Source organism: Nothoprocta perdicaria, unplaced genomic scaffold (genome assembly GCF_003342845.1).
Source record: "Nothoprocta perdicaria isolate Ctin4 unplaced genomic scaffold, notPer1 scaffold_26, whole genome shotgun sequence".
NCBI classification, from domain to species: Eukaryota; Metazoa; Chordata; class Aves; order Tinamiformes; family Tinamidae; genus Nothoprocta; species Nothoprocta perdicaria.
This window is the reverse complement of record NW_020455488.1, coordinates 4,665,044-4,735,793: the sequence shown is the minus strand read 5'-3', so window position 1 is coordinate 4,735,793 and position 70,750 is coordinate 4,665,044. Positions and strand designations below refer to the sequence as shown.

Below are 70,750 nucleotides of genomic sequence, written 5' to 3'. Positions count from 1 at the left end.
GTTATCCTACGGTATTTTGGTCACAGTTTGKTTTTTTTTAACATCTGAATAAGCCTGCAAGTTCTGCATCTCCTGTAACGAAGACTAGACATTCTGTCTGTACATTGTGCTTGCAGGTATGGAGTTTGAAGCTCTGAAGGCATTTCCAAGAAAAGTCTTGCCTTTTGAAAACCTTTTGGGAGGCATTTTATTTTGAAATATAAAAAAATCGTAGATTTCTGTAACTGATTTGTTACTTGCTAAAATTTACTATTCTCTAGAATTAAGTAACAAATTGACTTTGAGCTTTTAAAGATCTTAAATACTTAGGTTATTATACTAAAAGATGGCTCTGCACTGGCAATATACCACACTTTAATGAATTATTTTCTTGCTGCTGGTTTAGTCACATATCTTTTCTTTTATATAGGTATCACTGGAAAAGATGACCTTACTGTGGATGCATCTGCAACTGGCAGAGTGAATTTCTATCCCTGGACAATAGATAATAAATACTATTCTGCAGATATTCATCTCTGTGTGGTACCAAGCACATCTCTTGTTACAGGAGAGATTGCTGAATCTGTTCAAGCATTTGTGGTTTACTTCGACAGCACAATAGTAAGACTCTTCTGCTTCCTTATATTGCCTTATTTGTATAAGTTGTCTTATAGTTGTCTCATAACAATGATAACCACAACTTATATTCTCTTTTCCCTGTGGCCCTCATTCCTCTCAGGCTGATCTATTAATGGCTGTTAGATGAAAGTTAAGTTATGCCCTCTGGTAGCAGCAGCAGCAGCGATTTTTTTTCCTTCTTGCTATCTTACTGGAGTTGAAAGAGAGGCTTTTCAGGGTGCTCACATGCCATCAAGYTGGGCACATCCTTCTCCAGCCTGACTTCTAGTAGGTGCTAGCACAGAAGAGCTGGTTTAGAATAGCCAAGAGTCAAAGAGAAATTCAAGTTTCAGTGCTGTCCTCACTTACCTGAGACTTTTCACTGCTGCCAGCTTAGAATTAAAGGCTTTAGCAAAAGTTGGACAGACTTTGAAACAAGAAATTGAAAGACTATTCTGAATAAGGAACTGTGTATACTGCATATTCTGTAACGGTTCCTTCAGCTCCACCTCAGGACTATCTCAGAATAAACCAGAGCAACCATAGTGGTTCACCAATCCCCATAACATTGACTTCAAGGCAGAAGAAGAAATAGCTGAAYACTAAACCCGAGATCAGCTTAGAATGAAATACAAGTGCTTACTRTTAAACCTTTCCTAATAGGAATTAGGATTGCCTAATTAATATCCAATATGAAAGGGGGTCCAAGGGAGTCGAATAAACTCATCTGAAATGTAAATAAGTTATATGCAAATCAACTTCTCTGGTTGGAACAGAGATCTTAAACATGCTTAATATGCAGCCTAGCCAACTTAAAGTAGCAACTAGATCTGTAACCTTTTTACTTTCTTCATTGCTTTTATTTTAACACTATGAATGATTTTAAAATTTGCACAGTATTTCAGAGAAACCTTTTTGTCTCCTTTAGAAATCTGGACTTGATAGCGTCTCTGAATGGCTTCCCCTAACAGAGGAGTGGTTACCTGAAGTCATGATCCTGGTCTGTGACAGAGTCTCTGAAAATGGTATGACACCCAAGCGAGTCCCAGCCTGGCCTAAAGTTATTCATCTTTTATTAAACTAGCACAGTCATCTCCTTAATAGTCCAACTGAAAAAGAGCTCAGGATTTAATAGAGAAAAGCCAGGTTACTCAGATGACTGGAAACAGGAATCTTAAGCTAGTTGTGGTTAAAACTGAACCAGGGTTTTCCATGCTTGCTTAAAATGAGCACTATCCTATTCCTGGCACAGGAATGTGCACTGCAAGGTAACTGTCAGTGTGGTCATATTACTGAATGTGCATGAACTTCTACAGCAAATAGAGAGGATGACTATTGTTTGAATAGTGGAAGGTAGATGTCTTTGATCATCTGACAAATCTACACACCTGCTTTGATTCTAGATCAGCATTAAATAATACTGTAGCATATTTCATGTTTAAGGCCAGAGTAATAGAAAACTTCCCTGTGGCACTTCACTTATTTCCCTCAGAGCATTCACTGCAAAGTCAGTCTATTTAAAAACACTGATGCAAAGGATGAGATTAATTCAGGGACTTTCAGAATCAATTTCCAATCAAATGGAGCACCCAAGACAACCAGTAYATGCTTCTCACCTGCTCAATTCCAAAAGAAACCCGCAACTTCATGAGAATAAAATGTAGSTAAAGATTTGACTGCTAGTACTAGTTTCAAATGTGTATGGTTAGAAGGGATTTTTTGTTTCCCAACTGTAGGTGTTAATAGACAGCAAGCTCAAGAATGGTGCATCAAACATGGCTTTGAACTGGTAGAACTTAGCCCTGAGGAGCTGCCTGATGAAGATGGTAAGATCAGCACTTCTGCTTTAATTTGTAGAATGAAAACAACACCCCAAAATATCTTCTCAACAATTGCAAGGGGCACAACTTTATTTCTGTGCTGCAAGATGACTGCATGGAATGCTCCCAGTTGGTGAGGCTTAGTGTGAGCTGTAAAAGGTCAGGAGGAGGAGGTTATTTCCTCCAAGACATTCCATGTGTCTCCTCCCAAATACAGCTGCTATTTATGTAGTACCTACATAAAAATAATATCTGTTCTCTCTTCTGGTGGTAATCCTAGAACAGTATTGATATATATAAAGATATATAGAAATTTTTAGATTGATTTCAAAACTGAATTTAAACAAGAACCAAATAAGCACTCAAGGATGGGAAAGTTCTCTCTGACTTTTTAAAATAAAGTTTTGAAAGCTGATGTACGTACACCCGAAAAAGTTAACATTAACTCAGATGGTGACATGATCAGCAGCAAAGCAAAGTTAATTAAAAACATTTTAGAAGAGTCTGCACTGTTACACAGGAAATAAACCAGTTTCAAAATCACTTGCCTGACCATATGTTTATAACTTGAAAAAAAAACATAAAGCAAAGTGTGCTGTGTGATGTTCCAGTCGTAAAAAGTGACTCTGCATTTCCAGAAAGCCTTATCAGCATCAGTCTTATCTCCTTATTTCAAGGGATACAAAATCTTTACATCTTACCCCCACAGGGCCAAAAGTAGATAGGCAACTTCTGAAACTTCATGTCCAGACTTGAGTGGAATTATTCATTAACATTTGCCATATTATAAATTCACTACACAGCTGTCAGCAAAAATAATTTAGTCTAAAGGACTTCTAAGCCTCCCCCAGCCCCATTAAAGAACCTTGATTAAAATTGCATCTTGAGTAGGTAAGTACCCTTCCATGTCTTTCGGATGCGTTTCGTTTTGGCCCATTGTTAGGTGCACAGGGAACATTTCATGTACTTACAGAAACCAGACAAGTAGGAAATTGATACCACTTAGACTCAAGCTTTAATTTTGAAGTGGTTTTAAAGGAAACATAAGTAACATTAAAGTCGACTTATCTTTCTATTGAATAACTAAGAAGGAAAAGCCGTTTACTGTGCAAATAATGTAAGCAGTGGGAATATTAATAATCACTCAGGATGTTGGTCTTTGGAGCAGTAATATAGATGTTTTCCCCTGCACTTTTAACATAATTGATTCACTATGACTCACACAGAGGATACACATTTCAGTGAGTAACATGTTTACCCTGTAAATGCGTTCTATGATTTGCTTACAAAAGCTGATAAAACAGATGCAGTGAAGACATTGGGCCAAAGTGTGTTTAAAAATGACGCTATTCCTGGCAGCTCGTCACAAATCAACTAGAGCTCTTCCTGTGACTACATTATCAGTCAGTTGTTTTGTATCCTACAGACTGACTTCTTAATTGAACACTSTTCACAATGACTCTGATGCTTCATCCTTCATGCTGCTGCTGCTTGGTTTTGTATTTGATTTAAGGAGTCATAGGTAATTTTAAACTCATTTTTAAGGTCAATTTCAAACATTACACCTGTCTGAGTCATCCGACAAGTGTGTGATTCTTTTAAGCAATCACATTTTCCCTTCCAAAGGGTTTTTCTTCCCTATTGCTTTGAGACCTGCACAAACATGGGAAGCTGACTAAGCTGAGGAAATGGGAAAACTGACTTTGTATCCACAAAGGGTTGTCAGCTCTATTCAGTAAATAAGTTCAGCTGGGAATAATGCTTCYACTAGTCTTTCAGATTAGTTTATGGAATCACTGGAACAGCTGAAGTTAGATTTTTATGGAGATAGCTTCAGACAGTTCATTTTCATTTAAGTGTTACTGCTTTTTAACACACCTGAGAGCTTCTGGTAGTGCAGTAGAGTAGGAAAGGGTCAATAGACCATACATCTAAGCACTACCCTTTACTTGCCAAAGGAAGGAAATATTACCGTCTATTTATATAACGTACAGAGTTCTGGAAGATTAAGATTGGAAGCTAGTTTGCTTTTAAGTGACTTAACTTGTCTGTTACTCTAAAGTTCTTGCATGTTATTTACCAATATAGCAATTCTGAACACTTTTAATGATGAATATTGAACAAAACCTTACTCAGAATTTAGATCTCTGTGCAGTCAAGACCGAGCACTTACAGTTCATACTACCTGGAAGCCTGTTCCCAAGTGATGTGCTGATATATATTTACTTAGCAAACTAAGTCTTCCCTTGTAGGAAAAGTCTCTTTAAAGCCATTGCTATAAAATAGGACAGCCACGTGGCTTACTTTCAAAATGCATAATGGTTTTGTTTCCGAGGAGTGAAATGGTTTTCATCTTTTTGTTCAGATGATTTTCCAGAATCCACAGGAGTCAAACGAATTGTGCAAGCCTTGAATGCCAATGTGTGGTCCAATGTAGTCATGAAGAGTGGTATGTAATTCAAATTTCTTACAACAGAAGCCTGCATTCTGGAGAACGCTTGATAGTTTTAGCAAAAGTTTAAATTGAGCAAGTACAGCACTGCTGCCAGTGCTGCAACACACAGGGAATTAGAGCACCCTTCACATGGGAGCATCCTCTTACATGGGTTGGGAGGGTTTCCAGGCACCGCTTTTATTGTCCCTCGATGCACAGAGAAACATAGAGGTAACATGTGAAGTTTAATTCCATTTCAATGTCTGTTCATGTACTTTGACTTGCTTTCTACAAATAACCTGAGTTAAGCATTCCTCTAAGTCTCTTCAGATTTCCCCRAGAAACAAAAGCTCATTCAACAAAGACTCAAGCAGAAAATAGTGTGTCATTATCAGCCTGGTGTAAAAGCTGTAACAAACCTCTATTTACAATGCACTTTAAATTATGCATATTTTAAATTTTTAAAGGATTGTTTTTAAAAGTTGTGAAACCGTAATGAGAATTGCAAATGCAGGGACAGGACTCAATCTCAATTTTCTCTTGAAGGATTTAATACTAACTGCATTGCAAGGACCTTCTTCTCTAAAGAAAGTCCCACTTGAATAAATGGAAATTACTTTTTTTTTAATAGTAAAGAATTAAGCAGCTCAGTTTCCTGCAGGTGCTTTATTATCGGGTAGAATTAGAGTTTGGGAAAAAATCAGTTGAGGATTAGACTCATTAGAAAAGGCAGTGCTATGACTAGCCCAGAGTTCTGGTAAGTGTAGGTCACTTATGTCCTTTCAGACCTTTAATTGCTTTTCTAATTAGACAAGCTTTTGCAGGAAATGTAGGAAAACAAAACTCTTGTGGAACATTTGGCCTCCCATTGCTTATTGCAAAGCTTTACCCCACTGCTAACCTCCCCATGTCCACCTGCTCCCTGATGCACTTCGTTAACGTGGTGACTTTTCCTTCAGGAATCCCTTAACAGTGCCATGTTCTCAGGTGCTGCAAGGTTTTACCCATTTCTTTAACTGCAAGACAATTCTTGGGATCCAGCAGAACTAAGATGGGAACTACTACACTGATAACCTATTGGTTTAATTAGCCTTTTGACTATGTCTGCATCAGAATGAGATTAAGGCAGGCTCTAATTTAGTGTAGCCATGTAGGGAAGCAGGTAGCCATTCGAGCTGGTGCCGAGTTATCTCGCCAGTGCAAGAGCAGTTTTCTCGACAGCCCGTTTCCTGCGTTTGACAGATGCCACGTTACAGAAGAGCAGAAGTTAGTCACACGCTCRGTTCTTCACGGGGGGAAATTCCTATGCATCATTAGTGTGTTCTGCAAAGGTCAGACTCCTTGGGAATCCASATTTTGCATCTCTGCAGCGCAGAAACCACATAGCATCGGTCTGTGTTGCTGCAGCCCCTCCGGAAGGGAGCTATATTTGGATGCCAGTGCAATTTGAGGCTGCTTTCAAAGGGAAATAGTTAAGCTCATTTTAACTAAAGTGAAACCAACTGCAACCAGAAACACATCTTTTTGTGTTTAGCTTCCTCTTGGTCCCGAAAGTCAGCTGCCATATCAGTAAAACTGTAGCTTTTTTTATTGAGTTGTCTTCATAAAAAACTCTCTCTCAACTAGAGACCACACAGTCATGCTTTATGTGAGGCTTTTTCACACTAAGTGCTAGATATTTGCCTATCACTAGAGGCTTGTAGCACTCAAGGGTAGCCATCCAGAAAGCCAGTCCTACAGCATTGCCTTAGTTCAGCTCTCCACGTTGAGGGCTTAAGTTAATGAACAGGGTAGGAAGGGGGTTTTTATCTACGAGCATTAAATCCATATCATTTTACAGGGTGTCATCTTAAAAAAAAGAAGTCTGAAGTTGTGACACAGCTTTTCCACACACCTATCAAGAAAGTTCCTGACCTTTTAGTTCTTTTAACAGATATGTTTATTCTAATGCTAAGGCATGAAAAATAGAAGTTAAAGAGCTGAATCGTAACCYTTTTTACATCATATAATACCACATGATTTGTGAATGGGTAAATACAGCAGTTTTGTCTGCTTGATGCATTTATTAAAGGAGGAAAAAAAGCTTATGACAAAAAAAAAACAAGCAGTCTTACCTGAGAGTCCCCAAAGAGCAATTCCTTTTAGTAGCTGGGATAAATCTGGTGCTTCTGCAGGTCTCAGAGCTCTCTCCAGGGTGAGAATYGGGTGCTTTTTGAGTCTTCCTGGAGCAGAGGAGCACACGTAGGTGTTCAGTTAACCACCCCACTGTGCATACACGCATAGAGCTGGCACAACGCTGGTATCCTGAGCCACCCTGCTGAGATCCCAGCTARCTGACCTGGGCAGCAAGAGGAGAACCAGGTTGTTGTTCTCTAGAGGAGGCTGCCTGGCCTCTTCCCTGCTTAAATACCTGCTCAGGGCTCACAGCTGAGGCCGGTTGTGGTGGGCAGGGGCCTTTAGCCCAACTCCCCTCCCAAGGAATTAGCCTGATTTGGAGAAACACTTCAAACCTCCATGTCAGAACAAACTGGGAGCTGCAGCCTTGGAATTCCCGGTTTGTTGGAAAGCCAAGGTCAGCACATGGCAGCTGCAGATGGAATAGTGAAGGATAATACCTAAAGACATTTGAAAACATTTTGCTCTGAAGTGAACGTATATAAACATCCATCTCCACGCCACGAGCTGAGCCCAGTTTAGCAAAGCTCCCCAGCTGCTGTTAAGAGGCTCTTGTGAAAATCCAGCGGCTCCATCATAACGGAGCCGTCAACTCTTACAATAATTGGAGTGAGCTAATTCTTGGCTTTGCTCCTGCAGGAACACTGTGTAAGGCATCACCCACTTCCTGCGGTGCACCCAGAAGCTGAAATATTTTTTACATCTAATAAAAGAGGTTTATTAAAAAGCAGCAGAATTCTGCAGAAAAGAGCTAATTGCAGCGAAAACCTGGGAAGAAAGGGAGGTCACTGGAGTGGGGGGACACGGAGTGGGTAGAGGCCTGGGCAGGACATGCACAGAAAGGGAGGATGAGGAGGATGAGGACGTACCCGGGGAAGGTTCTGAGGCAGGAAATGAGGTCTTTGCAGTTCTCTGCTTGGGCTCTGTTTACATGTTTTCGAGCTCGCTGATGGTTTTAGTTACACATCCAACTCTCCAAAATGAAATTTCGTATAAACTGCAAGTAGATTTGGACACTGTGTTAAATTACATCATCTCTACATTTAAGTCTAGAGCTTAGTCATTACTGTAATATTAATTCAGAACAGATTAAGAAAAAAAAAGTAAAATTAATCTTCCCTCTGTCCCAAGTCGTTGTTTTCTGGCTATTTGTTGTTTAGCAACATTACTTCTTTTTAGTTGACTCCAGTAGTAGTATTTTGGGAAAAATCTCCTGAGTCCCCTGTGTAACYGTGAAGCCAGCAGAAAATACAACAYAGTAGAAAAGCCCATAACATAGCTTTTTACACATATTCTTATTTTAAAGTTTTAAAAATACAGTTAATAATTTTAAAATACTGTACTACATCTGTCATCATAAAGGAATTGTTTTTTTAATTTTTAGTTCTGTATTTGTTTAGGTCGGATTTTGAAATACTATTAAAATGTCCAGTAGGTTAAGGCATGTGGAAAGCCCAAAGAACCTTGCAGTTTGGAGAAACTTGGAATTTGATGGCTAGCTACAGTATTAGATGTTTAAGTTTTGCTTTTGGCTTGAGTATATTGCTAACCTATTTAGAAGACATGGGTAGAGCAAAGGCACTTGTTGCATTTCCTGTGTTTAACCACAAGCAAATACACAGATCTCTTGTGACTCACTTATCTATTCCCTGTTGGTTGAGGAATTTAGCAGTAAATATTGTTCACATACCTTTAAAAAGATTAGAGAATAGGAAAARTTTCTGCTGACGATGTATTTCCAAGGGCACGGATATGGTTTTATAGGGTGGTATTTGTGATCCCTAAAATCSTCTCCATCCCAGCCGGACAGTTGCAGTGGTTTCGGATGAGACATTGCCTCTTGTGTGGCGCTAACAGCTGCTTTGTCCCCAGACAGGAGCCAGGGCTTCGGCCTCCTCACCACTCTAGCAGGTGCAAACTGCGGCGTCGGCTCGGAAGAGAGCCCAGATACAGAAGTAAACAGTAATTCCTATTCCTTGTTCTCTGTYGTCGCGGCTTCCCGTGCTGCCCTTCCCTGCTGCCCCCCGGCGTGGGGGCTCTGGGGGCCGCGGCTCCTCCAGCTTTGTGCTCCTTTCTCAGGGGACTCTTTGCAGCCTGGCRGAATTTTTGGGGAAGGAAACTCAGAAATTATTGCCTGCGTTTTCCTTGAAAACGCCTGGGTGCCACAGGCTGTCAGCCTGTGCCTGGGAGCTCCCTCCCTCTCATTGCTCCATCATTTCACCTGCGGACGCTGGCTGTTGTTGGGAAAGCTCTTGGGTGTTGTTGCACATATSCCAGCTGTGTGAAACCCCACTGGAGCGTGAGATGCCCCATGAAGATCCTGTTTTCCAGTACTATCCAAGAGCTAAACAGAAACTATCATTTAAACAGTTTGTTTAAAAATAGCTACGAACACCCTCTCAGAGAAACCCCCTTCACATAGCGGCTACGTGGTGTTGCAAAAGCATGTGGGTTTTCAGGGATACATTTGGCAGAGGCTTTGCAGTACGTAGCTTTCAATTTAAGTTAGAGAACAGGACTTTCATGTTAAAACACCTGCTGATAAGGCTTTCTTGATACAGGAATATCTGTTTGCTTCCTGACAGTCCAGTCCACCGTCGGCAGGCAGAGAAGAGCCCCACTTAGACAGCAGGGAAGATGCAGCCAGCACAAACAACCTGCAGATTGACAGCATTGTAGGTAAGCTCGGTCCCTGCTCGACAGGCACGTTGGGAATATTGTGCAGGAGGTAACGATTCCYGGGATGGGAATTAGGGAAAAGAGCCTTAGGACTCTCTTCATCTCTTTCAGTCCTTGGGCCACAAGGTGAAAAATAGCAGGCAGCCTCTATAGCAGCACTTCTCTACGCCCTGGAGYCAAGGCAGGGGTTTGGTCTTACAGAACTGCCAGTGGGAGCATGTGGTCTGATTTTGTGGCATCTGATCCATGGTTCTTTATACCAAGAAACATCAAGATAAGAATAAAACTCTTATGGTTGCGGCTAAGAATCATGGCAACGTGTTGCCTCCAAGCTCCTCAGCAGGAGGCAAATGAAGGACATTCTTCATAGGTCACTCCTACAAGATCCAGGGCTTTTAAGCTAGCAGAGATCCTTAAATAATTGCACTGTTCCAGGACATACAATTTATATGTGGAAATCTTAAAGGTTAGGGGCTGTTAGTTGTGATCTAAGCAGAATCTCATTACTCTTTAATTTTTATAGTCTATGGCTGTTCCTAGGCAGATTGTTTGATGACGAACAAGAAACCTCTTAAATATTGGATGAATCCAAACCAGTCTGGCAGTGTAACATATCAAAATTAGGTAGCACTGCACCGCTGCTCTGAGTTGTCTGTCTGAACAAGTGGTAAATTAAAAGTTTCTTTCCCTCATCTTATATATGGGATCTTATTAAAGTCCTGGCTGTTTTTACCAGAAGATCTGTTTCCAAACCTGGCAAGCCAGAATAATACCTCAAATCAATCTAAATGCCTTCATTTCAGATCCCATGCTAGATCTGGACATTCAAGAACTAGCCAGCCTGACCACAGGAGAAGGTGACGTGGAGAACTTCGAAAGGCTGTTTTCAAAGCTCAAAGAAATGAAAGGTACTGTACCTGGGAGAGAGATGCTAAGTGTCTCCGCCGTTTTAATCATTTAAAGTCATGAAAGCCAGTGTGTCAGTCGGGAGACTCTACATATTCCTATTCTGCCGCCTGAGCTTTTGCAGAACAGCTGGTCTTTTCATTAATTTCTTCTTCATCTTGGAAAAGCTCTTGAGAGAAGCAGGKATTGCTCTGCTGACTGCTGTCCCACTGAGTTAGTCCACCCTGCTCTATAAACTAACCTGTAACGAGACTTACTTGAGCTCTGCAACTGCTCTTGCAGCTTAATGGGCAGTTACAGATGTGTGACATGAAATCCAGAGTGCTCAGGAGCATTGAGTCTTYTTTTCTGGGAATCACAACAGTCCTAACTAAATAAATTCCCCTTTTTTACAGTCTTACACTAGTTTCTCGGTGGTCCCTAGCACACAGCATTTCTCTCGCCGCTCACTCTTGAGTGACAGCCTAAAGCCATGTTCTTTTCCACAGATAAAGCAGCAACGTTGCCCCATGAGCAGAGAAAACTACACGCAGAAAAGGTGAGGTTGGCAATCGGCATTGAAATTATTARAAATGGGCACCAGTTTTGTGGCGTTTTCCTTTCTGAGTAGCAGTTACCTCTCTCTGTAATAGAGCTCATATACTGAGTAGTATATGAGGCTCTGAGATGACTTAGGGCATCAGCCAGCKCCCACTTAAGGCAATGAAAAACCTTGATTTGGGGTAAAACTCAGCCAGGCCTTAGCACRGAATTTGTATCACGTATTCCCCCGTGGTTTATGAAGCCTTCTAAATTATCGCCTCTCTGGTGTTTAAATTTCTTAGCTTGGAGGGAGCACTTCAGCTAGAGCCGGGGTTGCTAGAAACCGCTGCTCAGTTTCTGTTTTTATGATGATAAATGCAAAATCWTGTGTCATTTGAGGGGATAATTTTTTCTTTTATGGTCTTTAGGTGGCCAAAGCCTTCTGGATGGCCATCGGAGGAGACAGGGATGAAATTGAAGGCCTCTCTTCCGATGAAGAAAACTAAGTTCTCCTGTAAGCAACAGAGCAACCCTGGAAGAGTGATCCTTGCCCGCAGCGAGCGCTTGTTGCTAGAAGCCTCATTTAGCTTTAGTTGCTTCTTTGGTTAAAGGATTCTCTATGTTAYTAAGTAGCACATTCCACAACACCCAATGGTTGGCGAGGTTTTGTTTGCCTGTTCACTCATTCAGTCCCGAGGATTTGGGAGGGCAGTGGACGCCTTCCAGGTGTGTGCAGTTAGAGGAGACAATAGGTTAGTTTACATTTTTCAAATTATCACTTTTCCTGTTTCCTGATTTGCGTTAAAAAAATCAAAACCCACCAGTTATCTTTCTACATAGGGCTGGCGCTTGTTAAGTGACTACTTAATTCTGCGCTCAGGATACTAGATACAGGCCTGGTCGATGTTTTTAGGTAGCTTTAAAGCTGACCCACTAGTCAAAACAAAACCCAGATTCACATGCAGAGAAGGCTGCAGAACTGTGCTGCACTGTGAGACGCTCCACCAAGGCTGCCAGGTTCGTCCTGCCGAGTGCCAAAGCCATTSCAAGTGGCCCCTAGGCCTTGAATTCTCTCTGCCTGTGTGAGTACGTGGCCCTTCCCTGGGGAAGGGAGTGTGCCACGCTCATGGGTTTTCCATTTTGTCTGCTTTTTCAGGGGTGAAGTTCCTTGCACAAACCCTCTGCAGCACTCGGTCTTCAGGCCTAGGAGAACATGCCGAGCTCAGGCCTAAATACCTGAGGAGCTGTGACCCGCTGTCACCTGGCTTATGTGACAGGTTTATGCTCCTGTTTCCTGATCGGAAGGTACCAGAGCTCAAGCCTCAGATTGCTGCTTCCTGGCTAGAAAAAAAGCCCTTCATCCTCAGAGAATGAGGATCATGATGAGGAATGAGGAAGGGTTCAGCCCTTCATCTTCTCACGTTAATAAATATAGTGGGTCCTGAGATTATCAGCTCCAAATTTTGAAGATAYTTCTCACTGTGGTTTTCACACACGYTTAAGGAACCATCTACCAGGGCCACCCCTTCCAAGTGAGTGGTGTAAGACACMTTGTCCCAGCTCTCTCCTTGTCCGCTTTCTCTTCTCACTGGCCACCTTGTTTTCCCCTAGCCCAGGACTGAAGGTGATTTCTTCCAAGCAGGGAACAGTTTTTCATGTCTGCTTCTTTCTTCCTCTCTAAATATTTGTTGTGCAATAGAGACAAATGGCAAAAGCGCAGAGCAAATTAACTGAACACACTGAAAAACATAATGCATTTGAATACTTTATAAAAACAGTTCTTTATACATGTGGTTTCTTTWCATAGGTGATATTTTATTTAAATTTAATAAAATTATACAAGTTAAATTTAACCTCTTTGCTGCTTTTTTGCAAGATACCAGCAGCTAGAGCAGGTGAAGGCATCCGAGCTGCCTTCAYCTCACACTGGCCAAGCATCTGTGCAAATTTTTGGTGCAGATCTCACTTAGGTACTAACAGCTCCTGGAAACCGGTTGTTTTAAGTTTGTATCTTGTGAGTAGATGTGTTTTAGGCTTTAAAAAAGCATTATTCATCAAAATAAGAGCTGTGGCTACAATACAGTGGGAAGAAGTTTCAGTGATCCTTACAGATTGTCATACTGTGTTTCTAAATCAGTTTGCTTTGCTAGTGGTTGATTATTTTGGGAGGAGAGGCTTTGGTTTTGCCTATAGAATTTGTTAACAAAAATGGATGTTACAGGAATGAATAAAGGGGCCTGGAAAAGCTTCTCTTTGACTTACACCCCAGCTATGCTTAATGACAGCAACAAGCCCTGTGTTGGCATAAAGTCTGCGTCGCCGTTTGGGCCCGTTGGCTCTGCCTAGTCTGAGCGCGCAGCGCTGAGCCGGGCTCTGCGCCGAGAGCTGGGCACCGGGCTGCAGGAAGCGGCTGCTCCAAGGCAGGATGGCTACAGCAAAGCCCGGCCTGCCTGGAAGCCCTAACTCATTTTAAGACACGCTTTGAAGGACAACGCTACAGGGCTTCATGCAAACAGCAAGAATTCCTCTCTGGCTGCTGTTTCTGCAAGAAAGCGCAAGGAGAAGGGATGGCAGCTGTGTTGTTAACGGAGAGCAGCCCCTCGGCAGAGCGTTCTGACTTCAACACAACTGCTCAGAGAGCAGAAGGGCACCGGAGCTCCCTGCCCCGGCGCGCGCGGCYCGTCCTCATTCCCTGGTTTCAGAATGGCCCATCCGTGAGCGGGTCGTTCCCAGGGCCAGGCCGGTATCTCGCTGTCACCGCCAGGCCCCGTCCTGGCCAGGGCCTCCTCACACCAGGACCTTCCTGCCAGGACAGACCCACCTTCCTGGCCCGGCCTTTGCCCCCCGAGGGRGGTTCCTCGGACAAGGCTTCTGTGTTCTTCTCATTACCAACCCTGTATTTTGCATCAGCTTCTCATTTCTGGTTTCCAAAGCTCCAAGTGCTTGGAGTTTGCATGAGGTTTTGGGTCTTGGAGTTTTGAGTTTGCAGCAGTTCTGGGGGTCTACTTTTACAATATCCCAACTTGCTCATGAGTTTTTGAATCAAAGTTTATTAAAATGGCAAAAATAGAACTTACAGTTTCACATATATAAGAGGGCATACATAGTACAGGCCTTTAGTAACAAGAGAGGTGACTAATGCGTAAGAAGCCAGAGCCGCTGAACACAGAGGAGGCCGAGGCGCGAGGGAAGGCGCTCGCCGGCGGCCGTCCGGAGGGCGAGGGCTGGCGGCTCCGGCGGCCGCGCTGCAGGAGACAGGCAACAAACCACAACCCGCGCTGCACAAACAGCGTCTGTTCTTCCTAAAACCTCCTTGGGTTGTTCCGGAATCCCAACGGACCGCTGGGAACATCCCCGGGCCCATGGGGAACCGGGYTGGTGACGAGGACACGCGGCAGCGACTTGGGCACGGGGCCACCGCGGGGCTCGTCCTGCCCCACGGCTGCCACGAGGCTCCTGTTCTCAGCCCAGCGCCCTCCTGGTTCCAGCAGTCACCAGAAAGGAACGTGTGAAAGATTTAAGACTCTGAATCCTTCCCCGGGAAAAATTAAATATTTGATTCATCTGAGTATTCAGAAAGACAACATAAATATAAAAGCATGTACATAATAATAAAAAAAAGAAGTATATGGAATTTCTTAACCATACCGCTCAACCGACTACTATATAGAGCCTAATTATTTCTCATTCTAGCTTTACCAGCTTATTTGGGATCCTCCGTTCCTCCTACCCATCCAGTACCTTGGAGAACTGGGAGAGCTCACGGGGTTTGGTGGCGTGGCCAAGTCCTTCAGCGAGTGGCGCTCCCGCTGCTCCCGCCGCTCTTCCCATTCCACAGGGAGCACAAGGCTCAGGCGCCAACACCCGCTGCTCGAGGCCCCGGATGCTCCTCATGTTCCTCGTGCTCCAGCTGAGGGATTCGGTCGCATTTTGCTCCGTGCTTGGTCAAGGCGCAGGGTCCAGCAGCCGGAGCTCTGCAGACATCCGATGTGATCCCGTTTCTCCACCTGGGGACAYGGGCACGTGGAGCCCTGGCATCACCCCGGCACCACTGGATGACTTCTGAGCCTCACCACAAAATACACGCTGCAATTCAGTTCAATACGTTAATAATAATAATACAAAAAAGAAGTAATCACCACAGTCATTCAAAACCACAAGGCCATCAGTATCATCTGCCAGCAGCCAGGCCCTCGCGTGCGGCTGCGCCGGGTAAACAGAGCCCGAGTTCCTGCTAGTGACAGTAACAAAAACGTACGAAATCCCAGTCGGTCCCGCCGAGAACGAGAGGATGTTCCCACGTGGAGACGCAGGCCGAGCCGGGCAGGCCGTGATGTACATTGGTGCTACATTCAAAGCTACTTGGAAAACGGTTTGGAAAAGGAAGCGGCAGCCACGGTGTCCCCTCGGCCTGACTGTGACGTGTGCGGGATCGGCTCCGAGCTCCGGGATCAGCCCTRGGCTCCAGGTTTGGCTCCGAGCTCTGGGATCAGCTCCAGGCTCCATGTCCAGGGTTGGCTCCGGGATCAGCTCTGGGCTCCAGGTTTGGCTCCGAGCTCCGGGATCAGCCCTRGGCTCCGTGTCCGGGATCGGCTCGGCCCAGGACTTTCCATCGGACTTGACGCAACCCAGGAAACCCTGAAACTTCCGTGAGTTGGTGAAAAGGCAACGGGCGAGGGGGAGGAGCGGGAATTACCATGCCAGTGGGGACAAGCTCCTCTGCGGCTGATCTAGACGGGCCGCGTTTTCCATCTGGTGCCCTTTTCCTTAGGGCATGCTGAGGGGAGAGTCTGCCCGTCTATGGGGAATCACAGTCGGCTGCTGGAGGGGCTCAATGAGCCCCGATCCCGCCGGGGCTCCGYGTTGAAGCCCATTCCAGCTCGGAGCGCGGGGTCGGCACCGCTCGGAGATAACAAAAACAGCCCCTTAAACAAGCGGGGAGGAACCCGGGCCGCTTTCACACGGTGCCTTTTCCTTCTGAGCAGAGCCGCGAGGCAGAGCTTTCCACAAAAGCCAGGCCTGGGCTTTGTTGGGACCCCCTGTGTGGGGCATTTCCCAAATCCATCAGGGCGGCAGTCAGAGCTACTTCCGAAGCGGCCACAAAGGAGCATTTACRGAGAGGCTCCTGCTGCACAAGTCCGCACCTCAGAGCCTCAACTGRGCCCTGACACTGTGCAGAAACGAAGACGATCCTGGAGAACCTCCCGTGCTCCAACAGCAGCCTCGACGCGCTGTGCAAGCTCCAGGGAAAATCCCACGGGAAGATATCCAGCTCAGGGAGCTCAGGAGCGCGACGGCCAAAGTCCTCCTCAGCATGTAGGTGTCTCAGACAAAGCATCATCCATGGACTGTCCCTCATCCATGGACCTTCCATCATCTATGGACGTTGGTGACATCTCGGATCCAGGTGCACAGGTCCTGCCGAAGGGAGCGGAGCACTGGGACGGTGGGAATTCCAGCGCCTGGGAGCACGAAACATGGGACTAAAGCCCGAGCAGGAGGCCCTGCCACGAGCAGCACAGCCGGAGCCGGACCCAGCTCGCGTGTCTGTCCTTTACATTAACAAAAAGGAAGATTTCCATAGGAAATTCTGATTAGCATTTTCTCCCCGTCCCCTCCTATTTTGGCACAAATGCACATGACGTTTAACACAGATATAAAGAGCAGATAACTGGATAGCACTGACAAAGGTAGCAGACTTATTTGGCAAATTTGAACCATAAAAACAAGTGCTAGTTGGGGGTGGGGTTTTTTTTCCAGTTGTGGAAGCTGTTTGTCATGACAGTTGCTGCAGGGAAAAACCTATTAAACAGTCTGGAGCATGTATATTTAAAAGGAACATTTTATAATACATGTAAATACACTCTCCCAATTTCTCCAGGCAAAAACACCTCTCAGGGTATTTTAATCAGCTGAAACCAGTTTTCCAACAGAGGTTTCGTCTCCGAGATGTCCTGGTTCACGACGGTCGTGGGTGTCCGCGCGGGACCGTGGAGGCAGCGGCGCTTTGCGAGGGCGCCGCGCGGGCCSGGCCGCTGCCCTGAGCTCTGGGAAGCGGCAAAAACCATCCGATGTGTTGGGAAAAACAGCCTGGGAAGCTGGTGTTGTTACCGCCACGGGGCCGCACGGGAAGGAAGGCGCCGTGTCCGGCGGGAGCTGTCCGGCCGCATCCCCGGCGCGACGGGGATCTCGGCCACRGGTCCCTGTCCCAGGAGGCTCCATCCTCCTGGGAACATCCCTGGGGAAGGGGCTCTGGCAGGTGCTTTGGGYGCTTCCTTTCTGCCCTGGAGCACGGAGAGGACGGTGGCGGATGGCGCTGCTGAACGCACAGGACTCATCTCCATGTATCCGCCCTCTGGGAATGCTGCAGGAGCGGCGCCCGGAGCAGCCTGGGCTCGCGCTGCCCTCCATCCACGGGCTCTACTCCTTGTTTTACCGTTATCCACCTTGGCATCCAAGTCTAACGGCATCGCAACCAAAGTGCTAAGAGTTCCTGTGAAGTGGCTTCAATGGGCGTGGAGTCCAAAAACAAACGAAAAACCAAAACAAAACAGAGAAACCCCAGTTTTTTTTCAGCAGAATCTTTTTTTTTTTCCCCTCCTCATCACTCCAGTAACGGGGAATTTATTACGTGTCTGGCCAAGGGCGAAGCCGATTCCCTTCTCCCGGAGTCCTTGTGCCCTGGCAGCTGCCCCGGGAGCCGCTGCCTTAGGAGACGCTGGAGCAGCGGATGCTGGGGGAGCCCATCTGCGTGAGGACCTTGTCCAGCCACTGCAAGGGCCCGTTGAGGTGCAGCTCGATCCAGCAGGGAGTGCTGGTCACTGTCTGCCTCCTGCCGGGGGGAAAACACGGAATTCAGGTGTCGCTGACAGCATTTCCCAAGTGGRAAGAGGTTTTACAGCCACCCGAGCGTCCTCCTGCCTTAGACAAGAGTGGTGYTCGCTGCACCAGGGGATGTGGTCTCGCCCCTCTGGGCTTTTGGCCAATGCTGCGACTTTGTTAAAAACACACAAACCCCACCAAAACGACGGCCTTTCCCCTTTGTGCTCCCCCTGGTACAACTCCCCCCGGAGCCGGGAGGAAGAGGAGGGAGGCGGCGCTGGGGAAGAGGCCGGGGAGCCTCCTACTCCTGCTCCTTGGAGCCCGGTGCAGGCAGGAGGCAGCTCTGCTCTTGTGGAGCAGCAGGAGGGTTGGGGAGGCAGAGAGGGAGCCTGGAAACAGCCTCCTTTGGAGGCCGCCTTTCCCACGGGAGCAGCTCGGAGCGGGAGGCTCCGGCCTCCTGGGAGCCACAAGGGAGCATCCAAAGGTATCCCACGGGGGCTGCCACCTCCCCCAGCTCCATCCAGACCATCCCACCCTCCCGCCGCGGCCCTTCGGAAAAGCCGCCCCCAGAGCTTCCCGGGGCTCCGGGCGCCGGCTCCGTGCGGAGCAGTATCCCTGCAGTATTAAAAAGCGCTCTGCTAATTGCCCCTCTGCTGAAAGGGGAGCAAAGCAGCCGTGCAGAGCCCGGACGGGGCYGCGAGACGCGCGGCCGGCGCCAGGCCTGACCTGTACTCCGCTCCCCAGCCCTTGACGAAGCTCATGCGGATCGTGCACATCCTGGTGAGCTGGTACACGGCCTCGAAGCCCTGGTTCACTGACTGCGCCAAGAGGGCGGCGAACTCCTGGTTGTTAAAAATCTTCAGGTTGCAGCCTGCGAGAAAAGGAGACGAGAAAAGGCGAGGCTGCAGCTTCACCAGATGAGGAAATCAGGCTGCTTTCTGCGAATGGAAAGAACCTCAGCGCTGCTTTCCCATGTCCCTAAACCATGTGATAATATAGACAGATTGCTTAAACGCAGCGTTGCAGAAAAGGAATTAAAATTGCCACATTTCCATATGCTGAAAGGGACAAAAACACATTACAGGACACAGAGTGATGAATGCCAGGGCTCCTGCACTCCTGCTGTTTACAAGACCAGACTCAGGATCCGCTCGTGGAACCTCCTTCTACCTCCATCACAAACATTTCCTTCACATTGTCTTGCTACAGTCTTGCTGTAACCACAGCGCTCGGCAACGGCAGCTGCAGCAGAGCCTCGAATAAAGGAGGGCACAAACCTAGAAGMGGAACTGGCCGGTGCCAGGGCTACRTGGTCCCCACCAGMAGAAATGGAGAAGTTTTGAGGTGACGCTGCCCCTGGCCAGGCAGCAGCCAGGTAGGAATGAGGGCTCCAAGGCTGCCGGCAGAGCTGCTGCTGCTGCTGCATTCCTCATTCCACCACCATGGGACAAAGAGTTTTCCATTAAAAATGAGATTTTCCCCCAGTGTTTAGTCCAAGCTCAAAGACCGAGAAAAACCCTCTGCTGTTTTTAGGCTGTAAAGGTGAAATCTAATCACTTTCCTAAGGGGTAAAATAAATAAAATCATATAGAAATCCCTCTCTCAAAAGAAGTTGYTGCTACGCTTGCCTTCTCCCAGATAACCAGAAACCAGTTAAATCCCAAGACTTGGCACAGAACTCGCGCTCATTTGGGATTACATATGGGCCGAGTCTGAAAAACAACCGCTTGGACTGCGACGAGCTGTACTTTTTTATTTAGAAATGATTTCTGGGCACATTCTGCTGGGCTGGCCCCCTGTTCCGGCTCGGACCGCGTGCAGCAAAGCTGCATCCGAGAGCTCTGCAGCTGCAGGATCGGCTGCCCGTCCCTGTGACCTGCAGGAGCTCAGCCCAGGAGCCCTGTATCCTGCAGAGGGWTCCAAGACGTGTCACCCACGCTGCAGTGTCGGGGGGCAAACGGGAAGGACAAGAGCAAGGAAGGCAGCTCAGATTTGCAGGACTGCGCAGGGAGAGGTCTCTTGTGCATGAGAGGAGAGGGAAAACTAGCTCCTGTCAACATGGGCATGAAGAGACTACTTCAAACCCAGCAAAGATCATCTGAAGAAGAATCTGAGCAGACTGTGGCGAAGAGGGGAGAGCTGCAGTCCAAGAAAAGTGCCTCCCTCCCATGAATCTGCAGCGGGACTGTGGGTTGTTTATGTCTTCAGATGTTGACTCTAGCCAGGGTGGACTCCTGTGATGTGGCTGCAGAATTAAGTCATGTTTGCAGCACTGGCAACTGCCTCTGAGGAAGGAAACCCATTCAGATGGGCCGGAGCTGGAAGTGCACAGATCTCTCCTCTCAAGAGGGACAATCGTTATTCCAATATTTCTACATAAAAATGCTTGTTTTTTAAATATATACCTACTTTTAGCTGTAAGGCATTAGCTTTCGTAAGCCCAGCTAAATTCCCTAGTGAAAGGCCTCCTCTCATACTAATTCCTGCATGTATCCAACATAGAAGTATTTTTTTCCTAGACAGATGCAATAAATTTCCTTGTAAACTTTGAGCATACTTCAGACATGTGTGTGCTGTAACCAGGACAACACCGAAAATGTGCTGAAGATGTGATTTCTCTAGAAAAAAACTCATTCATAAAAGGGGAAAAAGCATTACCATGGGGCAGAAAAAAAAATATTTAAAACGATTATTGGTGAATTTAAATTAACAAAGGTTTCTTACATATCTTCTTTCACTTAAAGGTACAAACATAATTATGAAGATATTTACCAAGTAATTAATACTCGGTCTGCAATAACGGGRCTGATAAAACGCTGCACCTAGGGGGCAAACGCTTGCTGGAGAGCACGTAACATCCTCCTTTTCCATTCTGTTATCCTTCATGCCAAAGCCAGGTCCTGCTCAAGCTGACAAATCCTTTTATTTGCATTAAACAGAGTTTCTGGCAGCTGCCCGGAACAGAGGAGAGCAAATCCAAGCCTGCCTTGAGGAGCAGCTCCCGGTCCATAGCAGGGCTGTGTTTTCCACGGGCAGGGGCCGTGCGGGCCCGGGGGTGCCCCTTACCTGGCGGGATCTTGCAGACGGTTGCGGGGTGCCAGCCGTAGCGCTGGTTGCAGTTGGGGGACTGCACGAAGATGGCACTGTCACTAAGGCACTCGGCAAACACCTCCCCGCCGATGTAGTAGAGTCTCACTCCTCTTCCTAAGGAAACACACGGCACCGTTTGGGGTTAGTTTAAAACTTGTGCCTGCCAAATTTATAAAGAGGTTAAGATATAAAGGACCTTTGCTCCGGCGAGATCTCCCAAAGCAGAGACTGCAACTGCTTCTTCCAAGCAGAGGCGCCCCTGCTATTTTCCATATGAACCTTCTATCASTTAACGCACCATTTCCAGCCTGCTCCGAAAGTCATCCCAGCTGGATGCAACTGTTTATTTATTTACTTACTGAATGGGAATGAAGTTATGCAACATTTTCAAACAGTTGTCTCTTGCTTGAGATTACACGTGTACACAAGGACAAACATACATTTCCCATATAAGTTCCTACAAATCGTTAAAATCTCTGTTAATAAAGAAACAAATTTCAGGAATTTGTCTTTGTTACTCAAATAAACCTCTGTTGTGGTCKTACTTTGCTATTTACAAATCCTGCATTCTTTCTTCCATGCAGCATAAGAAATCTGCTGAATTTAAGGTCTGATTTCAGATTCTCTCTCTCTCTTTTTTTTTTTTCCCCATTATAAATCATTTTAGTAACAAACAAGAAAAGATCCTCCTGTAAAAAAGTTCAGCTGTCTAAGAAGAGCACAAGGGAGAACAAAATCAAGACAAAAGACAGGATGGTTTTTGGATGGGAGTTAGCAGAAAATAAAGCAAAGCTTATGCACTTTTGCCTCTCATTAAAATTACATATGTCTGGGAGTTCAATCGAGAACAAAATTGAGTCCTAGCTTGCAGAATAAGGAGGAGGAGGAACTGAGGTGAAAAATCAATCAGCTAAGTTTCTGTGATGARTCAGTTAAAAAATAAAATAGTGCAGAAGGGAAAACAGAAAAACCACACTTCCATTCGCAGCCACCCAAATAAAGCTCCGAAAAGTGCATGTAAAAGCTTAAATTCCGTCCATCTCCATTATATGCAACAATTTCAGTATTCCTTAAGCGTCTTCCTTACTCCACTTTTATGAAAATGAATTCTCTATGGAAGATGAGCCTGCAACGACAGCAGACACTCAAGTGTCGCAGCTGTAAAACGAACCAAGCTCGATGGCTGTTGGTAACTAAGAGGCTCCACGTGCAGAACTTCCCTTGCCCCTCGRCAGCCCCAACCAACAGCGGGAGGCAGGAATTACCGATGTGCCGCCGGGTGAGCTCCACCGCCGCGTTCCTGTTCACGTTGGAGAGCAGCCCGAGGCAGAAGCGCTCGGAATTCGAGGGGTCGGTGAAGCCATCCACGGTCATGGAGGGCTGGGAGGCGTGGAACGTCTCTCCCACGCGCTGGTTGAGCTCGTAGTACGATATGGAGCACCAGAAGGCCGGCTCGCAGTAGGTGACGGGCTGCAGATCTGCACAGAGAGAGGAGCAAAATGAACCACGTGGAAAGGGAWGGAGGAGAGATGGGCACGGGAAAGGAGCCTGCTTTGGAATAGGGCTTTGCTCCATTTCTTGGGCTTTCTTTAAGCACCAGGCTTTAATTACTCGACAGATTTTAATGGACTGCAGATAGAAAGTCTGATCACTCCCAGAGCTCCCAGATCACAGAGTCAGGTATCAGTCACCTAGTAAGAGGGGTGTCCACTCTAGTAAGAGGGGTGTCCACTCAACCATACTCGGAGAAAACCCCAAAAATAAACTCTGCTTTTCAATGACATTTTTAGGCAGCCAGTACCTTAAAAAGAGCAAAGAAGAGAGGAGGAGGGAAAGAGCAGGCCACAACACCGGTCTGGGGAACGCTGATTTGGGGCACTTATAGCAAAGCAGCCAGCAATTCAACTTTGGCTCTCCCTGGCTCTGTCACGTCCCTCTAGCATTGCAGAAACCAGTAGTTATTTGCAATACGCACCATGTTGCACAACAGTGGCATCAAACTCATTTAAATGGAGGCAGTCTCASGAAGAGGACACTTTGCATGCATGAAAATGGGACAGTCAAGAGGCTTTAAGTGATTTAACTGAAACCAATGAGGGTTTTACTGCTGATTTCAGAGCAGGGAGGCTCACGTGTCAGATATTCTTGGAAAGGCTGCGTTAGATGGTGCCCTGTGACCTGCTGAGCAGAGGAAGGGACAGGCAGACCAAGCTAAGTGCTAAGTGCTCCATGAGCCAGGCTCAGCACCCGCAAGAGAAGCAAAGGAGCAGCCTCCCCTCCAAAACCATCACCACCCGGAGCTCGGTGGGACAGGAATCAACACCGTGTCAAGGTGTAGCTGTCATTTCTTCATATTTTAAGCAATTTTTAGAGCCAAAAACCAGTCCCTCTCCAATACACAGAGATGTTGGTGAACATGTCCAGGAGTCACACGTTTGCTTTGTGTTTTTCCCTTTTCGTCTTTGCATTYCTCTCCCATAGAGCAGGACCGATGCTGGGCGCAGAGCAGCCCCGCGTGCTCCGCACAGGGGCTCAGCAAGAGCTGCACGGATCAGATGTCGCTGCTCGTGAGAGGCTGTTCAGCTCCCGCAAACACAAAGCAACCCTGATCCTTTTCAGTAACGGCCTCACGTCGGTGCTGTCCAAGTTATAAAAGCCCCGAGGCCTCTGTTGATCTCTACACTCTCAAAGTCCTTCCCTTGCGCAACCCCCTCYGCTGGGTTGGGCTCAAGGAAGCTGGGGATACCTCACTGAAAGGTCCACGGAAATTTCCCTTCCAGCTTAATTTGCARCTTGAGGAAAGACACAAGCCAACAAATCTCACTGTTCGCCTCTAAAAAACGCAGCTAAGCTTTTCATGCAGCTGCTTCTCCTGTGAATTGTAGTCTCAGGCTCAGGCTGGAACGGGTGAGTTAGCTCTCATGTTGTATTAGTTGCCTCCTGAACATTCATTTGGAATTTTATGAATTTACTGCTTGGGAAAAAGTAGGCCAACGTAGCTGTGTACCCAGCGGGCCGACATAATCGACTCAAACGTAATACATCAAGCTCAAGTAAACCCTGCCCGAGTCTTCCCCGCAGTTCTGCCAGGGCGTTCCAGCCCTGACTCACTGCAGCTCTGCTTCCACAAGCCCCGATTTTCCTCGTGCCAACGGGTCCTTATCACGCCACACGCATGGGAGTTGTGCAACGTGAGTAAGTGCCCCTTGAATACCAGCACGCTGGCCAGGCTGCCGCTTCCCCACGAGACACCAGCACGATCTGCTCGGATCTGCACAAAYGCCGCGCGTTTTGCACGTGCTACAGCGCGCGCCGAGGGATAAGAGCAGTTGCTACCCCAGTTTTAACTCAAATTTTTGATACACAATGTGTATTAGCAGTTTACTACTTGTTCTACAGCTGTGTCAGAGCCTCCTGCATTATTTTTTTGGTTTGTGAGGCAGGAGTTGGAGCTGAGAGGCGTCCACGCTCCCTGCTTTGAGAAGGGCCCTCTCCTCCGGCTTCGCAAAYAGCCTTTCCCCACGGGAGCTGACCAAGGGCTGCACCACGGGGTCCCCACGCGCTTTTCCCGTTCTCCTCAAGAGCTTCTGCGTCAAGCAAAGGGGGCCAGCGGGTTTCCAAGGGCCGCCCCGCTCCGCAAGGAGCATCCCGGAGCGCTGCGCCTGGCCCCCGGCCACGGCGGCTCCCGCCAAGGCCGCCCTCATTCTCGCTTGTTTGCTGTGTTTTTTCCAGCCCGAATGGAAGTAATGCAAAGAGCTCACTGGGTATTTATAGCTTCCATTTCAAGCCTGCGCCTGACAACTGAAAGTTTGGACCCAAACTAGAYTGCTTCCAAATCAAACACAGCCGCTGAAAGGAGGAAAGAGAAAAGGCCGTTTCCAATACGTTACCTTGCAGCACGCTTTGTGTCTGTGAATAAGACGAATTGAAATTCCCTGCGTTTCTTCCCTCCCCTTTCACAGTCTTACACTGAAATCCAGCAGCTCGAGCAAACCTTGTGCCTGTTGTCCTAAACAGTCTTATCACCTYTGCAATTTGGGGGAACATGGGACATTTTGGCCATGGGACATAAGGCCAAAGTTCAGCCTACACTAAGTAAACTGTCTTAAAAGCATTAGGTAGTTATATTTAAATAATCTGAGGGATGCAGCCCTGCAACATGATTTTCTTAATGCAGACTGCAAAACAGAAAAAAAAAAACAAAACAAACGAAGAAAAACACCACATTCCACTACTGAGAGCTTGCGAAAGCTTTCCAGTGTTGTACAGTGCTGTGCTCCTCACATTTCTGCTCAAGTTTCTTAACAAACACACAAAGAAAGCCTGATAAGCCCTCTGCAAACGCAAGCACAGCCCTGGCCGCTGAAGTGCTCTGTGTATCTGCAGCGTTGAGTGCACAGCAAAGGCAGGAGCCCTGCAGGGCAGCGGCCACTAGCAGGTTCTCCTCCAAACCTGCAGAGAACAAGTTCTCCTCTCACAGCCTGGTCTTCAGACACTGTCGCACTGSAAGGCTCCTGGGCTGCTTGTGTTTTCACCTGTGTTCCTCTAAGCAATACGCAGCTCCTTGCTTTAGTTGTGCAGCGCAAGCAGCACGGATGATGACAAGGTTTTCATGAGCCACTTGTTACAGCTGTCCGTATCTGTGCCACTTAACTGAGTTTACAGCATCCTTAGGTGCAAAGATTTACAGTAATGCTTTTATGGAGAGGCTCTTACTTTGCAGAAGTTCTTACCTAAAGGCAATAAATACGTGGTTTGTAAAACTTAAGAGTTACACTTTAACGTTGAGGAGTAAATATATTTTTCCGATGTCTGCTCCCTAGATTACAAAGGGACTCCTTGTGGTTACCAAGTTTTGCCTGATCCCACTGAGTTTTGTCACCACACAGCACATCAGGCACCACTGGACCCATCAGCTGAGCAGCATGTGTTAATAACCAGAGTCCTGGCTGCAGTGATTTGCAATGGGGCCTCTTTCCTAGAAACTCCTTTTCTCCTTGCATAAGGCAGATGCCACAGGCGACTCGCCAGGTTGGTTTTGTTGCCTGTAATTGGCTTTTTATTTTCAAGCTGACATGAACTGCTAGAAATTCCCAAGTCCCAAGCTGCACACTTGAGTGTAATGGATTAAAAAGGAGAAAAGAAATCTCCTTCAACAGCTCCAAGATATCTACAAGGCAGCCAGTGACTGACAAATTTTGGAGCAATGTCAAAGTACCCTCTGACAGGGCTAAAAGCATATGCAGCCTTTATGGCTCTTCAAGAGTAATCTCAAGTGGCCCATGTCTGCTGGCTTAATGAGCATTTAGAGAACTGATCCTGCAGTTAGACGGGTATGAGGGTTTTTTTGTTTTATTTTTTTTTTTTTAGGATTGGCTGTTGAGAGCAAATTCATATCGGGTGAAAGCAAAGAACCGGTGAAGTTCAGGTCTTCCTTGTCTACAGGCACAAAAATAAAGGGCAGAACTATTGAACTACTTGAAAGGGTAACAGAGGTTCAGAGAGAGCCACAAAACCTCTAAYAGTATCTCAAAGGCAAGGGCCTTTTTCAAAAGCTACTATTACTTTGGCTCCTATATGTATTTTACTRTGCGCCCTTCAAAACCAAACAAAAACTCGTCACATCAATTGCAATTCTTCCTCATTCTCTCTGGTATCCCTCTGCCACCATTTCTTGTTTTTTACTTAACTCTGTGATGTAAGCTCAGACTTGGTTCATACAGAACTACTACAAGCCACAAGGATTAGCAGAAAGGAGTATCAATAGGGGTCACAACTTTATCAAAAGTGCACAACCTTCAGAAATAGCCTCATCAATAAAATATTACTATCTTAATTATAGTCAGTTTTCAGGATCACATGCTTACCAAGATTATTGTGTGCTGGAGACATAGGATTTGGTGATAAGTTTGGAGAACCTGAAAACCAAGACATAATTGTTAATATAGTAACTGCACAACGGAAAATATACAGCAAATTCAGCCTGTTGCAAGGGTATCCCATTTGCTCAGCTAAACTTCATTTAGTGACACCAGCAGCTTCTCTGATGTTGATTACATTGATGTGGACTCCACGAACTTACAACCCATGTCATTTACTGCATCGGCTTCCTAGGTCTGCAATACATCTGAACATCTTCCTGCTGCAACCACGTAGTCTTAACCCACCAAATTTCAAAACCAGGCATGCAGATGTCCATTTTATTTTCACATGCAGCTACAAAACTACAAGTACCATGACGACAGTTAGCTGGACATGTAAGGGCTCATCCAGGTATTAAATATATTCACACAAACAGTGTACAGTAAGTTTAACGTGCTACTACTTGGCATCAGGACAAATGAATACGGGCTCAAGCTATGTAGGTCTGAGTAAACAAGTGTCAGAATTTTATCCCCAGTCATTTCAATTTGGGCCACATGTTTCGGGCATATTTTACAGCAACTGCATCCAGAAGTCCAGAGCAGCTTCCACAGTCTCTGGGTAACACATGTGAGCAGAAAAGTGCTACAGATCCTCTTTCTTTCTTTCTTTCTTTCTTTCTTTCTTTCTTCCTGCACCGAGCCCAGCTGGGCTTCTTTAAAATTTGTTTTTCTATAAAGTGAGAAGCCCATGACATCTGAAGGAATGTAAGAAAGGCAGACGGAATACATGCAGCATTTGAGAACACAAATTGGGTATTTATAGCATCGTCCAGGCCAATCCCATTCCAGCACTCTTTCCCCAAAGGTCCTCTATACATTCCAGATGCTAACCACATCACCAATAATTGCCTGTGCCAAAATGGATTGTGTCAATAGGCTYATGTTTGATGTAGACAAACCAACCCACACTGCCTTCCTCCATCTGTACCGCTGCGGTGAAAGACTGTAAATCAGTCACCCCTCTTTTAGAATCCCACATATACTCGACAGCTAAAGACGTGCACAGAAACCAAGACATTCGTGTGCAGCATTTGCCTTAACTAGGTTCTGCCTGCCTCTCTTTCTTTAAGTGCAACGTATTTGCATATCCCTCTTGCATCAACCCTTCTAACAAGAAACGTGTTTTTGCTTTTCAAGCAGAAGTTTTAGAAATTAAGAGCTGGATTCAGCAATTCCTACTCACAAGCAGTGACACCATTCAGAGCAACAGGATGGCTTAATAAACAGCTGCTCCCAGGAAGATCAGACTCGCACGTTTAATTTTGAAGTGTCAATACAGCTTAGCTTGAACGCCGAGACAGGTGCCTCTAAATCTAATATAAAGCAACTTCTTTCCTTGGCAATGAGAAAGCACCTCTGCTTTTAATGTTCACTGGGATATAGGCCCAGTGATGGGATAAAACCCCTTAAAACCAATCTGCTAGCAGTCATTTCCAAAGTAAACAACTAAATGATCAGAAAAATGCCTCTGTACAACGTGCCAACCACATGCACGGTCACTCTGCAGGGCAAACCCGCATCCTCAGATGAATCTCTGCTCTTCCAGGCTGCTTAGTAACATCTAAGGATGGATGTTGGAGAGAACAGGAACAGGAACATGCACCAAAAAAGCACAGAGTATATAGGGTTATATTTTACATGAGATGGTTGACTGCACCTGTATTCCTACGGGGATAAAATACCTCGAAACACCTTCTGAACTTTAGTGCTGCAACGAAAAAAAGTTAAAGGTCTCTCTGATATGACCTAGAAAACTGCCCTTTATGGCAGAAGATGACTTACCTGCATCCATGCTGGGGTTCATCTGGTGGTCACTGGTTTCTCCATCCTCACTCAAATAGCCTGGAGGGGGTGTCTCTGGAATCACAGAGAGTCAAACTRTCACTGCAACTATGTGCAAAGTCCGGAACATAATTCTCAGAGACCTTCAGTTTGCTATTCACAATTACCCCCTCCCCAAAAAAGAAAAGCATTATTTTTCTTCCTCTAGCTGCTGCCAGTAGGAACAAGGGGCACAGCATATCTCTGAATAACAGGAGGGGAAAAAAGATCTTGGGATTTGCAGTCTGATATATTTTTTTGCCAAGTAGGCAGTTTTCTATCCAGATTTTCTCCTTCTCCTGTGTGCAGCTGCACAGCTCGTCCATGCAAATAAGGTGTAAACTGCTTGTAAAAGAGAAATGTAACTGCAAGAGCTCAATTTCAATGGAAATTTACACGATTTTACCCAAATTCCAATGACTGAATTTCGTTCAACGCTAAACTTGTTACAGGAACATTCTGCTTTAGAATCCCCAGTAAATCCTGGGTATGCAGTACTGAGGGGAAGAGGCAAATCTAAAGCAAGAAAACAAACCTATGAACAGCACTGCTGTGTGGCTACGTTCACAGCTTTTATCTGTTTTGGTTCTGGTTCCCACTCCTTAGCTTCACAGCAGCAATGGAGCCACAGACTTTGCAGCTCTACAAATTCACCCAATTCAGGGGGCAGACCGTCCCTTTTCCCTCCGCTTGCTGGATGGAAGGTACCCGGTACCTGGAATGTAGTTGCTCTGTGGCTCGATCCCTGCTGGGAAGTTAGTGTTCTCGGGAATAGAATGACTGTAATCGTCCAAGGGCGGGAACTCGGCGGGAATCTCCGTGTGCCGAGGCACCAGCACCGGGGGTAGCACTGCACAAAGGGAAAAAAATACATTAACATCTTCAAAATAAAACGACTGAAACGCTAGGAAATGAAGAGAAACCAGTTTAGAGCAACACCCTTACTACGTGCAACTGCAAAGTCCTTAATCAAGAGACATAATTTGATATTTTCTCCTGAGATAAGAGCAGTAGTTGGAGATGCTATTCTTAACATATCTCAGCTGGGAATGAGAGTATTTGCTTATCTGAACACACCTAGTCTGGGTGTTTGCATCTTCATGGCCAAATTAACAACTCTGCTTTGAAAAGCAGGAGATTCAAAAGAAACTTCGCATTAAATGTAACTGCAAGTTAGGTCTAGCAAGCATTTCCCAGACTGGTTCTGCAGATCTGGGCTGGCATACACAGATTTCCTGTGTAACCTACAGCTACACATGAAAGTCTCTTCCAGAGGCAGCGGGACAACTTCAGAACAGGAAGCCCAAGTGTGCTGGGAGCTCCTCACAGAAACGCTGCAACTTAACAGTACGTTCAGCACTAATTGAGTATCAGTAGTTGGAAGACTCAGAGCACTGCCAGGGCTGGCGCTTTTATCTGCTACTCATGTGGGTCTGCGTGCACACGGTGCCACGTTGGGAACGTGCCAACACCACAGCCTTGGATCTCATTGATTTTTCAGTGATATTTAACCCCCACCCCAGTGCAGACCTACACATTATCCTAGCACCTATAGCAGGAGACTGTCATCAGTAACACTTTGGTTCTAACCCTGCAGCCCTGCTGCCTTTTTCCACTCGGAATCCCGATTTTGGCTGCGGTACCTGGCGTCTCCACTCTTTGGTAGTGGTAGGGGTTCACGCAGACTTCGTCCTTCTTCATGTTGAAGGCGAACTCGCACATCTCCATGGCGCGCAGCTCATGGTGGCTGTGGAGGTCCGGCCAGCGCCACAGGCGGCAGTAGATGACGTGCGGGAGGCCCTTGCGGTGGGACACCTGCAGCCGACCATCCAGGGACCTGCAGCGGGGATATAAGAATAACACAGACTGGCCTTAATGCATGTGCTTAGATATAAGGAGGAGAACAACGTGGGTTGGCCTTAACGCACGTGCTCTGCTGGCCACGTTCATCCGTGTATATAACATGAACAACATGGTGTGTAGACGGCACGTTCTAGTGGTGCCCGAAGCAGCAGCAACGAGGTTCAGGTCTCTGAAAACAGAGAAGTGTCTATTTCATAGGCAGCTTTAGTGTGGGTACGTTCGTTTTCTGAGAAGAAGCTAATGTGGAGGTGGTAGGAGCTACAGCAAGCCACAAGGCATCGATCCAGCTGCCCGCTGGAGGCTGGTGAGCACCAAGGAGCACCCTGCAGCCGCAGCGCTTGCTGCAGCGCGTGGTTTCATTCTGAAACAGAACCTAGAAAATACAAAAAGACTCATTTGTGTTCTGGTATTCGAAGCCCCATTTCCCACCTATTCCCATCTTTGCCTCAGAATGGTCTGTTCCCAGCAGACCTTCCAGGGAAGCCAGCCGGGCGGGTTCAGCTCCCAGCTCCTGCAGGGAAAGGGCCCTCAAGCAATTTCTTCCAACATTTTCACTTCACTTCCCTTGTTTTTCTTAACGAGTGAAACAAAACATTTCAGGAGGTTGCTGAAATGAAATATATATTTTAATTTGTCCAGGAAAAGGAAAAAAAAAGGAAAATTGAAATTTTGCTCAGAATTATTTTCCTTGGTTCTTCGTGCTGTTAGCCRATCGAGAAGAACGAAACCACCCCACACGGGTGATTATTCCTAGTCCGCTCTTCCCAAAGCGAGGCACACACCTCCTGCCGACACCGTTACAAGCGGCGGGGCGGCACCAACAACCCACACACGCTGCTCCCGAGCAACACTAGATTTAGGGGAGCAGGGGAACAGCCGCACGTCAAACAACTGCCCRAAGGAATCCCTGCCATCGCCGCGGGACTTGTCGGTACAGGAAGCACCAGAAGCTGCAAGTGTTCCGCAGTCCTGAAATACGCACAACACCCGCAGCCATTATTTATAGCACGCAGGTATTTGCTTCTATTCGGTTATTTCTGGGTCACGCATTCTCCCCATGCCAGAGCGCTGTATCCCACACTGCAGCCTCTCTGCAAAGGGGCAAACAGACAGTTCGGCATCCGGCGGGATTCCCAGGCAGCTCCTGGCCAAGCTCCTCGTTGGGATGGTGAAGGATGAGCGCGTGGAGCAGGGGAAGGACCCGCAAGGAGACCCCAGCACCTTGCAAACAGGAGAACATTACRTTGCATAACAGGAATTTGACTTCTAGGCTTCATTATGTTTTCTTCTTTTAAAACTCCTTATTTAATTTGTAGGATTCTGAATCAGGAAAGGGAAAACAACAAAAACAACAGCTTAAAAATGGGCCCTTGTTCTTTCTTGTTTTCCTCACTGAGCATCTTTACAGCTGTCTTTGAGATGGTTATTCAGCATCCTCCCTCCCCTTGCTCTCTTCAAGAGAAAAGCTGAAGTTGGTTGAATGCAATAATGATGCAAAGGGATAAGCAATAAGGTATTTCCAGCCATGAAAACAATCCTGCTAATATTAACATTTATCCAGGCACACATTCATTTCCCTGTGTTCCCTCTTCTCACACCTTCACATTGCTCTTTGCAAGGCCCATCACTTTGATCACCTGCCATTAAGTGACCTCCCTGAGAGCAAATGCCTCAATGCTCTTTAAAAACCAAACATTCCCACCAAAAAAACCCTAAATCTAAGGACTGACCTGCACCATAAGCAATAGCACGTGCAAAAAAAGGGCTAAGGAAAAGAGAAATGATCAGGAGAACTAAATTACACATTTCTGAGAGTTCTTTATTAAAAACCACGAGCAGAAGCTATTTTTTAAATCCATGACAAACAACTTGCCAGTGTGCTCTGAAGTGCTGTTACTAAGAACTGTGGCCACGGGCTGTGACTTTCTGTTGAGCACAAAGCACGGCAAGCAGTTTAAGCAGTTCCTTACTGGCCGTGCATCTGGGCCGCACCAGGAAAGGCAGCATTTATTCACGGAGCAAAATCTGGCTTTTGTGTCCGGAGACCAGAAATATCCACAGGGCTGACGGAGAAGTTGGATAAAATCTCAACTTTCCCCGAGTACTAGCCAAATGAATAACACTGAATAAGAAAAAGCAAAGAAAAAAGGCGCATACAGCACATTAGTAACTCAAAAGCTGATCCATTGCCATCCCTTTCCCCTCGGTTTGCTCGGCATCACTCACTTTTCCCATCTCTGGGCAGCTTTAACTGCTGTTATTCTGGAAGCAGGAGTGGCCGTGTCCAGCTGGGGTTTGCAAGGCACGTTACTGCACGGCCATCAAGGAGCCTGGTAATTAATATCTCTACCTCAGCACTTAAATATATAGATGATCAAAAGAACAAACAAACAGCTCCTTAATCTGCAGCACAGCTCTGTGGAGAAGCTTACACCCAAAGCAAGGAAGTTAAGTGACTCTTCCCAAATTAAAAAAAAAATGCATCAGAGCAGTTAATTCCTCCCTTAATTCTATAAAAGGGCACAACTTTGTGCTGGGCTCCCTCTTTCACCTGTCCCGCTTGCTCTTCCTGCTCCGGCTCTCCTGTGGCTGCAGGGACCGTCTCTCGGCGAGCTGCTGGTGGCAGCAGGAGCAGCGAGGGCAGGACGGGGACACCAGGATGTCACGGGCTCATCCAGGACCCCGTGCCCGGGCAGTCGTGCCCTATGGGTGCACATTTCCTTACAGCTAGGTATAAACCCATGGCCCAGCTCCACCAGGCCCGGAGCAGAGAGGACTGCAGGGCCAATCCCGATCCCTCCGATGCCGTCCTGGTCTCCAGGCTTTGCCAAGGAGCCGGCATGGCGGGATCCAGCAGCGTGTCCCGTGGCCTCTTGCCTCCTGTTTGCATCTCAGCCCTTCCTACAGCTCTGCAGCCACCCCCTTCCCCCAGCAAAGGGCTGCAGAAACAGCCCACGAGCTGATGGCAGCATCAGATTATGAAAGCATGAGTCATTTATTCAGATTCCAGGAACGCTGAGCTCTTTAGCAGGTGCCTTGGGAGCCTATTTTTCAGTCTAATTTCAGGTTCAGACATAAGTACATTTTATTGGTTTACCATAAACTGTCCGTCCACCGCGGCTCCTGCGAAGCCTCCTCGCCGGCGCCGTGCGCGCTTCCCGCTATCCCAAACGCTCCGCGTGGATCTGGTTTGGCCACGTGAGGACACGCTCCGACGGCTTTTCCCTCTCTGCTTTTTGCTAATCTCTCCGCCTGCTTTCACTGCAGCTACAGGGTGTTACGGAGCAAACGCTGCTCCCTTTCGCTCTGTTTTTAGCTCATTTTCTCTCTCACTTCCTCATTTTTGCTAGCCCACAGCAGTGGTAATAGGGACTTTGGAGGCCCTGSCGCGCATTTCCTTCCCCCTCCTTATCCCCAGGAAGGCCTAATATATCCTAGGGGTTGATTAAGGCTTATATCATCAAGAACTCACTTCCGGCCTCCCCAATACTGTTATTTCTGCCATCTCGTCCAGATGCACCTGGACCTGCACAGTGCTGGGCAGTTCTCAAACAGAGATGCACATTTCCAGCGCTGCATTTCAAAAGGAATGGAGGGAATTACTCCCAAGCATCASACACTACTGCACAGACACCTTTTCCAATAAGTGCAGCAGAAACTAGAGCTAAAACACAACCTCCACCTCCCCACGTGGGGAAACCCTCCTCCACCTGCAGAACCAGCCAGCAGCAGGACGGGCCCGGTTATTGTCACTGCAAGAAGTAAATCGGCTACATTTTGCTAAGAACGTGGCGATTTATTAGTATTAATTTACTAATAAATTGCCATGAGTAGAAATTGAAGAAAAAAGGAAGTGGAACGTGAGGTCAGAAGTGACGGTATCACTTCCGAGCCTTTTTTCATTCTTTTTTGAAACAAACGCAACTCCCAGCGCGACGTTTACAAACCCTCCAAACGTTACACCCTTTTTTCCTAAGCAGATAGCCCTTTTATTTACTTCATCTCCGTTTATTCGCCCAAATCCTTGTCAGTCTGATGGAAATTGGTTTGCGCGTGAGCCCTGAGGGAGCTGGGGGAGGAAGAGGCAGCCGCAGCCTCGGCCTCCTTGGAAAACCATTTATCGCACGGGCTCGGCCCCGCTTCCCAGAATCCTGCCACTAACTGCAATCCCCAAATCCAAGCAGCACGGCGCTCGGCCAAGGCGGCCTCGCAGCCTCCTCTCTTGGAGGAGATTCCAGGCACACTGACGGCTCTCGGTGTTTGTGCGGGAAGGGGAGTTGCATAAGCAGAAAACGGAGGGATGGAAACGCCAAAGAGATTCAGAGGGTCCTCCACGAGACACAGGGCACTCGGAACACGAGGATTTCAACAAGGGCTGAATAACTGGGGCAYGTGATTCTCCTATCAGTCCATCAAAGAAAACCATGCAGGGGATGTCAGCTACTCCATTAGCTGTCACGATGCTTATACTGATTTATATTAAATACCTAGTCCCAAAACACATCTTCTTGATACTAGGAGAAAAAAAAATACTCCTAGTTTTACTAAAAGCTGCAGAGAGCCTTGAAAACTACCAACATGTGTGGATACAACCCAAGCAAAACTGCAGCAAGAGAACGAAGACACTTCCTAGCCACCAAGGGAGAGCAGAAACGAAGGCACCGTGTGGTGGGATGTCTCACAGTAAGAATTTTTACCCCAAATATATTGGCTGCTAACACTAGCAATAATGCTCATTATCATCAGCGCTGAAACAAATGACAGTTTGACAGAAAAATGACAGAAAAAAAGACTTTAGATTCTGCTTCACAACATACCCGATCGCCAGTGCCTTCAACACAAACTTCATGTAAATACCCAGGGCTGGAACTGACTTCTCACATAAATGTTTGTGCAGTCTATCAAGCTGGGATTCAGCCAACATTTCTTATGGAAACATTCTGGTGGTCCTGAGCAAAGAACATGTTTATTTTATAGCRGATAGAACCCAAAATACGCTGTGCTGCAGCCTCCAATTATCCTGTTTGGAACAGCTCCGGGCTGCTTGAGGTGCATTGCTGTTATTTTCTCTATTATACAGTGAAAATACTGCTGCTTTTCCTGTAATTTGACAAGCAGCTATTTCAAGGTTTGCCATGTGTGCGTGTACCTGCCTCGCCTGCATAACAAGGTCCAGGGTGAAGTTTTCCAGRGTACCCATCTCCCACTTTCCAAAGCAACTCGGGTCCTTAAGACCCAGATGGACGGTTTCTTCTGAGCTCCTCCATTGATTTCACCTGCTCTCCATTACCCTGCAAGGGGGATCTATCATTAATCACACAGCTCATGCCTATTAAGAGTACACCAGGAACRAGGGCACCTGATCCCACAAATGCCCAGACCCCCCAAATCCCTCCCCGGAGGCTTCCTCCGGGACGTGCTCCATAGCAGAGCTCAGGGAGCTCCCGACGAGGCCCTGCTCCTTATTCCAYGAGCAGCTTCCAACAAAACGCAGCCGCTGACAAAAGCTTCAGCTTCCTCCCCTGCCCATCCTCCGAGTAATTAACAGCCTCCCTTTTCCAGGGGAGCTTTCCCAGCCTCCATCCCGCTCAGGCATCCCGTGAATGAATCGCTTGGCTGTGAATCACTTCCCGAGCGCGGCCGCTGCTCCGGAGCCCTCCGGGCTCGCGTGCGGCCCATGCCGAGGCGGGAAGAGGTGCCGGGCGAGGAGGGCCCGGCCACRGGGACCGCGCTGCTCCTCACCCAGCCCCGGCCTCCTCCACCATGAGTCACCGGCTCCAGCAGCGCCGCGGATTTGAGGCCGAACGCCTCATTAAGAGCCCACGGAAGTTAATATTTTACGGTTCCTTATGCCGGTGATTACTAGTGAAACTGGAGCCGCCGGCCTCGGCGAGAGCTCATGCGTGTCGGGGGCGGCTCTGTAAACTTCTCCTCTCGTAATCGGGTTTTACAGCCCGGCTGCGGAGCCGGAGCYGGGCAAGGGGAGGTGGGGGACTCTCGGGTGGCTCGTTTGCTTTGGAGGGCCTCTCGGTTTGTACCAGGTAGGGAGAGGACATTTCAGCTGAAATGCCTCTTTTTCTCACCAAAACCTGCAAAAGAGGAAGCCGTGTGTGCAGCCTACCTGAAAGCTTCTTTTCTTCGGGCAAACCTGGAAGCTGAAAGCAGCTTTTCTTGCCACAAGGACAAGCAGCTCCCGCAGCCGTCCGCTTGGCCATGACAGCTACCCTGCTCGTGCGAGTCCCGTTCCGCTCTCCCAAATCACAGATAACACCAGAATACTTATTTTTCTCCCCTCAAAAATACTTTGAAAGGGGAAAAAAACGGAGCAAATGCTTAGTATTGTGCCCCCCGCCACTGCAAATGGTTGCAACTGTTTGCAGGGAAGCAAAGAGTTGAGAGCTCTTCCTCCCAGCCTTCGTCATCCGTGCCTGCAAGGACGYGCGCTCTGGGCGCTGTGCTCTGACTAATGCACGATATGGCACAGGGTCGTGCAGGGGCATGGAAAGGGCTCTCCCAAACGCCCATCAGCTTCGTGCTACCCTCGYTCTTACCTTCCTGCCGAGGCTTTATCCTTGCCACTGCTCGTGTGGAAATCCAGCAGGCAGCACGTGGAGAGGGGCCGGGAAAAGCAAGCGGACCGAGCAGCTGAGGTCAACAGCACCTTACTTTCATGTAAATGTCAGGAGTAATAAAAACTTGAACTAAGACGTGATTAAAGCCCACAAAAAAAAAAAAAAAGTACCAAAACACACTGCCCTTCAACCACCATAGGAGGCAGGACTGTTCCTAAATAAGATGTTTTTCAAAAGTTTTCCATGAGGTACCCATAAAAATCAGCTGAAAATGTCACCGGCATCAGAAGTCACATTTAAGTAACAGAGAGACATTTTCAGCTGTCTCCTGTCCTTGTGCCCCCCTTCCCTGTCTCCAAACTGAAGAGCACAGGGGAGACCTGCGCCCAGTGGGGTGACTGCTGGACATGAATCCCGGTCCAGCAGCAACCAGGAGCRCAGCAGACTCACAGGTAAATATTAGTTTGTACTTGAAGAAGCCAGAGGGCTTCAAAGCCGCTTTTGATTTCGGTGCCAACTCCACGCTGCCCTCGGCACAGGGCCGGGAGGGCAGGACGACACCGGGGGACGTGGGGCGGCCGGGCTGCGGTGACAGCAGTGCCACATCAGCGAGTGAAAACTGCCCGAAAGGAGGGTTTTCTTCCCTGTTTTCTGGCTGTTTCCCCAGCTGGGCAGTCCCATGGTGACCACGAGCTGGGCGGCTTTGGAGCACAAATCTGCTCGTCTTTGTAACCACAGAGACCCCCCTTCTGCAGCCACCATCACCTTCCATCTGGCAGCCGTGGTGGGGACCGGCCTGGGCGTTAATGCCGAACACTTGAAGCTCTTCAGCTCAGGCAAAAAGCCCTTGTGGTCTGGGGCTGCAGACCACTGTCCCGCTGCCGCGACCCGAGAGGGGAATCCACRGGCGACAGAACAACTTTCAGTTCTCCAAACCCTGAGGTGTTTTCCCAACGATACAGGTGTACRGAGGGGCCGGTCTGTGTCCGTGCTGCAGCCGAGAGCGAAGCACTGAAGAGCGGCTCGGCGGCTCCCATCAGRACCTGAGAGCCCCTCTAGGGTCCCAAATCACAGCTTGAGGCAAACCTGCGGGCAAACCGTGCTAATTATTGGGGCCCCAAGGCAGACGGGAGACCCAGGAACTCCTGAGCTTCTCTAAAACCACACGACGGGGCACGCGAAGGTGACGCTCAGTCACGGCCTCCCTTTGATGTGTGTCCTCGGGCTGCACAGAGCGCTCGCTGGCTCCCTGCGGTGACTCAGAGGTGCAAGTGTCTTCCAGTGAATCATACACATTTTTAAGCACCCTCCAGGCCTGGTTGCGTGGGGGATGTCTCACTACCTCCACCTTCCCTGAACACGTCCCGGGCTGTCCCGGATGCAAGCGCAAGAGAGCAGGCACACAACAGAGACAGGGCAGCACGGGGCCAAGTCRCAGATATTCCATTTCCCAGGGGAATAGGGCTTCCCTTCCCTCCCCTCGTGACTAAGCCTTCGCYCCACACACCACCCCATCCTCAGAAAGCAGCCCCACGGAGCAACCTCGGCCGCAGCGCCCAACGGCACCTCCTCCCCCGGCACAGAGTCCGCATCGGGATCCAACTCCCTCGCTCACGGAGGCATCACCCACCAGCCAGCGCAACTCCTCTCCACTTGCCTTGGCCCTTCCCAACCTCCGGAGGCTGCAAAGGGCATTGCTGCCCACATAATCCCTCTGGAGTGGCTCCCAGGGGAGCAGCGTCCTGGCACTCGCCTCCCCAGGGCTCCCTCGTAAGCCTTAGCTACATGAGGGATCCATGGAGAGAGACCTTTAAAACACGATTCCTCCCTGTCGAGAGGGCTACGTTACAGCTCCTGGTAATAAAAACTACTTCAGCCCCAGAACAGGAACAATTGCAGTGTTTGAGCTGGTTACAGGCTGGGAGATGTTAAACCTTCCTCTAATAAAGCATCCTGCAACTGCTACTGCACGTCCACCAGGAACCTCCCAACTCAGCTGCTTCCTCTTCACCTCACTGTGTCTTTCTGTGCCATGTTTAAGCTAGAAGAAGAAAGCAGGGCTGCATCTTTGTTTTTGTCAACCAGAAGAACTTGCCTACCCCTATGTCATCCCATCTAATCTTGTCCTCCTCTCTGGCACATCAGATTAATATCTTGTTCCTCCAGCCCCTCAAGAAACACGGCTGCTAAAACCATCATCCTGCGCCATCAATCACGCTGCTCTCCTGGTCCGGATCTGCCGCAAGGGATTAAATTTGCGTGTCCCAGAGCCTTGTCCTCAGGATGCTCCTGCACTCCCATCCCAACTGCAATTCCTACCCCGCAGCAGCCCTTCATCCCAGCTGGACACCCACCGTGYGCTCCCTCCATCCTCCTTCCCTGCCCATTCCTGGAACACGGAAAAACCTTCCGACCCCCATCAATGGGATGCCCCTTTCCCAACTCCTTCCTTTGGAAACAGCAGGTAAGATGCATATGCTACACACCAGGAGCAGGATGCAAGCAGACAATAAGGGTTATGGAAAACAGGTGGATCAAAAATAAGAAAGTAATTAATACAGGCAGGAGGTGCATTTGCTCTGGATATTCCCAGGAGCTCTGCCTTGCAGCATAGCCACTTAGCACAGGGACAGSCTGCATTTTTTTCCCCCTTTCTAAAGCAATAAGCCCATTCTTGGCAGCTAAATTATTAATAAGGCACAAATGGTAACTGATTTCTAGATGAGCGCGGAAGGGAGGACCTGTCTTTCCAGGCACCAAGGGCCGCACGGCGCCCACGCTGTGCCAGCCCTGTCCCTGTCACGCTCCATCTCCCACCCACGCCAGCAGTGCAGCAGGGGCAGCTCCCCTCTCCCCGGGTCTACTCGACCTCTTCACCTCGGCTCTATCTGACCATGTACTRGATATTGGCACCGAGAAACACAGTGTTTATTGTTCCTTCCAGCGCTCGCTCTTCTCAGCCGCCCACAGGAAAACTCTTAGGTGGATTAGCTTTTAGGATTTTATTTTTATCCACTGTGTGCCTGTGAAGAAAAAAGAAATATTCAAGGAAAAGATGAGTTTTGCATTTCGGCTTCGAAGCTGCCGAGCTCAGAGCAGCAGCTCTCGCTGCTGGAGGAAAGTTCCACGATTCTGCTCCARCCCTGCAAACGAGGAGCGACGGGGTGTCCTGCTCCGAGCGCCGCTCACTCCCKTTGTGGTTGCAAGAGGAGCCTGGATTCCTGCGGGAAGGGGGGTTGCAGCAGGCGCCAACGCGACCTTCTGCAGGCGGGATCCAGAGTTTTTCCAAAGTCTGCTCCGATCAACATCACGGATGCGCCATGTAACAAGGGGGACGCCCACACGAGGCAAAACCAGCCCTTCAAAGGCTTGCAGCTGAATGTGCTGTCACYGAGTATTTGGTCACGGCAGCAAGAGCCCCAACGCAGCACGAGGAGCTAATGCAGCGAGACAGGCGGGTGGCTCCGCAGACAGCGCGGCGGCCGCTGCGGTGCAGACCAGGCCACCCGTGCAGAGGGGCACGACAAAAGGGCAGGTGGCACCAACCTGCAGCCCTACCCTGGCCCATGCAGCAGGACACTGGCGTGGGGAGGCCTGCAGTGCGTCCTCCTTGCCCGTCACRGACAACACGGCACGTGCAGGGGATTGGGGACACCGCATTCCGGCCTTCTCCTTCCCGCCTGTGGATTTGGGGCGTGAAAAGGAAAATGTTTCATTGAGCCTAAATGAGAGAGCGGCAGTGGCTGGATCAGCCCAAAAGAAAGCACAGCCCTGCACCAGAGGAAAGAGATGCTCGTGGCTGCTTCTTGGTGAAGTAACTTGCTTACATCTGAGCGACCTAGACCCAAGCCCTTTAGAACTCCAGACTCCTTTTAGGTATTTTATTCTCACCAAAACCGCTCGCTTTGTCCTTCACACCCACCTCTAAACACACGAGGGTCCCTTGCACAGGTGCCRCCCAGGCACTGGAACCACCTATGGGGACAGGAGCCCTGAGCCGCTTGCAGCAGCTCCGYGCAACAGCCCCTGGAGCCGGCAGCCCCGGCAGCAACAGGCGGAGTGCACAGTCAGCCGGGCCCTTCAGCAGCACCCACAGCCGGCCCAGGGTGACACAGCCCCACATCCCCAAGGGGAAGGGACACCCGGAATGGCCGGGAGGAGCGGCTGCCCTAGACCGAAGCCGCTCGCTCTCGTTCGCGCATGCAATGCATTCGGTGAAATCCTGGCAGGAATTGGGATCGCCGGCTTTGGGGACACGGATTGTTCTATGGTTGTACCGCTAAAGCCCAATCACAGCCAGTACACAACCTGTGTAAAAGAGAAAGCCCCTGGCCCAAGGAAAATGGGATTCCCATTTCCAGCGGGATGCGGCAGGGAAAGAGGCAAATAGGAGGGGACCGTTTTCCCAGGAGCAGCTCTCATCTGCCAGAAGCACCAAGTGCCTTGATACGAAGAAGTAATTAACAGCACCACTCCATTCTTCTTCCAGCAATTAATGCAATTTTGCTTTCAAAACACATGCGATAAAATCCAGGTAAGCAGGTCCAGGAAGCGCCTGAATGCTCTTTACAGGCGAGAGACGAGACACAAAAGCTGGAGCCGACGGGCACGGAGCTAAAGCCCGACCCGCTTCTCCAAAGCTGAGGGCAGTAGTATATTGCACTTAGTAGTAATAATAGTAATAATAATAATAAATTATCCCATTCCCAAGAGCTCTGGCTGCTCATACAACAACTACTTAGTCGCTTTGGTGCAAGGGCCGTTAGTTGGTGCCCTGTGGAGGGGATGAACAGGGTTCAGCCTGGGGTGTCTCGGCCACAGACCGCGGCACCGCACGGGAAGGGAAGGCTGCGCCGGGCGTCCCCGAGTCCCGTCCTGCCGCTGGCAAAACGGGAAGGGAAAGGGGCTTGGAGAAGAGCCAGAGCAGAGCGCAGCAGCAGGGGAGCCCGTCGGCGAGCGCTCCCGACTCGGCCGCCCAGGTGCATCCGCTGCCGGGCCAGGTGGGCAGCGTTCGCTCCCAGCGCGCATTGATTGTTTGCTGCCGGCCGCCTGCAGGGCGAGGAAGAATCCAAAATAATAACGAAAACAAACACCTCAGTCCTTCAATATAGTCCTACGTAAGCACCCAACGCTTAACCCCGTGTGTGATACGCACAAAGGCAACAGCCAAGCACGCGGCTTTCGAGGCTATTCACCCCACCCTGTCCTAAACTCCTGCCTGCAAAATCCCAACACATTCAGTATTTTACTTCCTGCCGGGAAGATTTGACAATTGCTGGCCTGGTTTGTGAGACGAGGAAAATGGAATATCGGGTGTCACTTCCCCCTCATGTCAGGCCGGGCTGGACCAACTCCCTTTTCGCCTGGCACAGCTGCCACAAAGCAAGGCAGGTCTTTGCCCACAGCACCTTTTCATTYAAAGCTCTGCATCCATCAAGCCCCTTCCAAACTAACGTATTTAATTTTACCTTGTGGCGGGTAACGGCACAAATGGATTGCATCATCTTCCCGAGAACAGTAATGCCTTTTAAGTTTCTTTTGAGTAGCGGCCTCAGACATGCCTTAGATAATTTTATTGGCCAACGGAGGGCTAATGCAAGACACATTCGGTGAATAAATGCATTTCCAGAGCCTCGCTCTCCGAAGGTGATTTTGCAAACGGCCAATGAGCAGCGCTCACTTTGAAGTGTTCTTGGAATCAGTCACGGTTGCTTTAACCACCGAGGAAATTCTACCAAAAAAGGCTTAGAGAAATGTTACTTCAGACTTGGTTTATTCTTCCTATAAATACAAACTGCTGCATTAAAGGCAGGACTTTCCCCTGCGAAGTAGGCGCTTTCAGGGCTTCGGAGTATTTAACCAAGGTGCTAAAAGTCAACATTTCATTTTCTTTCTTGGAAGAGCTGACAAATGAATAAATAACAGCCGACCTTCACGCGATGGAAAAGGTAACTTCCAAAGCCTCTGCCCTAAAACTAAATGCTGAAGTTGTGTACGTGAAAGGCCAATTCTGTTATTCATCCTGGGCCTGCAGGGAAGGCAGGCAGCACGTGCAATCCCAACACGCAATCCCGCGTTCCTTTCAGGAGAGTTCAGTTCCTTCAGAATTATTCCAAACCTAAGTGCTTGTGCAATGGAGACAGGCTTTGGATCAGGCCAGTCGTGTCCCTGCATACACTTGCTTAGTAAAACTTTAAAAATGTCTAGGTTTACGTGTCATTTATGTGTTGCTTTGGTGGTGAATTCTGTGGATTGCTCTATACCTGCCGGCCTCTCCGGAGCTTTCAAGTCACTGCTAGAATGAAACACTGAACCCTCCCTGCAAATTGTATCGGTTGTTATTAAGAAACAACAAAAACAGTGCACGGGCTCTCGTGGGAACCTTAACTGCTCAGCTGCGGAGCAGGACTCAGGTCCCCCACAGGAGATGAGCAGCACTGGAGTCTCTCCAGAAAAGTAAATACAAAGTGAAATCTCTGTACCTGGAGTTGCAGGCTTCACACTCCACCAGAAAGGCCAAAAATGAAGTACATAAAAAAAAAATGTATTTTTTTAAAAAATATTAAAGTGACAAACAGCCACAAGTTGCTTCCCTGGCCCCGAGCGGGCGCTCTCCGGAGGGCTCCGTGCGGGAGCGCCGCGCGGCCGGCAGCCCCGCTCTGCGCTCGCCGCCGCTTCCCCAGCCAGCGCGGGGATCTTCTGGGGACTTCCCTGCGCTCAGACTAGTTAAATCTCCCCGACCACAAGATCGGGGGCCGCGAGCCGCTTCTGCACGAGCTGCTGCTCGTTTGCCAAGGTCAACCCAGGCCACGAGCACTGACATCCCCAAGCTGCAAGGCCGGGGCTTTCTTCTCGGCCAGGGGCACACRGGCCTGTCCCCACACGAGCCCCCCAATCGACCCCCATGGCACAACTCTAGTGCATCAGGGAGATCCCCCATTAGTTGCAGTGCAAACCAAAAACGCCTTCCGAGCGTGCAGGGGACACCAAAAGCAGAGGAGACGCCGCCGATGACTCAAACCAGAGCTGTAGCAACCTGCAGGTGAGATCGGAAGCCAACACGCAGTTCCCTGGAAGAGCGGCGGGATCAAAGAGGGAACACAAAACGTCTCCCGAGGACACCTCAGGGAGTGGGGCTCCGACTCCTGCTCGGTAGGCTGATACCAATCTGGTGGCACGAACACGAGAGTCTCGCAGCCAGAGCGGCTCTACCTGCCCACCGTGAGCAGGGGGGCTGCCAAGGCACCGAAAACCTCGCATTAAAATCCCTCTCCAAGCCAAAAGCAAAAGCGTTTTAGCACCTGTGAGAAAGGCACTGCGCTCAACAAGTYGAGAATTTCCCGGCCTGAAGTGTCACCTTTCTTGAGGGCGTTTCAAGAGCAGGGCCCCCGAAACACCAGCACCTGTAACAAGACCCGAGACCAACAAAAACCACTAGAAAAGGCCCCCGAGCCGCACGCCGAAACCCAGACATCAGCCCCAAAAAAACGAGGGCAACGCAGAAACTTCTCCACCAGCACAAGAGCTTAAACTGATTTTAATAAGAAACAGGCTCTCAGTTAAGTGATTTACAACCCAAGGTCTAGGGRAAGAACAGAGCATTAATCCCAGTGGAAATACATTTTGCTTACATGTCTTATCTTGCAAAAAAAATAGCTAAGATGCTTAAGGAGATTCTGCTTTCAGTGTGTATGGATTACACATGGAAAAAGTTTGAGTTTCAGTAGGGTGCCACTGACCTTCCTCTTCCTCCTCCGCTGCAGACTCTCTGAAAACTGGATAATCTCAGGGGGAAATTGTGTTGCAATGCCTAGGCTGGAGGGTCAGACGGAGTTCAGCCTTCCCTTTGAACTTCCCTGCCTCTGTGGGATACACTCAAATCCTTCGTGTTATTTTAACATCGTTTTTATACTTTAATTTCCTCTCTGTGGCTTTGCGTTATTAGCAGCATTGACGTGAGCAGTGATGTGYAGCCCCCCTTTTCATCTTCTGGAAAGCATGGAAACATCCGTGGATTCTCCCCCATCCCATTAATTTAAAACTTACCTCAGTGACTGTGTCCAGCTACTGCCCTAGCCGTTGCTGCACAGGAGTCGAGCAGGAATCCCRGGAAGGGCTCTGCATTTCCCTGGCAAAACCAATGCCCCCTGTCACCCAGGGTACCTTCAACTGGCTCCTCCTGTGCTCGAGYCTCCATGCTTGCTGTGCAGCAGTTAAAACTAAGCAGGGTGAACAAGAGGAGGGTTTAAAACTTTGCACAGGTTTAAATGTAGTCGGCGGTACGGCTGGGAGCAAAGCAGGGACATGCTGGGCTCCTGCAAACAAGGTCGTGCTCTGGGATCCTGCACCGCGTGGCGCTGCAAAGCCCAGCCAAGGGCGGGATGCAGAGGGCCGGGCCCCAGGAAGCCTCCCTGCGGCCCAGGCCACTCGTATTAACCTCAACCACAGGCAAAACTCTGGTTTTGCCTTCCCCGCAAATAAGCGGTAACAGCAAATGAGCAGTAGAGTGAGCAAAACGTTGAAATATCCAAATAAAAAAAAAATCTGACCTCGTCCTGTGCCTAACTTGTGCTTTTTGCATTTATAATCCTGCCCTTCTTCCATATGTAGGCATTCAAAGTAATCTGAATATTCAGGTGACCAAAGCGAGACTCCACGAGGGGCTGCAGAGCAATCAGACCTTGGGAAAAGAGCCAGGGTACCCATCACGAGTCATGTTTGCAAGCCTAAAAATGCAGCATTCCCAGAACCCGAGCTTCCAGAGTGGATCCTCCCAGGCCCCCAAYGTACAGATCTAGTTAACATCATATAAGCTTTTCTGCAGAAGCCACCATGCACTATAGAGAAAACAGAAATGACTCATGCACCTCTGAAGCCCTRAAAAAAGGCCCTTCACAGAACCACGCTAGCCAGGCCGCTTTGCTGACAGCTTTCCCGTGGCGACAGGCTCCCAAAAGATATGCCAGATGCGATAAATATTCCCAAACTAGATATCTGGCATCAAGTCGGGAGAGCCAAAGGCTTAAAGATGTCACATAACATAAATGCAGCTCCGGTTAGCTTTGCAGTTCCTGGAGCAATGAAAACCCAGGCTTTTTCTTTCTTTCTTTCTTTTTTTTTTTTTTTTCCCCTCTCTTTTATTCCCTTTTTTTTTCTCTCTCCTCCCCCTCTTTTTCGCTATGCCAAACCCATGGCCAACACAAGAAACTTCTCTTGCTCTGCCGTGACTAACACTTATCACTTGCGCATAAAGTGGCCATTATTCAAACAAGCGCGGACTCAGCAAGTGCTTTTAAAAAATAAAATAAAATAAAACAAGCCAGCCGCCCCCTAGGAAGCGGCACAAGGCCGGGAGCCGCCCCCGCCGCTGGATCCGTCCCCGCATTCCTGCGCGCTGAGTAAGAGCGGCYGCGCGGCTCCGGCTCCTCCGGCCGCGGGAACCCCGTCCTGCAGGATCAGCGCGGCCGTGAGCGCGTCCTGCTCCCGCCTGGGGGTAGCTTGGGAGCGTCCTGTCCCTCACGCCTCCTTCTCCTCTCTTTTWGGGAAGGGTTTAGCCAGGATATCTTCATTGTGAGGTGCCCGAGTGCTGGAACGGGCTGCCCAGGGAGCCTCCTTCTCTGGGGATCTCCCAAACCCCTTGGATGCRCCCGGGTGCTCCGTGCTCTGGGTGTCCCTGCTGCAGCACGGGTTGGACTGGATGATCCCTTGGGATCCCTTCCAACCTGAGCCATTCTGGGATGCTGTGATATCAGCCACAGGTCTGAGTGAAGCCAGGCTGGTTTGGGGCCGTTGGAGCCTGCAGAAACACTCACCTGCCCGGAGAGCCCGGCTGGGCTCCCTGCTTGGGCACCAGGGAGCACGAAACTGCATCCAAGGTCTTGCAGCAGGGAAGGAGAGCCCAGATTTCCCTGCAAAACCCATCAACATTCCCCTGCCAAACGCAGCACTGCTCCCACTGACCTGCCTATCTACCCTGCAGGACACCAGGCCATGGAGGAATTCCACCAGCTCCARCAGGAATCGAGGCCCTGGGATGCTGCTCTGCTCTCCTACTGCCTCCTYGCCCTGCCTTCATCCCAGCTTTACAGCTCTTGGCCAAAAACAAATACCAATCAAACACCAGAAACAGATTACAAAATGAGATGGGAGCAGTGAGTAAGTTTTTTTGCTGTAAAAGGCAAGTCAATCATTTTACACTGTGTGTCATACCACATCACAAGGGCTTTTTTTCCAGTTCTTTCACTGCTGGTCGTGCCAAGCTCTTTACGGGACGGCCTGGAAACTCCTGTGATCCGTCACAGACTGGCTATAATCCGAGGCAGGTACCCAAGCTGGCAAGCCAACATGATAATCCCGGATTGCCAAATCCGTTGTTTCCCTGAAAACTCTGAATCACACTCAGCGCTCGGCCGGCTACGGAAACGGGATGCTCAGCAAAACCCGTCAGCRCCGCTCCCAAATCCGGAGAGAAGCAGAGATTGCCTTGGGCCATCCGCAGGAGAGCGCTTGGTATCATCTCCATCCTCCCCTCATGGGCACGAGCCTGAATGGGAATGACCCAGGAAACAAGGGAAAGTTATTTGAAGAAATAAGAATTACAATAATCCCTGCTACTGCAAACCCTGCGGAGCTCCGTGCAGAAAGGATTAGACTCCAAGGCTCAAAGTGCCACGTTACTTGGGAAGGGGGAAAGGAGTTCCACGGTGCAATGGGATAGACCCTAGAAAACTCACACAGGTTAAATTCAATGAAATGAYTCCAAGTAATTTCTATTTCCCCTTACTGATCAGCGGAGCAGCTGGCACTTACCGCTGTCCAGAGGCATCCAAACAGCCAATAACTCCCCAGGCCACGTCAGCTTCCAGCTAATTTACACTTCCATAGGTGCCTTCTGCTCCCTGGCCCACTGGAATACAAGTCCTGAGCCCCAGTCTGGTCCAAACACAGCTCCTGAAAACAGGCATGTCACCCACGTTCCCAACGGGGGAAGGAATACACTTAATCCAATTACCGTTTCATCAGTCCTGGTTTTCCACGTTTGATTCACACGGCCAGGAAATTGTGGTACAGTATCTGTTTATTTAAACTCAGGGAGCAGCCCTGCCTTTCGGAGAGGAATGAGAGCTACACGGTGTTATTTTAGATAAGTTAATTAAACCCTGAGATTTCTCAATAAAGCAGCTCGAGGATCCTCATCTGTGCGACCGCCAGAACGCTTTCCATCCATTTCAAACGACCACTTCATCAAGCCTCTATGGCACAAAAGAGTTTACRTTAAAAGTAAGTGCGAGTCCAAGGCACTTCTTAACTCTCTTTTAACAGAAAGCATTCATAATTTTTACATGTATGCTGTTGGTCTGCCACTAGGTGATTATTTCACTTTAGAAAGTGATCATTTCTCTTTGAAGCTGTTGTTAGTTATGTAGGGGCAAGGAAAAGGTAGGACAGAAATGTTTTAGAGTTAACCAGGGACTTCTACCCAGCAGCTCCCGTGGCTCCAACACGGGATGCTGGAATTTGCTCACTGGAGCTGTACGGAAGCCAGTACCAACCCTACAAATCCCAGACTCCATCAAAAGGAAGGCATCAAAGATGTAACTACCTGTGAGACAAGCGCTGGGCTACACGACTGGCAGGATAACGCTCAGCTCCGCGGCCGGGATTACGCCCATAACAGGAACAATGGCACATATGGGCACAAGTAATATTTCCCTTTCGTTCAAACTGCCTATTGTTTAAGAACAAAGCAAACCACATCCAAATACAGCTGGCAGCAACATCTAACRCTCTGCAAGCTGATCCTGTTCGCAGGAACCAAAAAGCCCTGGACATCTGAGCATGCCRTAAATCGGAGCCCGGCTCGAGAGGCGTCCGGATGTTCTCCCGAGGAGGCGGCAAACACTGCCCGCCCCGCGCTGCTCAGCSCCTGGCTCCATCCCACTGCCCTTCCACACATCCAGGGACAAATCTCCTCTAGGAAAGACGGTGCCTGGGAAGCAGCTCTTGCTGCTACCGCTCCCGCAGAGGAAGGGGCCGACTGTGCACGTCACCTTCCCCGCACGGGCCTCGCAAGGGGCCTTGGTGCCTCTCCAGTCTCACCGTAACGTTTACTGCTGTGACTGGAAGAAGGCCCTTTACACCTGATAGAAGCGAAGGAAAGAGGCCAGGCAGCTTCTCCCAGACCTCAGAGCCTCCGGGTGAATGCCAACGTACTCACTCTTTTGCACGCAGCAAAACCAGCCCCGTTCCCCTGCCCAAGACTCCAAGCTTTTCAAAGGGACAATCCATCAACTGGTCAAAATGCATCTTCCTGGCTAGTGCCTGCAATCACTGCCCGTTTTCCAGGTGTGGAAAGCTCCGTGCACACGCGTGAGGGCCCCACCATCCCAACCATCAGCAGCTGAGACCCAAAGGTGGATGTGGCACCACGAGTGCCAGTTTGGGCAAGTTTTTCACCCCATCTTTGGACTTTTCTGCATCAGGGGCTGTGCTGGCACCACGAGGCCCTGCCCAAACCCTGGCTTTCACCTTCAGCTGCACGGTGGGAGGAGAAGCCCTCGCACCTCCTCAGAGCACCTGCTCCTGCAGGCTGCTCAAATAATCCCAACCCTGAGGCCTTCTCCAACATGACCTCACTGTATATGCATTAAGTGGCATATATGTATATGTATTAAGCGCCGCTGCGCTGCACGACCAGACCCTGGTCCTCGGGGCAGAGCCAYGGGCTGCAGACGGGTCCCAGGCTTCCCAGGAAAGGGAGACTCAAGGTTTTCTTGCTGCGAGCTTTTCCCACACTCCTCCCGAAACGGGAGGGCCCAACTATGCTCTTAAGTTAGGACAAATTTAGACTGGAAAGAATTTAGGAGATGTTTTTTCCACAGAATTACTGACAGGAGGCTCAAACCCAAGCTCTGACTTGCCTTGGCGTATGCTCCAGCACAAGCCACACATATATATGTGCGTGGATATAGACACACGTACACACACTCATATATATTGARGGAAAAAAGCAGCACGGGGCAAAATTTAACGTTACCTTGAGGGCAGAGAGGCTTCCCGAAGCAGGCCCAGGGTACATCTTATCTCGGGTGAAAAGCACTACAAGAGCACAGCAGTTAAAGGAGGAGAAGAGGCCTTCAGGCAATCTTGTTTTACAGCCTTCTCAAATGCACTTTTGGTCTTTTATTAGAGAAGTCTGGTTGATAAAAGGCATCTTTCTAGCGTGTAGTCCTTTGCAAGGCACTTGGCTGTGCACGGCCTAGTGAGAACAGACCACAGAAATACYCTAGGGTGAAAGAAAAACGTCTTTGAGAAAATAAAAACCATAAAAACCACCATTTTTTTCTCTTTTTTTTTAAGTAATGACTGAGCGATGACTGAATCACAGCAGYGTGAGACCACACTTAATGGGGCAGGTAGGGAACGAACACTAAAACACCAAGAAAGCTTATTATACCTAACCAAGAAAAGCATAACGACCCAAGGCTGGGAGGCAGCATTAAACCAGTCGTGGCTGAAACAGTACACTTTAATTAAAAAAAATAAGTAAGATTAAGAAAAAGAGTGTGTGGGGGGGACTACCAGCTATTGGAAATTAAAAAAAAAAAAAAAAACAAAAAAAACAGTAGTTTTTGCTCTACACTTGCATACCAGCAGAGGCAAGTTTTTTAGAAATAACAACACTACGAGATGTTCCATTCTCAGAGGAAAATCCCAGATGTATATTAAGGAGGCAGAGCGCAGCCACTGCAAGCTTGCTCCACGTCACAAGCAAATACTCCTCCTGCAACGCGGTAGCGACGCCGCTGTGAAACCCATCGAGTGAAAACTGCCCCAAATCGCTCGCTGCACGAGTGAGGTCACGGAAAGCTCGGCTTAGAGCAGACAGGTCTTCAGGGAGAAGAAGGGGGCACAGGAGAACAGCCCCGAGACGATTTCAGTTTTCAAGTGCCCTTTGAGATGGGTCTACTGCACTCGCAAGCCTCCCCCACGCTAAAAAATAAAGACCAAAATAAACCACGAAGGGAAGGAAGGGAAAACCTCACGAAATTTTATGYCGGTTTTAGTTGCAACGACCGCTTTACTTAGCTTTTATCTGCTCTTGCGGTGTTTCCTAGCCCTTGCTTGGAAAAGCCAAGCGGTGCATGCTCACACAGCTACGGCCTTTCTTAACCACTGGAAATTAGAGACAGGTGCTGGCTGCAGAAGGCACAGTAATTGGGAAAGCTGGGAAGCAGAAATACCAGCCCCCAAACCTCAGAGATGCTGCAAGAGGCTCTTTCCCCAGGCAGTTACGAGCCCAGCCCATGAGAAAAGGAGCTCTGGTGATGACTACGGTTCACGCACAATAAACACTTGCAGATTTGGTGTCTTGCAGCACTCTGCTACTGCTGCTCATCGTACACCATAAAACGGTGGAAAACGGGTGCCATGGACAAAGAGAACAGAAAACTCGGCAGCTCCTGCCCAGGAACCGCAGGCTGGTTGGTGCCTCGTGTCCCACAGGGTGCGGGTCAGGGCTCTCCTCCAGCTCGGCTTTGCCAACAGAAAAAACCAATGGGTTTCTCTGCAACCAGGCAAACACCACAGCTTGTCGCATCAAACAGTCGGAACAGTCAAAGTCTGAAGAGGTTGCAAGTAGCAAAAACAGTGACAAAGTCCCCCMAAGAGTCTCCCCTTGCAAATTACTGCACCAAATGTTACTAAAAATATGACAAAATTAATCAGTAACGACAAGCAAACAGGGCAGTTTCCACAGTAAGCTCGACAGCTATTTTCAGGTTCGAGGTAGCCCTGCTTTACTGGTGTTGATCTGTCACTAAGCACTGCTGGAGGAAGAGGCCAGGATGGCAGCGTGCAAAGGGCTGAGCTGAAAAAACACTTCTGTGAAGAATTAATGCTGGAAAACCAAGAAAGTGGCACCGGAGTGACAACACGGGAGCACCGAACACCACCACCCGARGGTAACAGCACAGTAAAACTGAACACAGTGACTGTGAAGCAGCTAGGAATAAACAAATAAATGTCGTTTTCTGTCAATGACAGGTACGTGTCTGTACTGTGAGATACCCTTTTCTGACAAAAGACACAGTGGCAATTAGTTAATTTACAGTGAATAAAAGAGTCACATGAAGTKACAGCCCCACAGAGCTGCCTTAGCAAGCACATACGTGGGGAGCCCGTCAGGCATCAGGCACAAGCCCCGGGCTCTTGCACAGCCACCTCTGCCTTCCCACTTCTCCTCACGTTATTCCAGCATGCAAAACACTCCAGCCCTCATGGAAAGGGCTAGACCAGATTGCTGGGCTGCTTCACTGGAGGATGTGGCCACTGACAGCTGCTTACCTTAAAGGATGCATCATTTAGTCCTTCCTTTGAAGGGACATCAAAGGTGCTAGGGAGTCGGCAGCTCCAGTGCTGGGCGCCGTGTCACCAAATGGGCGACTGTAAAAGGAGCTGCACATGGTTAGAGCAAGCAAGGACAAGGTGCCTATGTGCTGCTACAGGCACAAAATTGCACAAAAGGCACAAGAAAGCACAAAATTGAACCGTCCCAGGGTAGCAGCAACTAGCGACCAGCAGCCCCTGTGGAGGATGTGGGAAAACAAGTATTGCCACAGTGACCGCTTCCAAACCAAGCAGTTCCCCAGCGAGCAACATTCCTGCAGCACTGGGTAGGTAGCAACGTGTACTCGGAGAAGGGAAATTGCAAATATAATTGTATGTTGCTGTGGTGTCTTTGTGATCACATGTAGAGGTACGAGAGGTAACAGAAAAGCACACTAAAAAAGGGATAACTCAAGTTATCATTTCTATTAAAATAAATATACAATTTTATTAAAATAAACAGACTGAAACGTCTGCTACTCTGTCCAAATTTGCTTTGCCATTTGCCACTGGTAGACAGTACTTGGGATTAAAGTCCAAGACAAAAGTTCCTGGCCAATAACATTGGAGGGTATCCCTGATAACAGGCTGGCTCGGATGCATCTGCGGCCCAGCTAGAGGCACCAACGCTGTTTTCMACCTGGGAAAAACGCTCCCACAGTTTCCCAAATTCAATATCCCCTCGGAGGTTTCCCCCGTGCAGGCTGCTGGGGATTCACACTAGCATCGCTTGCTGAAACCCGGGAAAATCCCCAGTAACTTGGTTAAAAATCCCTGTTAGGAAAGTTATGATCTATGTTTTAAATAACCCTTGTCTCCTAAAAATATGTTTTCAATGATTTAACCTACAGCAGCACGTGCTGTATGCAGGTAGCTCTCAGCTCGCTTTTGCCAACGTTCAGCCCTCAAAATGAAGCTAAGAAAAGTGTTCTTTATAGCTAGCAGCAGCGCAGCAACTGCAGGTAGGGATGAAACACAAGACGACTGATAAAATCAGGACGTGGCTCTAAGCAAGAGCGCGACGGGGTCTCCGAGGCTTCCCCGCTTATTCTCTTGGGCAGAGATGGAAATTCAGAGCTGCTCAGCCCAAACAAGAGCAATAAAGAGGATGAAAAACATCTGATTTACTGAGCAAAAATAAAAACCCAGCAGACTCCAAAAGCAAGAACATCTATGCCTGGTTATTCCCCATATTGCCACAACAAGCAACACCTTTTGCTTTCATACCCCAAACCATTTCCTTTCATTTCCTCACCCTCCAAGTCTTTTAAGTTTCCCCGACGTTTAGGATCCTCAAACACAGAAAAAGGTAGAAAAATAACATTTAACCAAAAGTATCTTCCTAAGCCCCAAAGCAAACAACCCCTCAACCCTCAGACATGGGGAAACACAAGTCAGAAGGGCACAGGCCAGAAAGCTGTAAATTAGCGAGGAGTTCAGGTGCTCGTGCAGCCTGTGCAACAGGCACGCAGCATCGCGGGCCCCTTCTCGAGGGGAGATGGAGGGATTTGATGTCCAGGAGCTCCAACAATTCCGCCCTGCTGGAATTCCCTTTCCTCGGAGTCACTCTTAACACCCCCTCAGCACTAGAGCTGACTGCAAAAACAGTATCCCATGATTTCACCTATACATATTTCACCTATATGCATTGTACACAAGGATTTTTCATATTTTGTTCAATGTTAGAAGAGCATTATGCTTTTCAATGACGTCACCATACTTTCCAAGAATAACTGTTTCCATATGAAGGCTTAACTAAAGTCGTGCTTTCTAGCTGAAGCACTTCAGCTAGTTCTATGGATGCACRTGAATATTTAAATATAAAAATAATTGTCCTACGACTTCCAATGACCTTACCCCAATCCCGATTCCCTACGTTGCCCTTGCTCTATGGGATCGCACGTGCGCTGCCAAATCCACGTATTGGGTGGCTCCGAGCACCAGCAGCTCTTTCATCTGCCATCAGATAAGCTGGAAACACGGAAACTTGGCAGGGGAGCACTCCAAATCCGAATTAACAGCAGACGAGCAGCGCCCGGGAGCGCTGCCTTCCACCTTTCTGCCTCCCTTTTCCTCAGGAATAGTTGGCCTGCCAGCACCGCGGGGACTCTAAAAGGCCATCCTAAAAATAGAAAACAAGGAAAAAAATGGGGGAAGGGATAGTAACGGAGAGAACAGGCAGAGGAGCAGCTCTGTAACATAAAACTGTCTCCAGCTTAAGTCACCGGCCAATCGTAAGCCAATAAATGCTTTTTTTCCCCCCTTTAAAATCAGTGCACGTGAATGTCTATTTTTATTCCCACTCCTGCCAGCGCTTTCAGCCCCGTGGAGCCTGCCGTGCAAAGCAGGAACTCACAAGGCTCCATCTCAAGCCACGGTTCCCAAGGCCCTCGCTTGCCGACGTGGGTCCGCTCACGCCTGGTGCACCAAGATTTCCCACCCCAGGCCCCGTTAACCCCAAACCGAGAATTAGAGGAAAAACCCGAGAGGATGTTTACATGGACGAGCTCTTCGAATCCACCACACTGGTTGGGGGGATTGCTGCCTGCTTCACGGTGGGCATCACCCCACGTATGCCTGGGCAGGACAGCTCATCTGCTAACCTAAGCTCTGCACGGCTGCAGCTGCAACGACCTGCGGCTTTAGCAAGCGCAGGTCAAGCTGAACTCAGGCTGGTTTCTATGGCCATCAGAAACATGAAAAATTGCTGGTGTATTTTCAAGTTAAAGATCTAAACAACAGGAGCTCTATGCATCCTAAGCTGGAGAAAAAGACGCAAATACATCAAATTCTAAACATCATTTCTCAAGCATCCCAGGCTGCCCATCCTCAGCACTTTCAGGCTTTCCTGGTATAGGGCTCCTTATGAAGCTCCGTTTTAATTAACCAAAAYCTTAACTGTTGTCTTTCATACCCTGTAACCATTCATGACTAACCAGGAGGTTGATTTGCTCCCGATGAATCATGATTGATCATGAAGAGCCACGATCTAGAGTGCTGCTTCCTGGTCTGATTTTGGAAAAGAGAGATATTAAATATATTGCTTGCCATGGCAAGAATTCAAATTCAGCTTGCTTCAAAACCTCTGAAAAGAACATTTATTTCAAGCTCGCAAATGATTTAAGAGAGAAAATTTAATTAATAATGCTGTTTCCAGCCAGATGGCCATCTATCAGTTTCCAGTCATCCCTTTGGGAATAATTCACCAGAAGCCTTCAGATACAAAGGAGTTTTAAAGCAAACAGAGCTTCTCGACTGCCCTGCACTCTCAGAGGCTGCCAAAAYGGGCAATGAAAGATGGGCTATAGGTATAGAAATGTTAATTACTTAACCCCGTACTGTTGTGGGTCAACAGTCCACTCACTTGACATACAAAATATTAAATAAAGTGCCTTTTGATGGCACCATCCTCGCACACAGTTATATAATATGACCTTAACTGGAAACATGAGGCTACACGTATAGTGTTTCTCCTGGACTTGTGCTAACAGAGTTTAGACTTGAGCTCGGCAGCAGACCACTGTGGTCTGATGTGCATCAACCAGTCAAAATATTCCCTGTGTGCAGGAGGTACCAGCACAGAGATGGAGAGATAAATATTATGCCAAGGCAGTTAAGGTTTACCACTAACATCTATGGAATTCTAATATTCGCACTGACGTAGCACCTACATTTTTGCAAGAAAGTTTCCAGAAAAAATTTAACAGCTTCCTTGGTATGAAAGGGAGTATGAACAGAAACAGAAAGCTTTTTAAAGGAGCAAGTTACTGCTTTTTTTTTTTTCTTTTTAAAATCTGAGTCATTCTCTAAAGGTTGTAAGAGCATTTTACTACTGCTGACATCTCACAGTTAAGCACCGTATCTGCTAGAGAGTTAGAACAAGGTACTGGCAGGTTAAATACTCAGCTCTGTGTTATACCAYGGTGCGGAACAAAACCTGATGTTTCCCTGACCACAGTGAACACTGTGCTAGGCAATAATCCACAACACAAACCTATCTTAACTCAGATTACTAGTGGCAAAAGCAGAGGTGCAATCGCAGCCCTGCACACCAACTTGCAGCCTGCACTTCTACAGAACAAACAAAACTGGATTTGGGGAAAGGCTCCAGTGATGGGCTGCCTACCTACACACATGTTATTTATGGCGTCTAATTTAGAGCAAAGCTCAAAGCACTTTGCAGACTGCCAGCAGACTTCTACCCGAGACAAAAATCAGCTATGAAGTAATGGTACTTTTGCTAATCAGGCTGTGATTATCTACTTTAAAAAGGAAAAAAAAAATGCATCTAGTCATTTTGCAAAGTTTGCTTTTAACGCAGTTGTTTCCAAACAACTTGTTTCCACTTCCAACTGCTTTAACACTTTTCTTCGGCAAAGACCCTGCTGGCCATAAAAAACACCACAATTTTAAAGAGAAAAAGACAACGTGAAAGAGGCCAAGAAGGGGAGCCTGCAGATTCAGCTGACAGCGAAGCTGATGCTCAGTGAGGCAGCTACGTGGTTCTCACCCAAACACTATCAGGGCAAGGGCAAAGCCCCTGCCAGTGGCATCTGGGCTATAAATGCAGAGCACCTCTCTGCCAAGCCCCACTGATGTTCGTCAGAAAACCCTCAGTAAAACAGGAGAGAAGGAATTCCTCTGGAAGACAAAGGCTTTGCAGGAAACAAGTACCATTTTCAGCAAACGTCCAGCTCAATCCTGCCTGGCCCCCTGCGGAATTCCCAGCCCGGCACAGAGGAATCCRGCCTTCCCAGGAAGGTACCGAGCAGCCACACGGGGTCTCAGCACCTGCAGAAAGCCTCCCAAGCCCTGCATTTGGGAGAGAAAACCCAAATACTCCACASCCCATGTCCAACCCACAAACACCTCTATGCTCCACATTCAGTTCACTGCTTACTTGCACCAGCCTGAACCCCTCTGCACTTTGCATGCAAGCCAAGAGCACATTTACTGAAATGCATGTAATTACACCAATGCAAAAAATGAATGGGAAAACACCCAGGCTCCAGCTGCTTATCAGCCTTTTGTTGGGCAGACAGCACTTTTTAARCACTATATAAATTTCCAGACACTGTTAAACACTGGTGTGCTGCAGATTAACGCTGCATCCGACTCAACGACTCAAGGGGAACAACAACTTGTTCACCAAATAAAAGAAAGGGAGCGTTCCATGTAGTTCCACTTGTGCAGAAACCACAGGCTTGGTATCTCTATGAAAAATTAAAAAAAAAAAAAAAAAAATCTGGTTGTTCTGAATACAAGGAAATAAATAAATAAAGGGTGCTTGCAGTTGGGTCTTTGTCTTCCCACGGAGAAACACTTAAAATACAAAGGGAAAGGATTTTTTGGGGGGAAAACAAAGTAATTTAGTTGTTCAGTAACAAAGCAATAACAAGACTTGCCCATCCARTCTCACGTTCCAAAGCTATGCACTATGTCTAATATTTCTGTGAATATTAGCTGTATCAGAGTAGTGACCTTTTTCTTTTATACAAAAACAACTTGAACAGGAAGGACATTTTTTCTCTCTTTTATTGTGAAACCAGTATCAGCATCCATCATTCAACTATTGCTGGCTGCAGCTTCACCACAAAGAAGGAAATATCTGCTCTGACTTCCCCTTTTAGGAAGGCTGTGTTATGGTTAATGAAAGTCGCCAATTCAGAAAGTATCTCTAATTTTTCCCCCGGTTCAATTTGTAAGCAAAAGTTTCAGAAAGTTTTCGAATTAGGTGCCTGAAGCTTCCAAAGGGAAGGGTGTGCGAGCTGGATCCGAGCCCTGCATCCGTCCTTCCCGCGGGCACCGGGCACGGACRGCAGGGCACCACGCAACACCCAACTTGTCCTCACAACCCCAGTGCTGAGCACCAAGGGGACCATAAAGAAGCTTCCAGGGGCAAATCAAAGCCATGGACATCATGCACTCCCCCTTGCCGGATTTACACCGAAGAGCAGGACTCTAAATTAAGCAGATTAAAGACCCAAGCTGACAAGGAGCAACTGCCATTTCCTCCGTGTGCTTCCTGGTGCCCTTTCCGCGGCGCTGGCTCTTCTCGGGGCCGTTTGCTGCTCTGCAAACGGTTTCTCCATCCGAACGAGGCCGGTATCAGTCTGCCCGAGCGGGGCCGTTCACAGGGCCTCTCTACCAAGAACAAGGATGGATGGGTCGGCACTTACAGGGCACTTGCTGGAGGCACCAAATCCCACGGATTTCCTGTGCTGCTCCTTTTGCCCAGGTCTCTCTGCATCACACACCAGTCTGGATACCAGAAACAACTCAGTTCTGCTTCTTGGCTGCAAGCTAAAATATTCTGTCCTGGAGCTCACACAACTTCTGCATGTTGCTCTATGCAGCAGGATGTGACTATTTCCCACCTGCCTGGGCTTGTCTTTATTGCTGTTTGCTTTTAAGGGCTATCTCCTTATAAGTGATTTATTTACGCTCACTGTTGTGACCTCTGTTTCTGAAGAGCTAAGCTCCAAGACAGAGACTCCGTATTTTTCTTCTCTTTTTCTTCTCTACCTATAGAGCCACAAGGCCAGCAGCACCAAACATCCCTGTTTGCCTAGGGCAAGTCCCACCATTCCGACAGGGATGGTCAAAAGGTGTCCAAGTAAAGGAGGATGGGGTCTAAACGACTTTAAATCCAGTCTAAAAGACTTCAAAACATCTTTAAAAGCAGCATTAACTGCAACAACCAACACATTACGGTCTCTTCAGCTCCAGAGAAAGTTGTGCAGCCAGTGACAAGTAGGAGAGCCCAATTATTAACAACTTCCTTGTCTTTATGTTGGGGCTCAAGTCACATGTAAGGAGATGCAATTAGCGAGCACTCGCTAAGCCTGGTGGGCTCAGCCTACCAGAACCACCGCCCTGGACAGGAACCTCCGCCTGGCTCCGCTCCCGCGCTCGGGCTCCTCTCACACGGTCAGCCCCAACCTGCAAAAAAAGCTTCTTATAAAGCACCAGAAAAGTTAATTAGGAGCATGCATAAGCCAGTTGCGAGAGTGCTGCACCCCATCCCTGAAAATTTAATTGCACTAAAAGGAGGAAAAAAAAAAAAAAAAAAAAAAAAAAAAAAAAAAAGATAATTTAGGGAAAAAGAAGATTCAGATTTAATTCAAGTACTGTTTGGCCCTATCTGTTTCATAAAGCACTTCATGCGGGATAATGGCATTATTGTGCATCTAACAGCATTAGAAGTTCCTAATAAATTAACAAGTGGAAATTAATGGCTGCTCAGTCCATTAAATCTTGTTAATTTTATTTCTGTCGCAGTAATATAGTGATCACAAGTTTACATTATTAAACCAATATTTATTAGAAGAGTTCATTTTAATTGGATCCCTGATGTGATAATCCTGTACAGTGTGCATTTCTTGATTTCATCAATTTCTTATATTTATTTCTCATTATATTTAAATGACTGCAGTGTTGAGGGTCTTTTCCTAATACCACAGAAGTTAAGCACCCATTTTAAGCACTTTATTTCACAAAGATTCAACACTTGCTGCACAACATAATGGGAATCTTATGAGTCCTTCCAAAAGCTATTTTAAATATTTCAGTCTCTTGAAAAGGGGAAGAGAAAAAAAAAGCAGAAATACAAATATTTTAAAACATATTAAAACGATAAAATACTTTTTATCCTGTGCCCACCCATATCCCGGATGGGCACATGAACACTCCTCACGTCTGTTTAACCACTGTGAAGTATGTGAAATGTTACCTGGTATTTCCCAAAGAGGCAAAAAACAAAACAGAAGAAACAAAAACCCCACAAGCTCCCCCAAAATAATTTCTGCACGTTTCTGACACGCACTTTCTGCTGAGAGAGACATTCCACATGGACGTCCCGCAAAGGGCCAGGTCGGACCTGCTCCTGCTTCGAGCCAAGCGCCGACCCCGAGCCAAGGAGGTGGCTCCTTCCGCCCCAACCTCCTTTTTTTCCTGCAGCTCCTATTTCTGCCAAGGGAACTGGCTGTGTTGCAGCTCCCTGAATCTACGTTATCTGGCAAGTTTAGTGGCGGGGTTTTGTTTTACAAAGCTGCATCAGGTGGGCTTGAAATCAACTCCACATGTTGTTGGTCAGGCTAATGCAAGGGGCAGCGATCCTGATGCAGGAGAGGGCTGTGGGTATTGGGAACCTCTGAGCACGTGGCACTGCCCCAAGGCAGGATCAGACCCTTCCGGAGGGGACAAGGAGGAAGCACTGCTGGAGAAATGGAACTGCAAGCAGAAAACACCCCGGACGACAGCCCTGTGTCCTTCTGGTTAATATTTGTCCATCTTTAGACCTGATCTGCAGTCACGTTCATGCCACAAACGCTATTTTTGAGCAGATTTGTGAAGCTTTGCCTACTCTGCTGAATGTGGGCATGGCGAGCAGCACGGAGGTGGCAGCACAAAGGTTAAAGTGGGGCTATAAAACCCAGCCCATAAAGCCAGGTCAGGATGCAGGGCAGCACGCACAGCTTTGAAGCAGGAAAATCAGCAGCAACAGGARTAACGACAGCCAGACCAGGTCTGCACGCTGGGACTGCCCTGCAGGCACCTCTGTGTACTGCTCTCGGGCCCATTTAATCTCAGATACAGACACACTTAAGCAAGCCTAAGTAATATTGAGCCTTGTGCCCTAAAGGGACAAGCTAAACTAAGAACAAGAYAGTTCAAAGCTGGCACAAACCAATACGAATTGGTGTGCAGATACAAAACTTACGACTAGCTCTTTGATTTTGTTACCGAAACTGCTCTCAAAAGAAACCCGTACATTAGCAGCTCGCAGGCTGCCTCTGCTACTTGCAGTATTTGTCATTTTCGTGTTTTCTTGGTATTAAAAGGATCCTAAGAAGACAGTTAATTCCTGTAAAGATTGCATGGTCAGTGAYGGACACAACAGAACCTAAGGTCTTCCTAAAGCCACCTACGTATCACCCTTGGCTTTCCCCACCAAAGCTCAAACACCCTAACGCGTCCCTTGCTCAGCCTCCTTCAAAAAGCAAGTGTGCCACATTTCCATTGCAGTTGGCACCTTCTATTCTTATCAAATGAGTTCCACAAGAAGTAACACCCACAACACTTCAAAGCTCTCTTCTTAATCAAAGGGGAAAAAAAACACCACTTAAAAGGTTATTTCTTATATAGGAGTAGCTCGGCTCTCCTGAAACCATTGGTGATTAAAGAAATAGAAATTAAAAAAAAAAAGGTTCAAACAAAGAGTATGTATATGAAAATATACTAGAGAATGTCATGAGATTTACATCTTAATATATGTAGTACCACTAAGGCTCTTGAAACAAAGCATTTGCTGTCTTCCAGAAATTAGTAAACGCTCATCACGTGCTCCTGGCCTCTACAGCTCAGAAAGATATGTTTGTTGTATAACGTATATAAAAGGCCAGCCTAAAACACCCTATTTCTGGGGCAAATCACCGACACTGCCAGGTGCACGATGGAGCTTTGCTCTAGATCAGCGAGAGTGTTAAGGAACTTTCTCCCAAGGACAAAGTCCGTGGGACACGTGCGTTCTGTGCAGGTACATATTAAGGTTAGCTATAGATGTTCCTGCCACCAGATGCCCACCACACTCCACAGCCTCAGAAGCAGGCAGAAACATCGGGAAATTAAATAATAATAATAATAATAATAATAACAGTAATAAATAATAATAATAATAATAATAATAATAATAATAATAATAATAATAATAATAATAATAATCTGAAAGCAACTGGTAGCAGCTGGAGATTTAGGCTTGCTCGCAGAGGGCCTAATACCGACCCCCTGGCTGCGCTGGGGTCCGTGTTAATGGCACAGAGTCCTTCAGCTTATCTGAAAGGTGATAAAAGCCTCCATCCTGAAACCCAGGCTTTCAGYTCCTGGGAAGGACATGTGTTAATGGATGGACAGAAAGAACATGTGTTTTCAACTGCAGTGTAATATGAAAAAATGTATTACTGCCATCAGACACGGGTAACTAGCTTCACTAGGTCAGCTCATAACACCAAAACCCACCAGCTTGGCGCATGGGAACTGGATGTGAAGGCAGATCTGCTGATTAATGCCCAGACCTCCCTTCTGTGCCCAGGCAAAGGGCAACACCATCTCCTTGGACCTACTAACTGACTTGCTATCCGTGGATTTCTGTGTAGTGAAAGTAAGGGTCTGCAAGAGGAGACCACATTTCACCTGCCTTGATCCCAAGGGAGAGCTCTGAGCTTTGAGATTCCCTTTCCATATGGTGGGAAGTTCCCCTTGAGAGAAAGCTGGACTTGGTTCCCTCAACAGAAAACCCAGGGCCCAAACTCTCATCAGCCGCRTTATCTTACAGAACACTTGGGACRTAACCCACACAACCCCACTGGGTCACTACCAGGTTTTGAGATTCCAGCTCACTTGCTGTTTAGCAACGTTCCTGAAGGGCTCGAGCACTTTTACACCCGAATCCTTGCTTCGTCTCACGGTTATAATGGCTAATTTTGGACTAGACCTACTCCCGTGGGGCCAGAGTCATCCCTGGGAGAGCTCCACTGTAATTCAGCCTACTGATGCACAACATGAGCTAATCCTCAATGATGGTTTTCCCCTTTTGTCCCCTCAATGCACTTATTTGCCTAAATAGCAAAACAACATATGCAGAATTATTTTAAAACACAAAGCCCATAGCAAAACCATCCTGCAGGCACTAATTTCAAGGGATGAGATAATCACAGTCACGAACACACGAGGACAAACAGCGCAGTCCGGTGGAGAAGACACTGCGCTTGAATTCTCCAGGCCTGGCCACGACCACAGCTCTGCTGCTGRCTCCGAGAGCAGCTGCTTCCCATTTCCACTCCATTCCCCTTCTCGGATAGCTAGACTTGAACCTCATGCTAGATCCRTGCACAGGGCCCAGCACAGCACAGCTTAACTGACGGTTTATGCATAAAAACATAAATAAAACCACATATGAGTTAGAAGGTTTAAAAACTAATACCACGGCACATGGACCTACCATTGAAATAGGCTGACACTTCCTCAGTATAAAAGATTAAGATCTGAAGGTTTAGACACTGTCTCACAAGCGAACATGAAGTGTTTTACTTTTGGTACTGATTTCCTTTAACAKAGCGAGGCCTGGGAGAGAGCGGCCCTTGCTCCTGCCCAGAGAACAATAGCCAGAACATTGTGAGGTGAGAATATTTACAACCTGTGACGTCTGCTTGTGTGGTTACTTATTCTCAAGCACTAAGATTATTTCTCCAAATTAAAGCTTCCTACCCCAGCAGTCTCTCTGCTTCTTTTGAATCAGAAAATATCCAGACTTGCCTCCCTAAAACACCTTGTTTCTAGCAAAGTTAAGCTCACACGCCACTCTCTAGCAGGGCAGCATCAGCAACTCTATTGCAACCTGAAACACAACATACAACACATTGCAACTGCAGGACTTCAGKTTTTTTTCCTTTTTTTCTTTAAAAAGGCATATATTTCAGAGAAACGATTTAAATAGCACACCGTCTATGAGGAAAGCCCACTGCTTACCAAGAACTCCAAAACAGAGTTTTAAGGGAGTATGCACCAGGGCGTAGCTCAGCAGGCTTTGAGCCCTGCTTCAACTACGAGAGGCCAGAAAAACTATTAACAAAAGCAGAACCTGGAGCTGAAACCTTCAACACCGTCACTCGATACCAAAAAAAAGATGAGACTTTATTTTTCCTTTAAAACTTTAGCTGTTGTTTAAAAAAAAAAAAAAAAAGAAGAAGAAGAAAAAAAAAAGGAGCGCCGAATATCCACATTTCTGAGCTGCCTGCTTCATTTTTTTCATGCAACAGATGCTGCTTTGTATTAGCTACCGCATATTAAATCATTCTGACAACCAAGAAAGCATACATTTGTTTGGGCGAGAGGGAGGCACGAACACACATACACACACAGATATTTTCTCACACAGAAGAGCGCAATTATGCAGCATTCAAATATTTGGGATGAACTTTGGCCTGTGATTTTTTTTTTTCTAAATAAATAAATAAAACAAACTCCCCTACACAATGGTCAGCAGCAGACGGGGCAGAGCTCTGGCTGGGCTCACACAAACCAGCAAATCCGCAGCAATAAAACACTGCTTGGGGGCTGCTTTTTGGAACTTTCTTGGAATTTCTTTCTTAGATACGAGCACGGCGATGCCGATCGCGCTTCGACTGCGGCGCCGAGGCTAAAAATAAGTCCTGCGTTAAGGCAAAAACTGAAAAAACAGCTTGCTGTGCACATCCTGAAATTATTCCTATAAAATAAAACCGTTTTGRGGGGGGTTTATTTTGCATGGCAAGCAATGCCCCCCCGCTCCGCCACTTGCGCGCCTGGAGTAATGTGGAAAACAGGCGTGCAGCGGGGCTGCCAACCAGCGCCGCAGAGCGGGAGCGGGCCAGACCGCTGCAAATAAAGCAAACAACCCCCCCAAAAAAACATTTTCCCGATTAAAAACAAATAATATAAACGGAGAAAATAACAAAAACAAGCGCACAGCCCCCTGGGCGCCGCAGCGGCAGGGCCTGGAGGGCGGCGCGGCGAGCGGGGCCACAACGCGGAGCCTCCAACTTTGTTTGTTTTCCCTTTCCCCGACGGAGACGTTCCCCGCTCCGGGATTTCTGCAGCTTTTCCCTGGAAGCCGAGCCCCCTTCCCCCGGCCCCGCACCGACCTGGGGATGGTGATGCACTTGGTGTTGATGTTCTGCGTGGTGATGGCCTTCTCCAGCTCGTCCAGCTGCCCCGTCTTCTTGAGCTTCTTCACCAGGCTCTTCACCGCCTTCTCGCACCATTTCTCCTCCTGCCCGTTCTGCTCGCCTTTCTTCCAGCCCAGCAGCCGCTTCACGATGGGAGGAGTGAACGGCAGGATGGAGGACATGCTGCCCGCGCGCGGGCCTCCCCGCTCCGCTCCGCGCGGCCTCAGCGGCGCCCCGCGGCCTCGCGCGCAAACTTTGCGCCCACTTCGCCGCCCTCGCCCGGCTCCCCGCGCCTCCCCGGCCGGCGGCCCCGCTCTGCCTGCGCGCAGCGGCGCCCACCGCGGCTCATTCCCAGTCTGCCGCTCATGCAAATGGGCCCGCCGGCCGGCCCGCCGCGGCTCCCACCCCCTCCTTCCCCGCGCCGCCGGCGGAGGGCGGCCCCGCGGCCGCTGCGCTCCCCTCCTCCGCGCCTCCCCCTCCCTGCGCGCTCGCCTTTATTTTCCCTATTTCCTTTATTTTTAAAAGTCTTTCTTGAGGGGAAGGAAGGGGGGGATTGTAAGCCGCTTCCCCCCCCCCCCAAGCCCGCTGCCTCAGCCGCCTTCCCGCACCCACGAGGCGGGAAGCACCGGGAGCCGCTTTCCCCTTTCCCCACACGGAGAACCCCCTTCCCAGAGCCCTACCGAGGTGGGAGGAGAAGCAGAAACCCCCCCAAAAACAACAAATTTGGGAAAAGGGTGAAATCCTACCCAAAGAAGGATGGCAAGGACCCCTGCCCTCAGCACCATCCTGCCAGGGAAGGGCAAGGCCCCAGCTGCAGTGGGCAACTATTTTATTATTTCTTCTTCTCTGTGAAAAAAAAAGAAAAGTTTTATGTGTATTTTTTTTATTTATTTTTTTTTATTCACGTGGAGATCGTAACTTGTCCAAAGCCAGCCAGCCAGAGACAACAATCTAAATTTCTGTTTTGTTTTGACCCGTTTAGTTTGCCGTTCCATTCCCTCATCCTCCCACCCCGGGGCCTGGTACCCAATTAGTTTTTGCCCCGTATCAGACACAAATTACACTCCTGAGCTGTTTGCTACCCACCCAGGGCAGCAGCTCTCAGATGGAACATTTTTGTCAGAGCACAGCATTTTTTTGTGCAAATTCTCCTTGTTTTGTAGCAAGGGTTCAGTTTCAACCAAGGCAGGATGGGATCCAGGTAACTTTCCAGTCCTTCTCTAGTGGTCTCAGGATCCAGAAGCCTTTCGCTCTGCCCTCCATCTCCAGCATCCTCCCCCTCATAATGAAAAGCCACAAAAATACACTTTTTTTCACACATCTAAAGTGCATTATCCCCCAGAAAACACCACCCTGCACATGGACATGCAGCCTCATGAGAAGCTAGGAGCTTGGAGGCCACCTCTGGAGTCCCCTTCCTTCAGTTGCCCCCAACAGCCAGACAGGAAAATGGCAACTAAACACTTTTGGGGTAAAAAGCTCCCAATTTTTGGCATCTGCTTAGCTTCCCAGCTCCCTCACAGGCTCCCAGACGGGCTGCCGGCTTTGGGAAGCCTGCGGGGCTGCTCCTCGCAGACGTGCAGCTTCTTGCCAATCCGCATTCCCCGCTGCCGGCTCCGGCACGGCCTGCTGGGGAGACTCCTCGAAAGCCCGTGCGATCCAAGCGCCTTCCCGTGCCAGCCACGCAAATCACCTTGTGGCGAGTTACCAACCTGATAGGTTCAGACGGCGTCTGAAGCCCAGAGGAAACTGCCTTGGCATTCACAGGGATTTTAAAAACAGCAATTTTTAATTCCACATTGAAAAATACCACATTTTAGCTATCAATATTGGGAAGAAAGTAACTTTTTCCCCCTTCTTCTTTAAACATTCACATACTATTCCCCAACACACATTCCCCGAGTGTCTTGGATTTTGGAGGCTCACCACTAGAATATTGGATCATTGCCCTGACCCAGTTTTTGACTGCCTAAATTGAGATGCCTGAAGTAGAGAGATGCTGAGCCTCTGTAGATGATCCCAGTTTCATTTGAGCAAGGAGTTGCTCAGCACCTCTAAAACCAAAGCGAATATTCTCAACAAATAATTAATATAAAACCAACATGTCCAAACTACTGATTGCAGCTGCTGTCATTGACTTGCTGCRTGTTCATCTTCTGGAAAGGCATAGTTCCTGCTATCTGATGATTAACTAAGTGTAGCTTCCATTAACGAAAAAAGTTTTGTCTTACCTTTGGAGAATAATCCGAGTATGTGAACAAAGTGAAACAGAATTTGCACACTTTTTGGTATATTAAATACCATCTGTACTTTCAAGTATGGGCTCCCTGCAAAAGCCCTTTGGCAGAGGCTTGTTGGGACAGGCAGCCTGGAGGCAGCGTGACCAGAGCAAGCTGCATCCCAGCTTGGAGACGGCTCTTCAGGAGCCCAGATCCTGCCGAAACAGCTCCCGGCTGCTTTAACATGTAGTTGTGGCAAGCTGGAAAAATCAGGGAGCGGTCAAGGAGCAGCTTTTAGTGACCTGCCCCTGTGTCACACCGAGATGCTGGAATATTGAGYAGATTTTTCTCTATGGGCATTAGCTACTTGTGAAAGAGAATTTTGCTATCTAGCCAAAAAAAGATAGAGATAACCCGTAAAATCTGTTGCATATCTGGGTTCACRAGAGCAGCTAAGAGGGCCATAACCTCCTCATCTCCATTTGTTCCACATTACACAAGTAGCGGTGCTGAAGGGCAAGAGGCAACTGAGAAAGGGAGGAGAAAGTTTAAAAGTAGGTTATATTCACATGCTAACTTGTAAATAAGGACTGTGACATTTAACTCTCAATCTGTGTCACCTATAATACGCATAAACAAGGGAAGGTGTGGGAGCTTTCCTTGGTTAAGGTAATGCATGTATACGTAGAACAACGCTTACAGGCAAGCCTATCTTAACCACTCAGAACAAACCTACAGGAAAATAACATTCAGGGTGAGTCACAGAAAAAGCAAGGTCATTCTGAGTTAAGGACTTCAGAGGTAACTTCAGCGCTGTGAAACACAAGACTATTCCTTTCAGAGCAACGCAGTTATTCTCCGCACATGAGAAAACAAACACCTAGCCAATAAAAAGATGCTTTGCTGAAAATTCCTGATACTTCACACATGTAGGCTAATATGCCTATATCTGCAGACCTGCCTCTGTCTGCAGGTCTATTTAAATCAGCCCCCCCAAAATAAAATTGCCTGTAAGACCTCATCATTATTTGTTATACAAATTAGATGATACTTTGGGTACAGCATCGTGGTTAGGGCAGACAGCTACCTCTATGGGAAATGGGAATTTTGCCCTTTCTGTCACCATGCTCCTGTTTGATACAGGGYAACTTACCCACCCCAAGCCCTGCACCTTCACTCACCCTCCTGCAGCTCTGGTCACTCCCCCGAGGTCTGATCCGCAAAGGCTTTGCATATTCCTTGACATGCTTTAGTCCTGCGGGTGTGTGAGGTGGGAGTCCTTTGGAAAAAGCATTTTGTGAGCATGGGAGTAAAAGCAGGGCGCTCAGGAACGRTTCAGGCACTTCACAATGGCTCCATAAGCACCTTAATTCTGGATTTCCCTAGTAACTGAGGGTTTGACTTCAAAATCTTGCAATAGCTCTTACACTATATCTTTATGTAGTTTGCACATGCCTGGTAAGTGACAGAGGTGGCTGTCAATAGCCTAGGGACTCACTCCTTGGTGAGAGGTTTCCTATCTTTGCAGGCAATAAAGTRTCTTGCCATGAACACCAGCAGCTCATAAAGGACACAAGGCACAAGGGGGGACACCACAGCCCTACAGTGAGCCACTAGCACCTTGCTAGGGCCTGATCTAATCTCTACAAATGTGTTAACAACCTCAAATTAACACACTTGGAATTAAGCTCGAGATAAAAACCACCTCCTAGTACAGGCATCCACAGGACCCTGCACATCTGATCACGCACAGAGGGGTATTTTCAACACTCACTGTGCAAGGGGTAACAGTCCCACCACCTGCAAACACCCCGGGCTGCTGAGACGCCTGGCAAACAAGTAGGGASTGTCAGGCTTTCCCTTAGTGGTGGTGCATGCAACACTGGTGCTCTCACCTGCTCCAAATCTTACGGCCTGAAGCTTTTCATCTTCAAAAAGTGCATTTAAGGTTGAAGTAGGGTCAAAATTCTCTGTTAAATAAAGTTTAAATTTGCTCCTCCATTTAGCCTTTTCTGGTATCTAATGGTCTGTGGAAAACAGTAGAATTTGGCACTGCAAGAGACAAAAAGCAGCAAAAAAGCTACAGTCAAAAAAAAAAAAAAGGAAAAAAGTAATAGGCCCAGCCCCAAAGCCCCAAGTACAGAGGCTCATTGCAGGTAACACAGGAACTGAAGCTGCCAGCCACAAGCATTTTATTTGAGATTCCTTTCCCCGTGTCCATATATGACCATCTGTCCCTTCTGGATTCCTCGCTGTGTGTACACCCTTTCCTTTGCCAGGGCACATCTGTTAAAGTCCTCATTTTGGCTTTTGAAGTGGGCATTTYGTATCCAGCAGAGCTTTAAAAAACAGATCGCAAGCAAAGGCTTTAACAAGTAAATATAAATATATTAATTTTATGAATAGTCCTMTGTTTTCACAGGTTCCGTTTCCAGTGGCCTCCTGTCCACAACTGCTGGCATGTCAGACCCTCTATGGGAAGAACACACTTTCTAGAGCAATACATTCTTTTTCCTTGCCAAACACACACACACCAAATATTACATCAAAACACAATTACCTTGGAGCTCTACCCTCAAAGTCAAATTGGAGTTTCTTAATTCCAATTACTATAGAGTTTAGCCAGTGTTTTTATGTCTCCACTATATTAAAGCCACCAATTAAAGGCTGCTTGCTTTTTCATTTTTGAGGCCGGCTTAACTAAAAGCTATCACCGCCCTCTTTATTTTAATTCTTTTGACCTGAAGTGCGGCTGAAGGGCTGTCCTTCAAACCCCAATCTTGAATCCGCTTCCATGCGGCATCAGGAAGGAGTGGCACGGAATTATTGACCCCTGAGTAATATGTTAATATTTATACATAGTTTGCCTAGATAAGAAAAAAACAGCTTGGAGGTGCATGAGGAAGCTGTGCATGGCCACACTCTGTAGAGAAACTCCTCAAATTCGAGTTATGATTCTGCCTCCTGACAGTTTTGGGCATAATTGCAGAAAATTTCTTTTGGTCAGTCAGAAGTTGATGAGATGAGAAGTTTAGTCCCAGATCTCTGCCTGCCCCTCTCTTTGGCAGGGAGTTTCATTACATTTCAGCAGAGCACAGACATATTAATATTGGACTCAAACACAGCCAAACTGGGGAAAGGYCATGAGTTGTGCAGATGTACACACAAAAACCCATGAAATTTGGCTTTCATTTAGAGCTGAAGTCCTTCCTATT

The 70,750-nt window shown here is 47.9% G+C and overlaps 3 protein-coding genes across 3 annotated transcripts in view; 1 reads left to right on the top strand and 2 right to left on the bottom strand.

Moving 5' to 3' along the window:
* IQCH (IQ motif containing H) overlaps nt 1-7,100 on the bottom strand; it is a 68,895-nt gene extending 61,795 nt beyond the window's left edge. Inside the window, exon 1 of the mRNA XM_026040538.1 lies at nt 6,966-7,100. The gene's annotated coding sequence lies outside the window, so the exon portion shown is untranslated. The remainder of the gene's footprint in view (nt 1-6,965) is intronic.
* AAGAB (alpha and gamma adaptin binding protein) overlaps nt 1-12,967 on the top strand; it is a 17,084-nt gene extending 4,117 nt beyond the window's left edge. Inside the window, exons 2-10 of the mRNA XM_026040537.1 lie at nt 410-600; nt 1,526-1,622; nt 2,334-2,423; nt 4,783-4,866; nt 8,899-8,981; nt 9,612-9,705; nt 10,509-10,613; nt 11,100-11,149; nt 11,562-12,967. Coding sequence (XP_025896322.1) covers nt 410-600; nt 1,526-1,622; nt 2,334-2,423; nt 4,783-4,866; nt 8,899-8,981; nt 9,612-9,705; nt 10,509-10,613; nt 11,100-11,149; nt 11,562-11,639 — 872 coding nt within the window. The 3' untranslated portion in view covers nt 11,640-12,967. The remainder of the gene's footprint in view (nt 1-409; nt 601-1,525; nt 1,623-2,333; nt 2,424-4,782; nt 4,867-8,898; nt 8,982-9,611; nt 9,706-10,508; nt 10,614-11,099; nt 11,150-11,561) is intronic.
* A 1,572-nt stretch (nt 12,968-14,539) lies between these two features.
* SMAD3 (SMAD family member 3) lies at nt 14,540-65,498 on the bottom strand. The gene is made up of 9 exons (XM_026040536.1): nt 65,293-65,498; nt 30,434-30,627; nt 29,506-29,640; nt 28,752-28,826; nt 26,913-26,963; nt 22,311-22,523; nt 21,022-21,159; nt 18,682-18,826; nt 14,540-17,965 (listed from the first exon to the last, which is right to left on the bottom strand). Exons 1-9 carry the CDS (start codon nt 65,496-65,498, stop codon nt 17,842-17,844), a joined length of 1,281 nt encoding a protein of 426 aa, XP_025896321.1. The 3' UTR covers nt 14,540-17,841.
* Nucleotides 65,499-70,750: the final 5,252 nt, after the last annotated feature.

Bases quoted from the DNA above. Each gene is read 5' to 3' on its own strand.
- SMAD3 (XM_026040536.1), bottom strand. From the start codon at position 65,498: ATGTCCTCCATCCTGCCGTTCACTCCTCCCATCGTGAAGCGGCTGCTG. The intron at 30,628-65,292 runs GTCGGTGCGGGG...TCCCCGCTGCAG, and splicing joins AAGTGCATCACCATCCCCAG to GTCCCTGGATGGTCGGCTGC. The intron at 29,641-30,433 runs GTACCGCAGCCA...CCCTTTGTGCAG, and splicing joins CCAAAGAGTGGAGACGCCAG to TGCTACCCCCGGTGCTGGTG.